Source organism: Homo sapiens, chromosome 8, assembly GCF_000001405.40.
Source record: "Homo sapiens chromosome 8, GRCh38.p14 Primary Assembly".
Lineage (NCBI taxonomy): Eukaryota > Metazoa > Chordata > Mammalia > Primates > Hominidae > Homo > Homo sapiens.
This window is the reverse complement of record NC_000008.11, coordinates 44598152-44670240: the sequence shown is the minus strand read 5'-3', so window position 1 is coordinate 44670240 and position 72089 is coordinate 44598152. Positions and strand designations below refer to the sequence as shown.

The following is a 72089-nucleotide window of genomic DNA, read 5'->3' as shown; positions in this document are numbered from 1 at the left end:
GTTTCTGAGAATGCTGCTGTCTAATTTTTACATGTAAGCCCGTTTCCAATGAAATCCTCAAAGCTATCCAAATATCCGCATGCAGAATCTTCAAAAAGAGTGTTCCAGAAGTACTGCATGAAACGAAAGGTTCAAGTCCGTTTGTTGAGGACACACATCACAAATAAGTTTCTCAGAATGCTTCTGTCTTGTTTTCATTGGAAGATATTTCCTTTTTCACCATAGTTCAGAAAGCGCTCCAAATGTCCACTTCCAGATACTCCAAAAAGAGTGTTTCCAACCTGCTCTATGAATGGGAATGTTCCACTCTGTGACTTGAATGGAAATATGGCAAAGTATTTTCTGAGTATGCTGCTGTGTACGTTTTATATTGCATCCCGTTTCCAACGAAATCCTCAAAGCGATCCAAATATCCACTTGCAGATTCCAAAAAAAGAGTGTTTCAAACTGCTCTGTCAGTACAAAGGTTCAACACTGTTAGTTGATTAGATGCATCATAAACAAGTTCCTGAGATAGCTTCTATGTCGTTTTTATGGGAAGATATTTCCTTTTTCACCATAGGCCTGAAAGCGCTCCAAATGTCCACTTCCAGATACTACAATAAGAGTGTTTCCAACCTGCTCTATGAAACGGAAGGTTCAACTCTGTGACATGATTGCAAACATCACGAAGGTGTTTCTGAGAATGCTTCTGTCTAGATTTTCTTTGAAGACATTCCCGTTTCCAACGAAATCCTCACAGCTATCCAAATATCCTCTTGCAGATTCTACAAAAAGTGTGGTTCAAAACTGCTGTATCAAAAGAATGGATCAACACTGTTAGTTGAGTACCCACATCACAAACGTGATTCCTCAGAATGCTTTCTGTCTAGTTTCTGTAGGTAGATATTTCCTATTTTAAGCATAGGCCTGAAAGCGCTCCAAATGCCCGCTTCCAGACACTATAAAAAGAGGGTTTCAAACCTACTCTATGAAAGGGAATGTTCAACTCTGAGAGCTGGATGCAAACATCACAAAGAAGTTTCTGAGAATGCTGCTGTCTACTTTTTATATATAATCCCGTTTCCAACGAAATCCTCAAATCTATCCAAATATCCACTTGCAGATTCCAAAAGAAGAGTGTCTCAAAACTGCTCTATCAATAGAAATGTTCAGCACAGTTAGTTGAGTAGATACAGCATAAACATGTTTCTGAGATTACTTCTATCTCGCATTCATGGGAAGATATTTCCTTTTTCCAGATAGGCTACAAAGCCCTCCAAATGTCCACTTCCAGATACTACAAATAGAGTGCTGCACAACTGCTCTATGTGAGGGGAAGTTCAATTCTGTGACTTGAATGCAGACACCACAAAGAAGTTTCTGAGAATGCTGCTGTCTAATTTTTACATGTAAGCCCGTTTCCAACGAAATCCTCAAAGCTATCCAAATATCCGCATGCAGAATCTTCAAAAAGAGTGTTCCAGAAGTACTGCATGAAACGAAAGGTTCAAGTCCGTTTGTTGAGGACACACATCACAAATAAGTTTCTCAGAATGCTTCTGTCTTGTTTTCATTGGAAGATATTTCCTTTTTCACCATAGTTCAGAAAGCGCTCCAAATGTCCACTTCCAGATACTCCAAAAAGAGTGTTTCCAACCTGCTCTATGAATGGGAATGTTCCACTCTGTGACTTGAATGGAAATATGGCAAAGTATTTTCTGAGTATGCTGCTGTGTACGTTTTATATTGCATCCCGTTTCCAACGAAATCCTCAAAGCGATCCAAATATCCACTTGCAGATTCCAAAAAAAGAGTGTTTCAAACTGCTCTGTCAGTACAAAGGTTCAACACTGTTAGTTGATTAGATGCATCATAAACAAGTTCCTGAGATAGCTTCTATATCGTTTTTATGGGAAGATATTTCCTTTTTCACCATAGGCCTGAAAGCGCTCCAAATGTCCACTTCCAGATACTACAATAAGAGTGTTTCCAACCTGCTCTATGAAACGGAAGGTTCAACTCTGTGACTTGATTGCAAACATCACGAAGGTATTTCTGAGAATGCTTCTGTCTAGATTTTCTTTGAAGACATTCCCGTTTCCAACGAAATCCTCACAGCTATCCAAATATCCTCTTGCAGATTCTACAAAAAGTGTGGTTCAAAACTGCTGTATCAAAAGAATGGATCAACACTGTTAGTTGAGTACCCACATCACAAACGTGATTCTCAGAATGCTTCTGTCTAGTTTCTGTAGGTAGATATTTCCTATTTTAAGCATAGGCCTGAAAGCGCTCCAAATGCCCGCTTCCAGACACTATAAAAAGAGGGTTTCAAACCTACTCTATGAAAGGGAATGTTCAACTCTGAGAGCTGGATGCAAACATCACAAAGAAGTTTCTGAGAATGCTGCTGTCTACTTTTTATATATAATCCCGTTTCCAACGAAATCCTCAAATCTATCCAAATATCCACTTGCAGATTCCAAAAGAAGAGTGTCTGAAAACTGCTCTATCAATAGAAATGTTCAGCACAGTTAGTTGAGTAGATACAGCATAAACATGTTTCTGAGATTACTTCTATCTCGCATTCATGGGAAGATATTTCCTTTTTCCAGATAGGCTACAAAGCCCTCCAAATGTCCACTTCCAGATACTACAAATAGAGTGCTGCACAACTGCTCTATGTGAGGGGAAGTTCAATTCTGTGACTTGAATGCAGACACCACAAAGAAGTTTCTGAGAATGCTGCTGTCTAATTTTTACATGTAAGCCCGTTTCCAACGAAATCCTCAAAGCTATCCAAATATCCGCATGCAGAATCTTCAAAAAGAGTGTTCCAGAAGTACTGCATGAAACGAAAGGTTCAAGTCCGTTTGTTGAGGACACACATCACAAAGAAGTTTCTCAGAATGCTTCTGTCTTGTTTTCATTGGAAGATATTTCCTTTTTCACCATAGTTCAGAAAGCGCTCCAAATGTCCACTTCCAGATACTCCAAAAAGAGTGTTTCAAACCTGCTCTATGAATGGGAATGTTCCACTCTGTGACTTGAATGGAAATATGGCAAAGTATTTTCTGAGTATGCTGCTGTGTACGTTTTATATTGCATCCCGTTTCCAACGAAATCCTCAAGTGATCCAAATATCCACTTGCAGATTCCAAAAAAAGAGTGTTTCAAACTGCTCTGTCAGTACAAAGGTTCAACACTGTTAGTTGATTAGATGCATCATAAACAAGTTCCTGAGATAGCTTCTATGTCGTTTTTATGGGAAGATATTTCCTTTTTCACCATAGGCCTGAAAGCGCTCCAAATGTCCACTTCCAGATACTACAATAAGAGTGTTTCCAACCTGCTCTATGAAACGGAAGGTTCAACTCTGTGACTTGATTGCAAACATCACGAAGGTGTTTCTGAGAATGCTTCTGTCTAGATTTTCTTTGAAGACATTCCCGTTTCCAACGAAATCCTCACAGCTATCCAAATATCCTCTTGCAGATTCTACAAAAAGTGTGGTTCAAAACTGCTGTATCAAAAGAATGGATCAACACTGTTAGTTGAGTACCCACATCACAAACGTGATTCTCAGAATGCTTCTGTCTAGTTTCTGTAGGTAGATATTTCCTATTTTAAGCATAGGCCTGAAAGCGTTCCAAATGCCCGCTTCCAGACACTATAAAAAGAGGGTTTCAAACCTACTCTATGAAAGGGAATGTTCAACTCTGAGAGCTGGATGCAAACATCACAAAGAAGTTTCTGAGAATGCTGCTGTCTACTTTTTATATATAATCCCGTTTCCAACGAAATCCTCAAATCTATCCAAATATCCACTTGCAGATTCCAAAAGAAGAGTGTCTCAAAACTGCTCTATCAATAGAAATGTTCAGCACAGTTAGTTGAGTAGATACAGCATAAACATGTTTCTGAGATTACTTCTATCTCGCATTCATGGGAAGATATTTCCTTTTTCCAGATAGGCTACAAAGCCCTCCAAATGTCCACTTCCAGATACTACAAATAGAGTGCTGCACAACTGCTCTATGTGAGGGGAAGTTCAATTCTGTGACTTGAATGCAGACACCACAAAGAAGTTTCTGAGAATGCTGCTGTCTAATTTTTACATGTAAGCCCGTTTCCAACGAAATCCTCAAAGCTATCCAAATATCCGCATGCAGAATCTTCAAAAAGAGTGTTCCAGAAGTACTGCATGAAACGAAAGGTTCAAGTCCGTTTGTTGAGGACACACATCACAAATAAGTTTCTCAGAATGCTTCTGTCTTGTTTTCATTGGAAGATATTTCCTTTTTCACCATAGTTCAGAAAGCGCTCCAAATGTCCACTTCCAGATACTCCAAAAAGAGTGTTTCAAACCTGCTCTATGAATGGGAATGTTCCACTCTGTGACTTGAATGGAAATATGGCAAAGTATTTTCTGAGTATGCTGCTGTGTACGTTTTATATTGCATCCCGTTTCCAACGAAATCCTCAAAGCGATCCAAATATCCACTTGCAGATTCCAAAAAAAGAGTGTTTCAAACTGCTCTGTCAGTACAAAGGTTCAACACTGTTAGTTGATTAGATGCATCATAAACAAGTTCCTGAGATAGCTTCTATGTCGTTTTTATGGGAAGATATTTCCTTTTTCACCATAGGCCTGAAAGCGCTCCAAATGTCCACTTCCAGATACTACAAAAAGAGTGTTTCCAACCTGCTCTATGAAACGGAAGGTTCAACTCTGTGACTTGATTGCAAACATCACGAAGGTGTTTCTGAGGATGTTTCTGTCTAGATTTTCTTTGAAGACATTACCGTTTCCAACGAAATCCTCAAAGCTAGCCAAATATCCACCTGCAGATTCTACAAAAAGAGTGTTTCAAAAGTGCTCTGTCCAAACCAAGGTTCAATTCTGACAGTTGAGTGCACACATCACAAACGTGATTCTGCGAATGCTTCTGTCTAGTTTTTGTCGGAAGATATTTCCTTTTTCAGCATAGGCCCCAAGGAGCTCAAAATGTCCACTGCCAGATAGTACGAGAAGATTGTTTCAAACCTGCTCTGTGAAAGGGAATGTTCAACTCTGTGACTTGAATGTAAACATCCCTAAGATGTTTCTTAGAATGCTTCTGGCTAGATTTGATATGAAGATATTCCCGTTTCCAACGAAATCCTCAAAGCTTTCCAAATATCCACTTCCAGATTCTATAAAAAGAATGTTTCAGAACAGTTCTGTCAAAAGAAAGGTTCAACTCTGTTAGTGGAGAACACACATCACAATCAAGGTTCTGAGAATGCTTCTGTCTAAATTTTCTATGAAGACATTCCCGTTTCCAACGAAATCCTCACAGCTATCCAAATATCCACTTGCAGATTCTACAAAAAGTGTGGTTCAAAACTGCTGTATCAAAAGAATGGATCAACACTGTTAGTTGAGTACCCACATCACAAACGTGATTCTCAGAATGCTTCTGTCTAGTTTCTATAGGTAGATATTTCCTTTTTCAGCATAGGCCTGAAAGCGCTCCAAATGCCCGCTTCCAGACACTATAAAAAGAGGGTTTCAAACCTACTCTATGAAAGGGAATGTTCAACTCTGAGAGCTGGATGCAAACATCACAAAGAAGTTTCTGAGAATGCTGCTGTCTACTTTTTATATATAATCCCGTTTCCAACGAAATCCTCAAATCTATCCAAATATCCACTTGCAGATTCCAAAAGAAGAGTGTCTCAAAACTGCTCTATCAATAGAAATGTTCAGCACAGTTAGTTGAGTAGATACAGCATAAACATGTTTCTGAGATTACTTCTATCTCGCATTCATGGGAAGATATTTCCTTTTTCCAGATAGGCTACAAAGCCCTCCAAATGTCCACTTCCAGATACTACAAATAGAGTGCTGCACAACTGCTCTATGTGAGGGGATGTTCAATTCTGTGACTTGAATGCAGACACCACAAAGAAGTTTCTGAGAATGCTGCTGTCTAATTTTTACATGTAAGCCCGTTTCCAACGAAATCCTCAAAGCTATCCAAATATCCGCATGCAGAATCTTCAAAAAGAGTGTTCCAGAAGTACTGCATGAAACGAAAGGTTCAAGTCCGTTTGTTGAGGACACACATCACAAATAAGTTTCTCAGAATGCTTCTGTCTTGTTTTCATTGGAAGATATTTCCTTTTTCACCATAGTTCAGAAAGCGCTCCAAATGTCCACTTCCAGATACTCCAAAAAGAGTGTTTCCAACCTGCTCTATGAATGGGAATGTTCCACTCTGTGACTTGAATGGAAATATGGCAAAGTATTTTCTGAGTATGCTGCTGTGTACGTTTTATATTGCATCCCGTTTCCAACGAAATCCTCAAAGCGATCCAAATATCCACTTGCAGATTCCAAAAAAAGAGTGTTTCAAACTGCTCTGTCAGTACAAAGGTTCAACACTGTTAGTTGATTAGATGCATCATAAACAAGTTCCTGAGATAGCTTCTATGTCGTTTTTATGGGAAGATATTTCCTTTTTCACCATAGGCCTGAAAGCACTCCAAATGTCCACTTCCAGATACTACAAAAAGAGTGTTTCCAACCTGCTCTATGAAACGGAAGGTTCAACTCTGTGACTTGATTGCAAACATCACGAAGGTGTTTCTGAGAATGCTTCTGTCTAGATTTTCTTTGAAGACATTCCCGTTTCCAACGAAATCCTCACAGCTATCCAAATATCCTCTTGCAGATTCTACAAAAAGTGTGGTTCAAAACTGCTGTATCAAAAGAATGGATCAACACTGTTAGTTGAGTACCCACATCACAAACGTGATTCTCAGAATGCTTCTGTCTAGTTTCTGTAGGTAGATATTTCCTATTTTAAGCATAGGCCTGAAAGCGCTCCAAATGCCCGCTTCCAGACACTATAAAAAGAGGGTTTCAAACCTACTCTATGAAAGGGAATGTTCAACTCTGAGAGCTGGATGCAAACATCACAAAGAAGTTTCTGAGAATGCTGCTGTCTACTTTTTATATATAATCCCGTTTCCAACGAAATCCTCAAATCTATCCAAATATCCACTTGCAGATTCCAAAAGAAGAGTGTCTGAAAACTGCTCTATCAATAGAAATGTTCAGCACAGTTAGTTGAGTAGATACAGCATAAACATGTTTCTGAGATTACTTCTATCTCGCATTCATGGGAAGATATTTCCTTTTTCCAGATAGGCTACAAAGCCCTCCAAATGTCCACTTCCAGATACTACAAAAAGAGTGTTTCCAACCTGCTCTATGAAACGGAAGGTTCAACTCTGTGACTTGATTGCAAACATCACGAAGGTGTTTCTGAGAATGCTTCTGTCTAGATTTTCTTTGAAGACATTACCGTTTCCAACGAAATCCTCAAAGCTAGCCAAATATCCACCTGCAGATTCTACAAAAAGAGTGTTTCAAAAGTGCTCTGTCCAAACCAAGGTTCAATTCTGACAGTTGAGTGCACACATCACAAACGTGATTCTGCGAATGCTTCTGTCTAGTTTTTGTCGGAAGATATTTCCTTTTTCAGCATAGGCCCCAAGGAGCTCAAAATGTCCACTGCCAGATAGTACGAGAAGATTGTTTCAAACCTGCTCTGTGAAAGGGAATGTTCAACTCTGTGACTTGAATGTAAACATCCCTAAGATGTTTCTTAGAATGCTTCTGGCTAGATTTGATTTGAAGATATTCCCGTTTCCAACGAAATCCTCAAAGCTTTCCAAATATCCACTTCCAGATTCTATAAAAAGAATGTTTCAGAACAGTTCTGTCAAAAGAAAGGTTCAACTCTGTTAGTGGAGAACACACATCACAATCAAGGTTCTGAGAATGCTTCTGTCTAAATTTTCTATGAAGACATTCCCGTTTCCAACGAAATCCTCACAGCTATCCAAATATCCACTTGCAGATTCTACAAAAAGTGTGGTTCAAAACTGCTGTATCAAAAGAATGGATCAACACTGTTAGTTGAGTACCCACATCACAAACGTGATTCTCAGAATGCTTCTGTCTAGTTTCTATAGGTAGATATTTCCTTTTTCAGCATAGGCCTGAAAGCGCTCCAAATGCCCGCTTCCAGACACTATAAAAAGAGGGTTTCAAACCTACTCTATGAAAGGGAATGTTCAACTCTGAGAGCTGGATGCAAACATCACAAAGAAGTTTCTGAGAATGCTGCTGTCTACTTTTTATATATAATCCCGTTTCCAACGAAATCCTCAAATCTATCCAAATATCCACTTGCAGATTCCAAAAGAAGAGTGTCTCAAAACTGCTCTATCAATAGAAATGTTCAGCACAGTTAGTTGAGTAGGTACAGCATAAACATGTTTCTGAGATTACTTCTATCTCGCATTCATGGGAAGATATTTCCTTTTTCCACATAGGCTACAAAGCCCTCCAAATGTCCACTTCCAGATACTACAAATAGAGTGCTGCACAACTGCTCTATGTGAGGGGATGTTCAATTCTGTGACTTGAATGCAGACACCACAAAGAAGTTTCTGAGAATGCTGCTGTCTAATTTTTACATGTAAGCCCGTTTCCAACGAAATCCTCAAAGCTATCCAAATATCCGCATGCAGAATCTTCAAAAAGAGTGTTCCAGAAGTACTGCATGAAACGAAAGGTTCAAGTCCGTTTGTTGAGGACACACATCACAAATAAGTTTCTCAGAATGCTTCTGTCTTGTTTTCATTGGAAGATATTTCCTTTTTCACCATAGTTCAGAAAGCGCTCCAAATGTCCACTTCCAGATACTCCAAAAAGAGTGTTTCCAACCTGCTCTATGAATGGGAATGTTCCACTCTGTGACTTGAATGGAAATATGGCAAAGTATTTTCTGAGTATGCTGCTGTGTACGTTTTATATTGCATCCCGTTTCCAACGAAATCCTCAAAGCGATCCAAATATCCACTTGCAGATTCCAAAAAAAGAGTGTTTCAAACTGCTCTGTCAGTACAAAGGTTCAACACTGTTAGTTGATTAGATGCATCATAAACAAGTTCCTGAGATAGCTTCTATGTCGCTTTTATGGGAAGATATTTCCTTTTACACCATAGGCCTGAAAGCGCTCCAAATGTCCACTTCCAGATACTACAAAATGAGTGTTTCCAACCTGCTCTATGAAACGGAAGGTTCAACTCTGTGACTTGATTGCAAACATCACGAAGGTGTTTCTGAGGATGTTTCTGTCTAGATTTTCTTTGAAGACATTACCGTTTCCAACGAAATCCTCAAAGCTAGCCAAATATCCACCTGCAGATTCTACAAAAAGAGTGTTTCAAAAGTGCTCTGTCCAAACCAAGGTTCAATTCTGACAGTTGAGTGCACACATCACAAACGTGATTCTGCGAATGCTTCTGTCTAGTTTTTGTCGGAAGATATTTCCTTTTTCAGCATAGGCCCCAAGGAGCTCAAAATGTCCACTGCCAGATAGTACGAGAAGATTGTTTCAAACCTGCTCTGTGAAAGGGAATGTTCAACTCTGTGACTTGAATGTAAACATCCCTAAGATGTTTCTTATAATGCTTCTGGCTAGATTTGATTTGAAGATATTCCCGTTTCCAACGAAATCCTCAAAGCTTTCCAAATATCCACTTCCAGATTCTATAAAAAGAATGTTTCAGAACAGTTCTGTCAAAAGAAAGTTTCAACTCTGTTAGTGGAGAACACACATCACAATCAAGGTTCTGAGAATGCTCTGTCTAAATTTTCTATGAAGACATTCCCGTTTCCAACGAAATCCTCACAGCTATCCAAATATCCACTTGCAGATTCTACAAAAAGGGTGGTTCAAAACTGCTGTATCAAAAGAATGGATCAACACTGTTAGTTGAGTACCCACATCACAAACGTGATTCTCAGAATGCTTTCTGTCTAGTTTCTATAGGTAGATATTTCCTTTTTCAGCATAGGCCTGAAAGCGCTCCAAATGCCCGCTTCCAGACACTATAAAAAGAGGGTTTCAAACCTACTCTATGAAAGGGAATGTTCAACTCTGGGAGCTGGATGCAAACATCACAAAGAAGTTTCTGAGAATGCTGCTGTCTACTTTTTATATATAATCCCGTTTCCAACGAAATCCTCAAATCTATCCAAATATCCACTTGCAGATTCCAAAAGAAGAGTGTCTCAAAACTGCTCTATCAATAGAAATGTTCAGCACAGTTAGTTGAGTAGATACAGCATAAACATGTTTCTGAGATTACTTCTATCTCGCATTCATGGGAAGATATTTCCTTTTTCCAGATAGGCTACAAAGCCCTCCAAATGTCCACTTCCAGATACTACAAATAGAGTGCTGCACAACTGCTCTATGTGAGGGGGAAGTTCAATTCTGTGACTTGAATGCAGACACCACAAAGAAGTTTCTGAGAATGCTGCTGTCTAATTTTTACATGTAAGCCCGTTTCCAACGAAATCCTCAAAGCTATCCAAATATCCGCATGCAGAATCTTCAAAAAGAGTGTTCCAGAAGTACTGCATGAAACGAAAGGTTCAAGTCCGTTTGTTGAGGACACACATCACAAATAAGTTTCTCAGAATGCTTCTGTCTTGTTTTCATTGGAAGTTATTTCCTTTTTCACCATAGTTCAGAAAGCGCTCCAAATGTCCACTTCCAGATACTCCAAAAAGAGTGTTTCAAACCTGCTCTATGAATGGGAATGTTCCACTCTGTGACTTGAATGGAAATATGGCAAAGTATTTTCTGAGTATGCTGCTGTGTACGTTTTATATTGCATCCCGTTTCCAACGAAATCCTCAAAGCAATCCAAATATCCACTTGCAGATTCCAAAAAAAAGAGTGTTTCACACTGCTCTGTCAGTACAAAAGTACAACACTGTTAGTTGATTGGATGCATCATAAACAAGTTCCTGAGATAGCTCTATCTCGCATTCATGGGAAGATATTTCCTTTTTCCAGATAGGCTACAAAGCCCTCCAAATGTCCACTTCCAGATACTACAAAAAGAGTGTTTCCAACCTGCTCTATGAAACGGAAGGTTCAACTCTGTGACTTGATTGCAAACATCACGAAGGTGTTTCTGAGAATGCTTTCTGTCTAGATTTTCTTTGAAGACATTACCGTTTCCAACGAAATCCTCAAAGCTAGCCAAATATCCACCTGCAGATTCTACAAAAAGAGTGTTTCAAAAGTGCTCTGTCCAAACCAAGGTTCAATTCTGACAGTTGAGTGCACACATCACAAACGTGATTCTGCGAATGCTTCTGTCTAGTTTTTGTCGGAAGATATTTCCTTTTTCAGCATAGGCCCCAAGGAGCTCAAAATGTCCACTGCCAGATAGTACGAGAAGATTGTTTCAAACCTGCTCTGTGAAAGGGAATGTTCAACTCTGTGACTTGAATGTAAACATCCCTAAGATGTTTCTTAGAATGCTTCTGGCTAGATTTGATTTGAAGATATTCCCGTTTCCAACGAAATCCTCAAAGCTTTCCAAATATCCACTTCCAGATTCTATAAAAAGAATGTTTCAGAACAGTTCTGTCAAAAGAAAGGTTCAACTCTGTTAGTGGAGAACACACATCACAATCAAGGTTCTGAGAATGCTTCCTGTCTAAATTTTCTATGAAGACATTCCCGTTTCCAACGAAATCCTCACAGCTATCCAAGTATCCACTTGCAGATTCTACAAAAAGTGTGGTTCAAAACTGCTGTATCAAAAGAATGGATCAACACTGTTAGTTGAGTACCCACATCACCAACGTGATTCTCAGAATGCTTCTGTCTAGTTTCTGTAGGTAGATATTTCCTATTTTAAGCATAGGTCTGAAAGCGCTCCAAATGCCCGCTTCCAGACACTATAAAAAGAGGGTTTCAAACCTACTCTATGAAAGGGAATGTTCAACTCTGAGAGCTGGATGCAAACATCACAAAGAAGTTTCTGAGAATGCTGCTGTCTACTTTTTATATATAATCCCGTTTCCAACGAAATCCTCAAATCTCTCCAAATATCCACTTGCAGATTCCAAAAGAAGAGTGTCTCAAAACTGCTCTATCAATAGAAATGTTCAGCACAGTTAGTTGAGTAGATACAGCATAAACATGTTTCTGAGATTACTTCTATCTCGCATTCATGGGAAGATATTTCCTTTTTCCACATAGGCTACAAAGCCCTCCAAATGTCCACTTCCAGATACTACAAAAAGAGTGTTTCCAACCTGCTCTATGAAACGGAAGGTTCAACTCTGTGACTTGATTGCAAACATCACGAAGGTGTTTCTGAGAATGCTTCTGTCTAGATTTTCTTTGAAGACATTACCGTTTCCAACGAAATCCTCAAAGCTAGCCAAATATCCACCTGCAGATTCTACAAAAAGAGTGTTTCAAAAGTGCTCTGTCCAAACCAAGGTTCAATTCTGACAGTTGAGTGCACACATCACAAACGTGATTCTGCGAATGCTTCTGTCTAGTTTTTGTCGGAAGATATTTCCTTTTTCAGCATAGGCCCCAAGGAGCTCAAAATGTCCACTGCCAGATAGTACGAGAAGATTGTTTCAAACCTGCTCTGTGAAAGGGAATGTTCAACTCTGTGACTTGAATGTAAACATCCCTAAGATGTTTCTTAGAATGCTTCTGGCTAGATTTTATTTGAAGATATTCCCGTTTCCAACGAATTCCTCAAAGCTTTCCAAATATCCACTTCCAGATTCTATAAAAAGAATGTTTCAAAACAGTTCTGTCAAAAGAAAGGTTCAACTCTGTTAGTGGAGAACACACATCACAATCCAGGTTCTGAGAATGCTTCTGTCTAAATTTTCTATGAAGACATTCCCGTTTCCAACGAAATCCTCACAGCTATCCAAATATCCACTTGCAGATTCTACAAAAAGGGTGGTTCAAAACTGCTGTATCAAAAGAATGGATCAACACTGTTAGTTGAGTACCCACATCACAAACGTGATTCTCAGAATGCTTCTGTCTAGTTTCTGTAGGTAGATATTTCCTTTTTCAGCATAGGCCTGAAAGCGCTCCAAATGCCCGCTTCCAGACACTATAAAAAGAGGGTTTCAAACCTACTCTATGAAAGGGAATGTTCAACTCTGAGAGCTGGATGCAAACATCACAAAGAAGTTTCTGAGAATGCTGCTGTCTACTTTTGATATATAATCCCGTTTCCAACGAAATCCTCAAATCTATCCAAATATCCACTTGCAGATTCCAAAAGAAGAGTGTCTCAAAACTGCTCTATCAATAGAAATGTTCAGCACAGTTAGTTGAGTAGATACAGCATAAACATGTTTCTGAGATTACTTCTATCTCGCATTCATGGGAAGATATTTCCTTTTTCCAGATAGGCTACAAAGCCCTCCAAATGTCCACTTCCAGATACTACAAAAAGAGTGTTTCCAACCTGCTCTATGAAACGGAAGGTTCAACTCTGTGACTTGATTGCAAACATCACGAAGGTGTTTCTGAGAATGCTTCTGTCTAGATTTTCTTTGAAGACATTACCGTTTCCAACGAAATCCTCAAAGCTAGCCAAATATCCACCTGCAGATTCTACAAAAAGAGTGTTTCAAAAGTGCTCTGTCCAAACCAAGGTTCAATTCTGACAGTTGAGTGCACACATCACAAACGTGATTCTGCGAATGCTTCTGTCTAGTTTTTGTCGGAAGATATTTCCTTTTTCAGCATAGGCCCCAAGGAGCTCAAAATGTCCACTGCCAGATAGTACGAGAAGATTGTTTCAAACCTGCTCTGTGAAAGGGAATGTTCAACTCTGTGACTTGAATGTAAACATCCCTAAGATGTTTCTTAGAATGCTTCTGGCTAGATTTGATTTGAAGATATTCCCGTTTCCAACGAAATCCTCAAAGCTTTCCAAATATCCACTTCCAGATTCTATAAAAAGAATGTTTCAGAACAGTTCTGTCTAAAGAAAGGTTCAACTCTGTTAGTGGAGAACACACATCACAATCAAGGTTCTGAGAATGCTTCTGTCTAAATTTTCTATGAAGACATTCCCGTTTCCAACGAAATCCTCACAGCTATCCAAATATCCACTTGCAGATTCTACAAAAAGTGTGGTTCAAAACTGCTGTATCAAAAGAATGGATCAACACTGTTAGTTGAGTACCCACATCACAAACGTGATTCTCAGAATGCTTCTGTCTAGTTTCTATAGGTAGATATTTCCTTTTTCAGCATAGGCCTGAAAGCGCTCCAAATGCCCGCTTCCAGACACTATAAAAAGAGGGTTTCAAACCTACTCTATGAAAGGGAATGTTCAACTCTGAGAGCTGGATGCAAACATCACAAAGAAGTTTCTGAGAATGCTGCTGTCTACTTTTTATATATAATCCCGTTTCCAACGAAATCCTCAAATCTATCCAAATATCCACTTGCAGATTCCAAAAGAAGAGTGTCTCAAAACTGCTCTATCAATAGAAATGTTCAGCACAGTTAGTTGAGTAGATACAGCATAAACATGTTTCTGAGATTACTTCTATCTCGCATTCATGGGAAGATATTTCCTTTTTCCAGATAGGCTACAAAGCCCTCCAAATGTCCACTTCCAGATACTACAAATAGAGTGCTGCACAACTGCTCTATGTGAGGGGATGTTCAATTCTGTGACTTGAATGCAGACACCACAAAGAAGTTTCTGAGAATGCTGCTGTCTAATTTTTACATGTAAGCCCGTTTCCAACGAAATCCTCAAAGCTATCCAAATATCCGCATGCAGAATCTTCAAAAAGAGTGTTCCAGAAGTACTGCATGAAACGAAAGGTTCAAGTCCCGTTTGTTGAGGACACACATCACAAATAAGTTTCTCAGAATGCTTCTGTCTTGTTTTCATTGGAAGATATTTCCTTTTTCACCATAGTTCAGAAAGCGCTCCAAATGTCCACTTCCAGATACTCCAAAAAGAGTGTTTCAAACCTGCTCTATGAATGGGAATGTTCCACTCTGTGACTTGAATGGAAATATGGCAAAGTATTTTCTGAGTATGCTGCTGTGTACGTTTTATATTGCATCCCGTTTCCAACGAAATCCTCAAAGCGATCCAAATATCCACTTGCAGATTCCAAAAAAAGAGTGTTTCAAACTGCTCTGTCAGTACAAAGGTTCAACACTGTTAGTTGATTAGATGCATCATAAACAAGTTCCTGAGATAGCTTCTATGTCGTTTTTATGGGAAGATATTTCCTTTTTCACCATAGGCCTGAAAGCGCTCCAAATGTCCACTTCCAGATACTACAAAAAGAGTGTTTCCAACCTGCTCTATGAAACGGAAGGTTCAACTCTGTGACTTGATTGCAAACATCACGAAGGTGTTTCTGAGAATGTTTCTGTCTAGATTTTCTTTGAAGACATTACCGTTTCCAACGAAATCCTTAAAGCTAGCCAAATATCCACCTGCAGATTCTACAAAAAGAGTGTGTCAAAAGTGCTCTGTCCAAACCAAGGTTCAATTCTGACAGTTGAGTGCACACATCACAAACGTGATTCTGCGAATGCTTCTGTCTAGTTTTTGTCGGAAGATATTTCCTTTTTCAGCATAGGCCCCAAGGAGCTCAAAATGTCCACTGCCAGATAGTACGAGAAGATTGTTTCAAACCTGCTCTGTGAAAGGGAATGTTCAACTCTGTGACTTGAATGTAAACATCCCTAAGATGTTTCTTAGAATGCTTCTGGCTAGATTTGATTTGAAGATATTCCCGTTTCCAACGAAATCCTCAAAGCTTTCCAAATATCCACTTCCAGATTCTATAAAAAGAATGTTTCAGAACAGTTCTGTCAAAAGAAAGGTTCAACTCTGTTAGTGGAGAACACACATCACAATCAAGGTTCTGAGAATGCTTCTGTCTAAATTTTCTATGAAGACATTCCCGTTTCCAACGAAATCCTCACAGCTATCCAAATATCCACTTGCAGATTCTACAAAAAGTGTGGTTCAAAACTGCTGTATCAAAAGAATGGATCAACACTGTTAGTTGAGTACCCACATCAGAAACGTGATTCTCAGAATGCTTCTGTCTAGTTTCTATAGGTAGATATTTCCTTTTTCAGCATAGGCCTGAAAGCGCTCCAAATGCCCGCTTCCAGACACTATAAAAAGAGGGTTTCAAACCTACTCTATGAAAGGGAATGTTCAATTCTGAGAGCTGGATGCAAACATCACAAAGAAGTTTCTGAGAATGCTGCTGTCTACTTTTTATATATCATCCCGTTTCCAACGAAATCCTCAAATCTATCCAAATATCCACTTGCAGATTCCAAAAGAAGAGTGTCTCAAAACTGCTCTATCAATAGAAATGTTCAGCACAGTTAGTTGAGTAGATACAGCATAAACATGTTTCTGAGATTACTTCTATCTCGCATTCATGGGAAGATATTTCCTTTTTCCAGATAGGCTACAAAGCCCTCCAAATGTCCACTTCCAGATACTACAAAAAGAGTGTTTCCAACCTGCTCTATGAAACGGAAGGTTCAACTCTGTGACTTGATTGCAAACATCACGAAGGTGTTTCTGAGAATGCTTCTGTCTAGATTTTCTTTGAAGACATTACCGTTTCCAACGAAATCCTCAAAGCTAGCCAAATATCCACCTGCAGATTCTACAAAAAGAGTGTTTCAAAAGTGCTCTGTCCAAACCAAGGTTCAATTCTGACAGTTGAGTGCACACATCACAAACGTGATTCTGCGAATGCTTCTGTCTAGTTTTTGTCGGAAGATATTTCCTTTTTCAGCATAGGCCCCAAGGAGCTCAAAATGTCCACTGCCAGATAGTACGAGAAGATTGTTTCAAACCTGCTCTGTGAAAGGGAATGTTCAACTCTGTGACTTGAATGTAAACATCCCTAAGATGTTTCTTAGAATGCTTCTGGCTAGATTTGATTTGAAGATATTCCCGTTTCCAACGAAATCCTCAAAGCTTTCCAAATATCCACTTCCAGATTCTATAAAAAGAATGTTTCAGAACAGTTGTGTCTAAAGAAAGGTTCAACTCTGTTAGTGGAGAACACACATCACAATCAAGGTTCTGAGAATGCTTCTGTCTAAATTTTCTATGAAGACATTCCCGTTTCCAACGAAATCCTCACAGCTATCCAAATATCCACTTGCAGATTCTACAAAAAGTGTGGTTCAAAACTGCTGTATCAAAAGAATGGATCAACACTGTTAGTTGAGTACCCACATCACAAACGTGATTCTCAGAATGCTTCTGTCTAGTTTCTATAGGTAGATATTTCCTTTTTCAGCATAGGCCTGAAAGCGCTCCAAATGCCCGCTTCCAGACACTATAAAAAGAGGGTTTCAAACCTACTCTATGAAAGGGAATGTTCAACTCTGAGAGCTGGATGCAAACATCACAAAGAAGTTTCTGAGAATGCTGCTGTCTACTTTTGATATATAATCCCGTTTCCAACGAAAATCCTCAAATCTATCCAAATATCCACTTGCAGATTCCAAAAGAAGAGTGTCTCAAAACTGCTCTATCAATAGAAATGTTCAGCACAGTTAGTTGAGTAGATACAGCATAAACATGTTTCTGAGATTACTTCTATCTCGCATTCATGGGAAGATATTTCCTTTTTCCAGATAGGCTACAAAGCCCTCCAAATGTCCACTTCCAGATACTACAAATAGAGTGCTGCACAACTGCTCTATGTGAGGGGAAGTTCAATTCTGTGACTTGAATGCAGACACCACAAAGAAGTTTCTGAGAATGCTGCTGTCTAATTTTTACATGTAAGCCCGTTTCCAACGAAATCCTCAAAGCTATCCAAATATCCGCATGCAGAATCTTCAAAAAGAGTGTTCCAGAAGTACTGCATGAAACGAAAGGTTCAAGTCCGTTTGTTGAGGACACACATCACAAATAAGTTTCTCAGAATGCTTCTGTCTTGTTTTCATTGGAAGATATTTCCTTTTTCACCATAGTTCAGAAAGCGCTCCAAATGTCCACTTCCAGATACTCCAAAAAGAGTGTTTCAAACCTGCTCTATGAATGGGAATGTTCCACTCTGTGACTTGAATGGAAATATGGCAAAGTATTTTCTGAGTATGCTGCTGTGTACGTTTTATATTGCATCCCGTTTCCAACGAAATCCTCAAAGCGATCCAAATATCCACTTGCAGATTCCAAAAAAAGAGTGTTTCAAACTGCTCTGTCAGTACAAAGGTTCAACACTGTTAGTTGATTAGATGCATCATAAACAAGTTCCTGAGATAGCTTCTATGTCGTTTTTATGGGAAGATATTTCCTTTTTCACCATAGGCCTGAAAGCGCTCCAAATGTCCACTTCCAGATACTACAATAAGAGTGTTTCCAACCTGCTCTATGAAACGGAAGGTTCAACTCTGTGACTTGATTGCAAACATCACGAAGGTGTTTCTGAGAATGCTTCTGTCTAGATTTTCTTTGAAGACATTCCCGTTTCCAACGAAATCCTCACAGCTATCCAAATATCCTCTTGCAGATTCTACAAAAAGTGTGGTTCAAAACTGCTGTATCAAAAGAATGGATCAACACTGTTAGTTGAGTACCCACATCACAAACGTGATTCTCAGAATGCTTCTGTCTAGTTTCTGTAGGTAGATATTTCCTATTTTAAGCATAGGCCTGAAAGCGCTCCAAATGCCCGCTTCCAGACACTATAAAAAGAGGGTTTCAAACCTACTCTATGAAAGGGAATGTTCAACTCTGAGAGCTGGATGCAAACATCACAAAGAAGTTTCTGAGAATGCTGCTGTCTACTTTTGATATATAATCCCGTTTCCAACGAAATCCTCAAATCTATCCAAATATCCACTTGCAGATTCCAAAAGAAGAGTGTCTCAAAACTGCTCTATCAATAGAAATGTTCAGCACAGTTAGTTGAGTAGATACAGCATAAACATGTTTCTGAGATTACTTCTATCTCGCATTCATGGGAAGATATTTCCTTTTTCCAGATAGGCTACAAAGCCCTCCAAATGTCCACTTCCAGATACTACAAATAGAGTGCTGCACAACTGCTCTATGTGAGGGGAAGTTCAATTCTGTGACTTGAATGCAGACACCACAAAGAAGTTTCTGAGAATGCTGCTGTCTAATTTTTACATGTAAGCCCGTTTCCAACGAAATCCTCAAAGCTATCCAAATATCCGCATGCAGAATCTTCAAAAAGAGTGTTCCAGAAGTACTGCATGAAACGAAAGGTTCAAGTCCGTTTGTTGAGGACACACATCACAAATAAGTTTCTCAGAATGCTTCTGTCTTGTTTTCATTGGAAGATATTTCCTTTTTCACCATAGTTCAGAAAGCGCTCCAAATGTCCACTTCCAGATACTCCAAAAAGAGTGTTTCCAACCTGCTCTATGAATGGGAATGTTCCACTCTGTGACTTGAATGGAAATATGGCAAAGTATTTTCTGAGTATGCTGCTGTGTACGTTTTATATTGCATCCCGTTTCCAACGAAATCCTCAAAGCGATCCAAATATCCACTTGCAGATTCCAAAAAAAGAGTGTTTCAAACTGCTCTGTCAGTACAAAGGTTCAACACTGTTAGTTGATTAGATGCATCATAAACAAGTTCCTGAGATAGCTTCTATGTCGTTTTTATGGGAAGATATTTCCTTTTTCACCATAGGCCTGAAAGCGCTCCAAATGTCCACTTCCAGATACTACAATAAGAGTGTTTCCAACCTGCTCTATGAAACGGAAGGTTCAACTCTGTGACTTGATTGCAAACATCACGAAGGTGTTTCTGAGAATGCTTCTGTCTAGATTTTCTTTGAAGACTTTCCCGTTTCCAACGAAATCCTCACAGCTATCCAAATATCCTCTTGCAGATTCTACAAAAAGTGTGGTTCAAAACTGCTGTATCAAAAGAATGGATCAACACTGTTAGTTGAGTACCCACATCACAAACGTGATTCTCAGAATGCTTCTGTCTAGTTTCTGTAGGTAGATATTTCCTATTTTAAGCATAGGCCTGAAAGCGCTCCAAATGCCCGCTTCCAGACACTATAAAAAGAGGGTTTCAAACCTACTCTATGAAAGGGAATGTTCAACTCTGAGAGCTGGATGCAAACATCACAAAGAAGTGTCTGAGAATGCTGCTGTCTACTTTTTATATATAATCCCGTTTCCAACGAAATCCTCAAATCTATCCAAATATCCACTTGCAGATTCCAAAAGAAGAGTGTCTCAAAACTGCTCTATCAATAGAAATGTTCAGCACAGTTAGTTGAGTAGATACAGCATAAACATGTTTCTGAGATTACTTCTATCTCGCATTCATGGGAAGATATTTCCTTTTTCCAGATAGGCTACAAAGCCCTCCAAATGTCCACTTCCAGATACTACAAATAGAGTGCTGCACAACTGCTCTATGTGAGGGGAAGTTCAATTCTGTGACTTGAATGCAGACACCACAAAGAAGTTTCTGAGAATGCTGCTGTCTAATTTTTACATGTAAGCCCGTTTCCAACGAAATCCTCAAAGCTATCCAAATATCCGCATGCAGAATCTTCAAAAAGAGTGTTCCAGAAGTACTGCATGAAACGAAAGGTTCAAGTCCCGTTTGTTGAGGACACACATCACAAATAAGTTTCTCAGAATGCTTCTGTCTTGTTTTCATTGGAAGATATTTCCTTTTTCACCATAGTTCAGAAAGCGCTCCAAATGTCCACTTCCAGATACTCCAAAAAGAGTGTTTCAAACCTGCTCTATGAATGGGAATGTTCCACTCTGTGACTTGAATGGAAATATGGCAAAGTATTTTCTGAGTATGCTGCTGTGTACGTTTTATATTGCATCCCGTTTCCAACGAAATCCTCAAAGCGATCCAAATATCCACTTGCAGATTCCAAAAAAAGAGTGTTTCAAACTGCTCTGTCAGTACAAAGGTTCAACACTGTTAGTTGATTAGATGCATCATAAACAAGTTCCTGAGATAGCTTCTATGTCGTTTCTATGGGAAGATATTTCCTTTTTCACCATAGGCCTTAAAGCGCTCCAAATGTCCACTTCCAGATACTACAAAAAGAGTGTTTCCAACCTGCTGTATGAAACGGAAGGTTCAACTCTGTGACTTGATTGCAAACATCACGAAGGTGTTTCTGAGAATGCTTCTGTCTAGATTTTCTTTGAAGACATTACCGTTTCCAACGAAATCCTCAAAGCTAGCCAAATATCCACCTGCAGATTCTACAAAAAGAGTGTTTCAAAAGTGCTCTGTCCAAACCAAGGTTCAATTCTGACAGTTGAGTGCACACATCACAAACGTGATTCTGCGAATGCTTCTGTCTAGTTTTTGTCGGAAGATATTTCCTTTTTCAGCATAGGCCCCAAGGAGCTCAAAATGTCCACTGCCAGATAGTACGAGAAGATTGTTTCAAACCTGCTCTGTGAAAGGGAATGTTCAACTCTGTGACTTGAATGTAAACATCCCTAAGATGTTTCTTAGAATGCTTCTGGCTAGATTTGATTTGAAGATATTCCCGTTTCCAACGAAATCCTCAAAGCTTTCCAAATATCCACTTCCAGATTCTATAAAAAGAATGTTTCAGAACAGTTCTGTCAAAAGAAAGGTTCAACTCTGTTAGTGGAGAACACACATCACAATCAAGGTTCTGAGAATGCTTCTGTCTACATTTTCTATGAAGACATTCCCGTTTCCAACGAAATCCTCACAGCTATCCAAATATCCACTTGCAGATTCTACAAAAAGTGTGGTTCAAAACTGCTGTATCAAAAGAATGGATCAACACTGTTAGTTGAGTACCCACATCACAAACGTGATTCTCAGAATGCTTCTGTCTAGTTTCTGTAGGTAGATATTTCCTATTTTAAGCATAGGCCTGAAAGCGCTCCAAATGCCCGCTTCCAGACACTATAAAAAGAGGGTTTCAAACCTACTCTATGAAAGGGAATGTTCAACTCTGAGAGCTGGATGCAAACATCACAAAGAAGTTTCTGAGAATGCTGCTGTCTACTTTTTATATATAATCCCGTTTCCAACGAAATCCTCAAATCTCTCCAAATATCCACTTGCAGATTCCAAAGGAAGAGTGTCTCAAAACTGCTCTATCAATAGAAATGTTCAGCACAGTTAGTTGAGTAGATACAGCATAAACATGTTTCTGAGATTACTTCTATCTCGCATTCATGGGAAGATATTTCCTTTTTCCAGATAGGCTACAAAGCCCTCCAAATGTCCACTTCCAGATACTACAAAAAGAGTGTTTCCAACCTGCTCTATGAAACGGAAGGTTCAACTCTGTGACTTGATTGCAAACATCACGAAGGTGTTTCTGAGAATGCTTCTGTCTAGATTTTCTTTGAAGACATTACCGTTTCCAACGAAATCCTCAAAGCTAGCCAAATATCCACCTGCAGATTCTACAAAAAGAGTGTTTCAAAAGTGCTCTGTCCAAACCAAGGTTCATTTCTGACAGTTGAGTGCACACATCACAAACGTGATTCTGCGAATGCTTCTGTCTAGTTTTTGTCGGAAGATATTTCCTTTTTCAGCATAGGCCCCAAGGAGCTCAAAATGTCCACTGCCAGATAGTACGAGAAGATTGTTTCAAACCTGCTCTGTGAAAGGGAATGTTCAACTCTGTGACTTGAATGTAAACATCCCTAAGATGTTTCTTAGAATGCTTCTGGCTAGATTTTATTTGAAGATATTCCCGTTTCCAACGAAATCCTCAAAGCTTTCCAAATATCCACTTCCAGATTCTATAAAAAGAATGTTTCAGAACAGTTCTGTCAAAAGAAAGGTTCAACTCTGTTAGTGGAGAACACACATCACAATCAAGGTTCTGAGAATGCTTCTGTCTAAATTTTCTATGAAGACATTCCCGTTTCCAACGAAATCCTCACAGCTATCCAAATATCCACTTGCAGATTCTACAAAAAGTGTGGTTCAAAACTGCTGTATCAAAAGAATGGATCAACACTGTTAGTTGAGTACCCACATCACAAACGTGATTCTCAGAATGCTTCTGTCTAGTTTCTATACGTAGATATTTCCTTTTTCAGCATAGGCCTGAAAGCGCTCCAAATGCCCGCTTCCAGACACTATAAAAAGAGGGTTTCAAACCTACTCTATGAAAGGGAATGTTCAACTCTGAGAGCTGGATGCAAACATCACAAAGAAGTTTCTGAGAATGCTGCTGTCTACTTTTTATATATAATCCCGTTTCCAACGAAATCCTCAAATCTATCCAAATATCCACTTGCAGATTCCAAAAGAAGAGGGTCTCAAAACTGCTCTATCAATAGAAATGTTCAGCACAGTTAGTTGAGTAGATACAGCATAAACATGTTTCTGAGATTACATCTATCTCGCATTCATGGGAAGATATTTCCTTTTTCCAGATAGGCTACAAAGCCCTCCAAATGTCCACTTCCAGATACTACAAAAAGTGTGTTTCCAACCTGCTCTATGAAACGGAAGGTTCAACTCTGTGACTTGATTGCAAACATCACGAAGGTGTTTCTGAGAATGCTTCTGTCTAGATTTTCTTTGAAGACATTACCGTTTCCAACGAAATCCTCAAAGCTAGCCAAATATCCACCTGCAGATTCTACAAAAAGTGTGTTTCAAAAGTGCTCCCTCCAAACCAAGGTTCAATTCTGACAGTTGAGTGCACACATCACAAACGTGATTCTGCGAATGCTTCTGACTAGTTTTTGTCGGAAGATATTTCCTTTTTCAGCATAGGCCCCAAAGAGCTCAAAATGTCCACTGCCAGATAGTACGAGAAGATTGTTTCAAACCTGCTCTGTGAAAGGGAATGTTCAACTCTGTGACTTGAATGTAAACATCCCTAAGATGTTTCTTAGAATGCTTCTGGCTAGATTTTATTTGAAGATATTCCCGTTTCCAACGAAATCCTCAAAGCTTTCCAAATATCCACTTCCAGATTCTATAAAAAGAATGTTTCAGAACAGTTCTGTCAAAAGAAAGGTTCAACTCTGTTAGTGGAGAACACACATCACAATCAAGGTTCTGAGAATGCTTCTGTCTAAATTTTCTAGGAAGACATTCCCGTTTCCAACGAAATCCTCACAGCTATCCAAATATCCACTTGCAGATTCTACAAAAAGTGTGGTTCAAAACTGCTGTATCAAAAGAATGGATCAACACTGTTAGTTGAGTACCCACATCACAAACGTGATTCTCAGAATGCTTCTGTCTAGTTTCTGTAGGTAGATATTTCCTATTTTAAGCATAGGCCTGAAAGCGCTCCAAATGCCCGCTTCCAGACACTATAAAAAGAGGGTTTCAAACCTACTCTATGAAAGGGAATGTTCAACTCTGAGAGCTGGATGCAAACATCACAAAGAAGTTTCTGAGAATGCTGCTGTCTACTTTTTATATATAATCCCGTTTCCAACGAAATCCTCAAATCTATCCAAATATCCACTTGCAGATTCCAAAAGAAGAGTGTCTCAAAACTGCTCTATCAATAGAAATGTTCAGCACAGTTAGTTGATTAGATACAGCATAAACATGTTTCTGAGATTACTCTATCTCGCATTCATGGGAAGATATTTCCTTTTTCCAGATAGGCTACAAAGCCCTCCAAATGTCCACTTCCAGATACTACAAATAGAGTGCTGCACAACTGCTCTATGTGAGGGGAAGTTCAATTCTGTGACTTGAATGCAGACACCACAAAGAAGTTTCTGAGAATGCTGGCTGTCTATTTTTACATGTAAGCCCGTTTCCAACGAAATCCTCAAAGCTATCCAAATATCCGCATGCAGAATCTTCAAAAAGAGTGTTCCAGAAGTACTGCATGAAACGAAAGGTTCAAGTCCGTTTGTTGAGGACACACATCACAAATAAGTTTCTCAGAATGCTTCTGTCTTGTTTTCATTGGAAGATATTTCCTTTTTCACCATAGTTCAGAAAGCGCTCCAAATGTCCACTTCCAGATACTCCAAAAAGAGTGTTTCCAACCTGCTCTATGAATGGGAATGTTCCACTCTGTGACTTGAATGGAAATATGGCAAAGTATTTTCTGAGTATGCTGCTGTGTACGTTTTATATTGCATCCCGTTTCCAACGAAATCCTCAAAGCGATCCAAATATCCACTTGCAGATTCCAAAAAAAGAGTGTTTCAAACTGCTCTGTCAGTACAAAGGTTCAACACTGTTAGTTGATTAGATGCATCATAAACAAGTTCCTGAGATAGCTTCTATGTCGTTTTTATGGGAAGATATTTCCTTTTTCACCATAGGCCTGAAAGCACTCCAAATGTCCACTTCCAGATACTACAAAAAGAGTGTTTCCAACCTGCTCTATGAAACGGAAGGTTCAACTCTGTGACTTGATTGCAAACATCACGAAGGTGTTTCTGAGAATGCTTCTGTCTAGATTTTCTTTGAAGACATTACCGTTTCCAACGAAATCCTCAAAGCTAGCCAAATATCCACCTGCAGATTTTACAAAAAGAGTGTTTCAAGAGTGCAATCTCCAAACCAAGGTTCAATTCTGACAGTTGAGTGCACACATCACAAACGTGATTCTGCGAATGCTTCTGTCTAGTTTTTGTCGGAAGATATTTCCTTTTTCAGCATAGGCCCCAAGGAGCTCAAAATGTCCACTGCCAGATAGTACGAGAAGATTGTTTCAAACCTGCTCTGTGAAAGGGAATGTTCAACTCTGTGACTTGAATGTAAACAACCCTAAGATGTTTCTTAGAATGCTTCTGGCTAGATTTGATTTGAAGATATTCCCGTTTCCAACGAAATCCTCAAAGCTTTCCAAATATCCACTTCCAGATTCTATAAAAAGAATGTTTCAGAACAGTTCTGTCAAAAGAAAGGTTCAACTTTGTTAGTGGAGAACACACATCACAATCAAGGTTCTGAGAATGCTTCTGTCTAAATTTTCTATGAAGACATTCCCGTTTCCAACGAAATCCTCACAGCTATCCAAATATCCACTTGCAGATTCTACAAAAAGTGTGGTTCAAAACTGCTGTATCAAAAGAATGGATCAACACTGTTAGTTGAGTACCCACATCACAAACGTGATTCTCAGAATGCTTCTGTCTAGTTTCTATAGGTAGATATTTCCTTTTTCAGCATAGGCCTGAAAGCGCTCCAAATGCCCGCTTCCAGACACTATAAAAAGAGGGTTTCAAACCTACTCTATGAAAGGGAATGTTCAACTCTGAGAGCTGGATGCAAACATCACAAAGAAGTTTCTGAGAATGCTGCTGTCTACTTTTTATATATAATCCCGTTTCCAACGAAATCCTCAAATCTATCCAAATATCCACTTGCAGATTCCAAAAGAAGAGTGTCTCAAAACTGCTCTATCAATAGAAATGTTCAGCACAGTTAGTTGAGTAGATACAGCATAAACATGTTTCTCAGATTACTTCTATCACGCATTCATGGGAAGATATTTCCTTTTTCCAGATAGGCTACAAAGCCCTCCAAATGTCCACTTCCAGATACTACAAATAGAGTGCTGCACAACTGCTCTATGTGAGGGGAAGTTCAATTCTGTGACTTGAATGCAGACACCACAAGAAGTTTCTGAGAATGCTGCTGTCTAATTTTTACATGTAAGACCGTTTCCAACGAAATCCTCAAAGCTATCCAAATATCCGCATGCAGAATCTTCAAAAAGAGTGTTCCAGAAGTACTGCATGAAACGAAAGGTTCAAGTCCGTTTGTTGAGGACACACATCACAAATAAGTTTCTCAGAATGCTTCTGTGTTGTTTTCATTGGAAGATATTTCCTTTTTCACCATAGTTCAGAAAGCGCTCCAAATGTCCACTTCCAGATACTCCAAAAAGAGTGTTTCCAACCTGCTCTATGAATGGGAATGTTCCACTCTGTGACTTGAATGGAAATATGGCAAAGTATTTTCTGAGTATGCTGCTGTGTACGTTTTATATTGCATCCCGTTTCCAACGAAATCCTCAAAGCGATCCAAATATCCACTTGCAGATTCCAAAAAAAAAGTGTTTCAAACTGCTCTGTCAGTACAAAGGTTCAACACTGTTAGTTGATTAGATGCATCATAAACAAGTTCCTGAGATAGCTTCTATGTCGTTTTTATGGGAAGATATTTCCTTTTTCACCATAGGCCTGAAAGCGCTCCAAATGTCCACTTCCAGATACTACAATAAGAGTGTTTCCAACCTGCTCTATGAAACGGAAGGTTCAACTCTGTGACTTGATTGCAAACATCACGAAGGTGTTTCTGAGAATGCTTCTGTCTAGATTTTCTTTGAAGACATTACCGTTTCCAACGAAATCCTCACAGCTATCCAAATATCCTCTTGCAGATTCTACAAAAAGTGTGGTTCAAAACTGCTGTATCAAAAGAATGGATCAACACTGTTAGTTGAGTACCCACATCACAAACGTGATTCCTCAGAATGCTTCTCTGTCTAGTTTCTGTAGGTAGATATTTCCTATTTTAAGCATAGGCCTGAAAGCGCTCCAAATGCCCGCTTCCAGACACTATAAAAAGAGGGTTTCAAACCTACTCTATGAAAGGGAATGTTCAACTCTGAGAGCTGGATGCAAACATCACAAAGAAGTTTCTGAGAATGCTGCTGTCTACTTTTTATATATAATCCCATTTCCAACGAAATCCTCAAATCTATCCAAATATCCACTTGCAGATTCCAAAAGAAGAGTGTCTCAAAACTGCTCTATCAATAGAAATGTTCAGCACAGTTAGTTGAGTAGATACAGCATAAACATGTTTCTGAGATTACTTCTATCTCGCATTCATGGGAAGATATTTCCTTTTTCCAGATAGGCTACAAAGCCCTCCAAATGTCCACTTCGAGATACTACAAATAGAGTGCTGCACAACTGCTCTATGTGAGGGGAAGTTCAATTCTGTGACTTGAATGCAGACACCACAAAGAAGTTTCTGAGAATGCTGCTGTCTAATTTTTACATGTAAGCCCGTTTCCAACGAAATCCTCAAAGCTATCCAAATATCCGCATGCAGAATCTTCAAAAAGAGTGTTCCAGAAGTACTGCATGAAACGAAAGGTTCAAGTCCGTTTGTTGAGGACACACATCACAAATAAGTTTCTCAGAATGCTTCTGTCTTGTTTTCATTGGAAGATATTTCCTTTTTCACCATAGTTCAGAAAGCGCTCCAAATGTCCACTTCCAGATACTCCAAAAAGAGTGTTTCAAACCTGCTCTATGAATGGGAATGTTCCACTCTGTGACTTGAATGGAAATATGGCAAAGTATTTTCTGAGTATGCTGCTGTGTACGTTTTATATTGCATCCCGTTTCCAACGAAATACTCAAAGCGATCCAAATATCCACTTGCAGATTCCAAAAAAAGAGTGTTTCAAACTGCTCTGTCAGTACAAAGGTTCAACACTGTTAGTTGATTAGATGCATCATAAACAAGTTCCTGAGATAGCTTCTATGTCGTTTTTATGGGAAGATATTTCCTTTTTCACCATAGGCCTGAAAGCGCTCCAAATGTCCACTTCCAGATACTACAATAAGAGTGTTTCCAACCTGCTCTATGAAACGGAAGGTTCAACTCTGTGACTTGATTGCAAACATCACGAAGGTGTTTCTGAGAATGCTTCTGTCTAGATTTTCTTTGAAGACATTCCCGTTTCCAACGAAATCCTCACAGCTATCCAAATATCCTCTTGCAGATTCTACAAAAAGTGTGGTTCAAAACTGCTGTATCAAAAGAATGGATCAACACTGTTAGTTGAGTACCCACATCACAAACGTGATTCTCAGAATGCTTCTGTCTAGTTTCTGTAGGTAGATATTTCCTATTTTAAGCATAGGCCTGAAAGCGCTCCAAATGCCCGCTTCCAGACACTATAAAAAGAGGGTTTCAAACCTACTCTATGAAAGGGAATGTTCAACTCTGAGAGCTGGATGCAAACATCACAAAGAAGTTTCTGAGAATGCTGCTGTCTACTTTTTATATATAATCCCGTTTCCAACGAAATCCTCAAATCTATCCAAATATCCACTTGCAGATTCCAAAAGAAGAGTGTCTCAAAACTGCTCTATCAATAGAAATGTTCAGCACAGTTAGTTGAGTAGATACAGCATAAACATGTTTCTGAGATTACTTCTATCTCGCATTCATGGGAAGATATTTCCTTTTTCCAGATAGGCTACAAAGCCCTCCAAATGTCCACTTCCAGATACTACAAAAAGAGTGTTTCCAACCTGCTCTATGAAACGGAAGGTTCAACTCTGTGACTTGATTGCAAACATCACGAAGGTGTTTCTGAGAATGCTTCTGTCTAGATTTTCTTTGAAGACATTACCGTTTCCAACGAAATCCTCAAAGCTAGCCAAATATCCACCTGCAGATTCTACAAAAAGAGTGTTTCAAAAGTGCTCTGTCCAAACCAAGGTTCAATTCTGACAGTTGAGTGCACACATCACAAACGTGATTCTGCGAATGCTTCTGTCTAGTTTTTGTCGGAAGATATTTCCTTTTTCAGCATAGGCCCCAAGGAGCTCAAAATGTCCACTGCCAGATAGTACGAGAAGATTGTTTCAAACCTGCTCTGTGAAAGGGAATGTTCAACTCTGTGACTTGAATGTAAACATCCCTAAGATGTTTCTTAGAATGCTTCTGGCTAGATTTGATTTGAAGATATTCCCGTTTCAAACGAAGTCCTCAAAGCTTTCCAAATATGCACTTCCAGATTCTATACAAAGAATGTTTCAGAACAGTTCTGTCAAAAGAAAGGTTCAACCCTGTTAGTGGAGAACACACATCACAATCAAGGTTCTGAGAATGCTTCTGTCTAGATTTTCTTTGAAGACATTCCCGTTTCCAACGAAATCCTCACAGCTATCCAAATATCCTCTTGCAGATTCTACAAAAAGTGTGGTTCAAAACTGCTGTATCAAAAGAATGGATCAACACTGTTAGTTGAGTACCCACATCACAAACGAGATTCTCATAATGCTTCTGTCTAGTTTCTGTAGGTAGATATTTCCTATTTTAAGCATAGGTCTGAAAGCGCTCCAAATGCCCGCTTCCAGACACTATAAAAAGAGGGTTTCAAACCTACTCTATGAAAGGGAATGTTCAACTCTGAGAGCTGGATGCAAACATCACAAAGAAGTTTCTGAGAATGCTGCTGTCTACTTTTTATATATAATCCCGTTTCCAACGAAATCCTCAAATCTCTCCAAATATCCACTTGCAGATTCCAAAAGAAGAGTGTCTCAAAACTGCTCTATCAATAGAAATGTTCAGCACAGTTAGTTGAGTAGATACAGCATAAACATGTTTCTGAGATTACTTCTATCTCGCATTCATGGGAAGATATTTCCTTTTTCCACATAGGCTACAAAGCCCTCCAAATGTCCACTTCCAGATACTACAAAAAGAGTGTTTCCAACCTGCTCTATGAAACGGAAGGTTCAACTCTGTGACTTGATTGCAAACATCACGAAGGTGTTTCTGAGAATGCTTCTGTCTAGATTTTCTTTGAAGACATTACCGTTTCCAACGAAATCCTCAAAGCTAGCCAAATATCCACCTGCAGATTCTACAAAAAGAGTGTTTCAAAAGTGCTCTGTCCAAACCAAGGTTCAATTCTGACAGTTGAGTGCACACATCACAAACGCGATTCTGTGAATGCTTCTGTCTAGTTTTTGTCGGAAGATATTTCCTTTTTCAGCATAGGCCCCAAGGAGCTCAAAATGTCCACTGCCAGATAGTACGAGAAGATTGTTTCAAACCTGCTCTGTGAAAGGGAATGTTCAACTCTGTGACTTGAATGTAAACATCCCTAAGATGTTTCTTAGAATGCTTCTGGCTAGATTTGATTTGAAGATATTCCCGTTTCCAACGAAATCCTCAAAGCTTTCCAAATATCCACTTCCAGATTCTATAACAAGAATGTTTCAGAACAGTTCTGTCAAAAGAAAGGTTCAACTCTGTTAGTGGAGAACACACATCACAATCAAGGTTCTGAGAATGCTTCTGTCTAAATTTTCTATGAAGACATTCCCGTTTCCAACGAAATCCTCACAGCTATCCAAATATCCACTTGCAGATTCTACAAAAAGTGTGGTTCAAAACTGCTGTATCAAAAGAATGGATCAACACTGTTAGTTGAGTACCCACATCACAAACGTGATTCTCAGAATGCTTCTGTCTAGTTTCTACAGGTAGATATATCCTTTTTCAGCATAGGCCTGAAAGCGCTCCAAATGCCCGCTTCCAGACACTATAAAAAGAGGGTTTCAAACCTACTCTATGAAAGGGAATGTTCAACTCTGAGAGCTGGATGCAAACATCACAAAGAAGTTTCTGAGAATGCTGCTGTCTACTTTTTATATATAATCCCGTTTCCAACGAAATCCTCAAATCTATCCAAATATCCACTTGCAGATTCCAAAAGAAGAGGGTCTCAAAACTGCTCTATCAATAGAAATGTTCAGCACAGTTAGTTGAGTACATACAGCATAAACATGTTTCTGAGATTACATCTATCTCGCATTCATGGGAAGATATTTCCTTTTTCCAGATAGGCTACAAAGCCCTCCAAATGTCCACTTCCAGATACTACAAAAACTGTGTTTCCAACCTGCTCTATGAAACGGAAGGTTCAACTCTGTGACTTGATTGCAAACATCACGAAGGTGTTTCTGAGAATGCTTCTGTCTAGATTTTCTTTGAAGACATTACCGTTTCCAACGAAATCCTCAAAGCTAGCCAAATATCCACCTGCAGATTCTACAAAAAGTGTGTTTCAAAAGTGCTCTCTCCAAACCAAGGTTCAATTCTGACAGTTGAGTGCACACATCACAAACGTGATTCTGCGAATGCTTCTGACTAGTTTTTGTCGGAAGATATTTCCTTTTTCAGCATAGGCCCCAAAGAGCTCAAAATGTCCACTGCCAGATAGTACGAGAAGATTGTTTCAAACCTGCTCTGTGAAAGGGAATGTTCAACTCTGTGACTTGAATGTAAACATCCCTAAGATGTTTCTTAGAATGCTTCTGGCTAGATTTTATTTGAAGATATTCCCGTTTCCAACGAAATCCTCAAAGCTTTCCAAATATCCACTTCCAGATTCTATAAAAAGAATGTTTCAGAACAGTTCTGTCAAAAGAAAGGTTCAACTCTGTTAGTGGAGAACACACATCACAATCAAGGTTCTGAGAATGCTTCTGTCTAGATTTTCTTTGAAGACATTCCCGTTTCCAACGAAATCCTCACAGCTATCCAAATATCCTCTTGCAGATTCTACAAAAAGTGTGGTTCAAAACTGCTTTATCAAAAGAATGGATCAACACTGTTAGTTGAGTACCCACATCACAAACGTGATTCTCAGAATGCTTCTGTCTAGTTTCTGTAGGTAGATATTTCCTATTTTAAGCATAGGCCTGAAAGCGCTCCAAATGCCCGCTTCCAGACACTATAAAAAGAGGGTTTCAAACCTACTCTATGAAAGGGAATGTTCAACTCTGAGAGCTGGATGCAAACATCACAAAGAAGTTTCTGAGAATGCTGCTGTCTACTTTTGATATATAATCCCGTTTCCAACGAAAATCCTCAAATCTATCCAAATATCCACTTGCAGATTCCAAAAGAAGAGTGTCTCAAAACTGCTCTATCAATAGAAATGTTCAGCACAGTTAGTTGAGTAGATACAGCATAAACATGTTTCTGAGATTACTTCTATCTCGCATTCATGGGAAGATATTTCCTTTTTCCAGATAGGCTACAAAGCCCTCCAAATGTCCACTTCCAGATACTACAAAAAGAGTGTTTCCAACCTGCTCTATGAAACGGAAGGTTCAACTCTGTGACTTGATTGCAAACATCACGAAGGTGTTTCTGAGAATGCTTCTGTCTAGATTTTCTTTGAAGACATTACCGTTTCCAACGAAATCCTCAAAGCTAGCCAAATATCCACCTGCAGATTCTACAAAAAGAGTGTTTCAAAAGTGCTCTGTCCAAACCAAGGTTCAATTCTGACAGTTGAGTGCACACATCACAAACGTGATTCTGCGAATGCTTCTGTCTAGTTTTTGTCGGAAGATATTTCCTTTTTCAGCATAGGCCCCAAGGAGCTCAAAATGTCCACTGCCAGATAGTACGAGAAGATTGTTTCAAACCTGCTCTGTGAAAGGGAATGTTCAACTCTGTGACTTGAATGTAAACATCCCTAAGATGTTTCTTAGAATGCTTCTGGCTAGATTTTATTTGAAGATATTCCCGTTTCCAACGAAATCCTCAAAGCTTTCCAAATATCCACTTCCAGATTCTACAAAAAGTGTGGTTCAAAACTGCTGTATCAAAAGAATGGATCAACACTGTTAGTTGAGTACCCACATCACAAACGTGATTCTCAGAATGCTTCTGTCTAGTTTCTATAGGTAGATATTTCCTTTTTCAGCATAGGCCTGAAAGCGCTCCAAATGCCCGCTTCCAGACACTATAAAAAGAGGGTTTCAAACCTACTCTATGAAAGGGAATGTTCAACTCTGAGAGCTGGATGCAAACATCACAAAGAAGTTTCTGAGAATGCTGCTGTCTACTTTTGATATATAATCCCGTTTCCAACGAAATCCTCAAATCTATCCAAATATCCACTTGCAGATTCCAAAAGAAGAGTGTCTCAAAACTGCTCTATCAATAGAAATGTTCAGCACAGTTAGTTGAGTAGATACAGCATAAACATGTTTCTGAGATTACTTCTATCTCGCATTCATGGGAAGATATTTCCTTTTTCCAGATAGGCTACAAAGCCCTCCAAATGTCCACTTCCAGATACTACAAAGAGTGTTTCCAACCTGCTCTATGAAACGGAAGGTTCAACTCTGTGACTTGATTGCAAACATCACGAAGGTGTTTCTGAGAATGCTTCTGTCTAGATTTTCTTTGAAGACATTACCGTTTCCAACGAAATCCTCAAAGCTAGCCAAATATCCACCTGCAGATTCTACAAAAAGAGTGTTTCAAAAGTGCTCTGTCCAAACCAAGGTTCAATTCTGACAGTTGAGTGCACACATCACAAACGTGATTCTGCGAATGCTTCTGACTAGTTTTTGTCGGAAGATATTTCCTTTTTCAGCATAGGCCCCAAAGAGCTCAAAATGTCCACTGCCAGATAGTACGAGAAGATTGTTTCAAACCTGCTCTGTGAAAGGGAATGTTCAACTCTGTGACTTGAATGTAAACATCCCTAAGATGTTTCTTAGAATGCTTCTGGCTAGATTTTATTTGAAGATATTCCCGTTTCCAACGAAATCCTCAAAGCTTTCCAAATATCCACTTCCAGATTCTATAAAAAGAATGTTTCAGAACAGTTCTGTCAAAAGAAAGGTTCAACTCTGTTAGTGGAGAACACACATCACAATCAAGGTTCTGAGAATGCTTCTCTCTAAATTTTCTATGAAGACATTCCCGTTTCCAACGAAATCCTCACAGCTATCCAAATATCCACTTGCAGATTCTACAAAAAGTGTGGTTCAAAACTGCTGTATCAAAAGAATGGATCAACACTGTTAGTTGAGTACCCACATCACAAACGTGATTCTCAGAATGCTTCTGTCTAGTTTCTATAGGTAGATATCTCCTTTTTCAGCATAGGCCTGAAAGCGCTCCAAATGCCCGCTTCCAGACACTATAAAAAGAGGGTTTCAAACCTACTCTATGAAAGGGAATGTTCAACTCTGAGAGCTGGATGCAAACATCACAAAGAAGTTTCTGAGAATGCTGCTGTCTACTTTTTATATATAATCCCGTTTCCAACGAAATCCTCAAATCTATCCAAATATCCACTTGCAGATTCCAAAAGAAGAGGGTCTCAAAACTGCTCTATCAATAGAAATGTTCAGCACAGTTAGTTGAGTAGATACAGCATAAACATGTTTCTGAGATTACTTCTATCTCGCATTCATGGGAAGATATTTCCTTTTTCCAGATAGGCTACAAAGCCCTCCAAATGTCCACTTCCAGATACTACAAATAGAGTGCTGCACAACTGCTCTATGTGAGGGGAAGTTCAATTCTGTGACTTGAATGCAGACACCACAAAGAAGTTTCTGAGAATGCTGCTGTCTAATTTTTACATGTAAGCCCGTTTCCAACGAAATCCTCAAAGCTATCCAAATATCCGCATGCAGAATCTTCAAAAAGAGTGTTCCAGAAGTACTGCATGAAACGAAAGGTTCAAGTCCGTTTGTTGAGGACACACATCACAAATAAGTTTCTCAGAATGCTTCTGTCTTGTTTTCATTGGAAGATATTTCCTTTTTCACCATAGTTCAGAAAGCGCTCCAAATGTCCACTTCCAGATACTCCAAAAAGAGTGTTTCCAACCTGCTCTATGAATGGGAATGTTCCACTCTGTGACTTGAATGGAAATATGGCAAAGTATTTTCTGAGTATGCTGCTGTGTACGTTTTATATTGCATCCCGTTTCCAACGAAATCCTCAAAGTGATCCAAATATCCACTTGCAGATTCCAAAAAAAGAGTGTTTCAAACTGCTCTGTCAGTACAAAGGTTCAACACTGTTAGTTGATTAGATGCATCATAAACAAGTTCCTGAGGTAGCTTCTATCTCGCATTCATGGGAAGATATTTCCTTTTTCCACATAGGCTACAAAGCCCTCCAAATGTCCACTTCCAGATACTACAAAAAGTGTGTTTCCAACCTGCTCTATGAAACGGAAGGTTCAACTCTGTGACTTGATTGCAAACATCACGAAGGTGTTTCTGAGAATGCTTCTGTCTAGATTTTCTTTGAAGACATTACCGTTTCCAACGAAATCCTCAAAGCTAGCCAAATATCCACCTGCAGATTCTACAAAAAGAGTGTTTCAAAAGTGCTCTGTCCAAACCAAGGTTCAATTCTGACAGTTGAGTGCACACATCACAAACGTGATTCTGCGAATGCTTCTGTCTAGTTTTTGTCGGAAGATATTTCCTTTTTCAGCATAGGCCCCAAGGAGCTCAAAATGTCCACTGCCAGATAGTACGAGAAGATTGTTTCAAACCTGCTCTGTGAAAGGGAATGTTCAACTCTGTGACTTGAATGTAAACATCCCTAAGATGTTTCTTAGAATGCTTCTGGCTAGATTTGATTTGAAGATATTCCCGTTTCCAACGAAATCCTCAAAGCTTTCCAAATATCCACTTCCAGATTCTATAAAAAGAATGTTTCAGAACAGTTCTGTCAAAAGAAAGGTTCAACTCTGTTAGTGGAGAACACACATCACAATCAAGGTTCTGAGAATGCTTCTGTCTAAATTTTCTATGAAGACATTCCCGTTTCCAACGAAATCCTCACAGCTATCCAAATATCCACTTGCAGATTCTACAAAAAGTGTGGTTCAAAACTGCTGTATCAAAAGAATGGATCAACACTGTTAGTTGAGTACCCACATCACAAACGTGATTCTCAGAATGCTTCTGTCTAGTTTCTATAGGTAGATATTTCCTTTTTCAGCATAGGCCTGAAAGCGCTCCAAATGCCCGCTTCCAGACACTATAAAAAGAGGGTTTCAAACCTACTCTATGAAAGGGAATGTTCAACTCTGAGAGCTGGATGCAAACATCACAAAGAAGTTTCTGAGAATGCTGCTGTCTACTTTTTATATATAATCCCGTTTCCAACGAAATCCTCAAATCTATCCAAATATCCACTTGCAGATTCCAAAAGAAGAGTGTCTCAAAACTGCTCTATCAATAGAAATGTTCAGCACAGTTAGTTGAGTAGATACAGCATAAACATGTTTCTGAGATTACTCTATCTCGCATTCATGGGAAGATATTTCCTTTTTCCAGATAGGCTACAAAGCCCTCCAAATGTCCACTTCCAGATACTACAAAAAGAGTGTTTCCAACCTGCTCTATGAAACGGAAGGTTCAACTCTGTGACTTGATTGCAAACATCACGAAGGTGTTTCTGAGAATGCTTTCTGTCTAGATTTTCTTTGAAGACATTACCGTTTCCAACGAAATCCTCAAAGCTAGCCAAATATCCACCTGCAGATTCTACAAAAAGAGTGTTTCAAAAGTGCTCTGTCCAAACCAAGGTTCAATTCTGACAGTTGAGTGCACACATCACAAACGTGATTCTGCGAATGCTTCTGTCTAGTTTTTGTCGGAAGATATTTCCTATTTCAGCATAGGCCCCAAGGAGCTCAAAATGTCCACTGCCAGATAGTACGAGAAGATTGTTTCAAACCTGCTCTGTGAAAGGGAATGTTCAACTCTGTGACTTGAATGTAAACATCCCTAAGATGTTTCTTAGAATGCTTCTGGCTAGATTTGATTTGAAGATATTCCCGTTTCCAACGAAATCCTCAAAGCTTTCCAAATATCCACTTCCAGATTCTATAAAAAGAATGTTTCAGAACAGTTCTGTCAAAAGAAAGGTTCAACTCTGTTAGTGGAGAACACACATCACAATCAAGGTTCTGAGAATGCTTCTGTCTAAATTTTCTATGAAGACATTCCCGTTTCCAACGAAATCCTCACAGCTATCCAAATATCCACTTGCAGATTCTACAAAAAGTGTGGTTCAAAACTGCTGTATCAAAAGAATGGATCAACACTGTTAGTTGAGTACCCACATCACAAACGTGATTCTCAGAATGCTCTGTCTAGTTTCTGTAGGTAGATATTTCCTATTTTAAGCATAGGCCTGAAAGCGCTCCAAATGCCCGCTTCCAGACACTATAAAAAGAGGGTTTCAAACCTACTCTATGAAAGGGAATGTTCAACTCTGAGAGCTGGATGCAAACATCACAAAGAAGTTTCTGAGAATGCTGGCTGTCTACTTTTGATATATAATCCCGTTTCCAACAAAATCCTCAAATCTATCCAAATATCCACTTGCAGATTCCAAAAGAAGAGTGTCTCAAAACTGCTCTATCAATAGAAATGTTCAGCACAGTTAGTTGAGTAGATACAGCATAAACATGTTTCTGAGATTACTTCTATCTCGCATTCATGGGAAGATATTTCCTTTTTCCACATAGGCTACAAAGCCCTCCAAATGTCCACTTCCAGATACTACAAAAAGAGTGTTTCCAACCTGCTCTATGAAACGGAAGGTTCAACTCTGTGACTTGATTGCAAACATCACGAAGGTGTTTCTGAGAATGCTTCTGTCTAGATTTTCTTTGAAGACATTACCGTTTCCAACGAAATCCTCAAAGCTAGCCAAATATCCACCTGCAGATTCTACAAAAAGAGTGTTTCAAAAGTGCTCTGTCCAAACCGAGGTTCAATTCTGACAGTTGAGTGCACACATCACAAACGTGATTCTGCGAATGCTTCTGTCTAGTTTTTGTCGGAAGATATTTCCTTTTTCAGCATAGGCCCCAAGGAGCTCAAAATGTCCACTGCCAGATAGTACGAGAAGATTGTTTCAAACCTGCTCTGTGAAAGGGAATGTTCAACTCTGTGACTTGAATGTAAACATCCCTAAGATGTTTCTTAGAATGCTTCTGGCTAGATTTGATTTGAAGATATTCCCGTTTCCAACGAAATCCTCAAAGCTTTCCAAATATCCACTTCCAGATTCTATAAAAAGAATGTTTCAGAACAGTTCTGTCAAAAGAAAGGTTCAACTGCTGTTAGTGGAGAACACACATCACAATCAAGGTTCTGAGAATGCTTCTGTCTAAATTTTCTATGAAGACATTCCCGTTTCCAACGAAATCCTCACAGCTATCCAAATATCCACTTGCAGATTCTACAAAAAGTGTGGTTCAAAACTGCTGTATCAAAAGAATGGATCAACACTGTTAGTTGAGTACCCACATCACAAACGTGATTCTCAGAATGCTTCTGTCTAGTTTCTATAGGTAGATATTTCCTTTTTCAGCATAGGCCCGAAAGCGCTCAAAATGCCCGCTTCCAGACACTATAAAAAGAGGGTTTCAAACCTACTCTATGAAAGGGAATGTTCAACTCTGAGAGCTGGATGCAAACATCACAAAGAAGTTTCTGAGAATGCTGCTGTCTACTTTTGATATATAATCCCGTTTCCAACGAAATCCTCAAATCTATCCAAATATCCACTTGCAGATTCCAAAAGAAGAGTGTCTCAAAACTGCTCTATCAATAGAAATGTTCAGCACAGTTAGTTGAGTAGATACAGCATAAACATGTTTCTGAGATTACTTCTATCTCGCATTCATGGGAAGATATTTCCTTTTTCCAGATAGGCTACAAAGCCCTCCAAATGTCCACTTCCAGATACTACAAAAAGAGTGTTTCCAACCTGCTCTATGAAACGGAAGGTTCAACTCTGTGACTTGATTGCAAACATCACGAAGGTGTTTCTGAGAATGCTCTGTCTAGATTTTCTTTGAAGACATTACCGTTTCCAACGAAATCCTCAAAGCTAGCCAAATATCCACCTGCAGATTCTACAAAAAGAGTGTTTCAAAAGTGCTCTGTCCAAACCAAGGTTCAATTGTGACAGTTGAGTGCACACATCACAAACGTGATTCTGCGAATGCTCTCTGTCTAGTTTTTGTCGGAAGATATTTCCTTTTTCACCATAGGCCCCAAGGAGCTCAAAATGTCCACTTCCAGATAGTACGAGAAGATTGTTTCAAACCTGCTCTGTGAAAGGGAATGTTCAACTCTGTGACTTGAATGTAAACATCCCTAAGATGTTTCTTAGAATGCTTCTGGCTAGATTTGATTTGAAGATATTCCCGTTTCCAACGAAATCCTCAAAGCTTTCCAAATATCCACTTTCAGATTCTATAAAAAGAATGTTTCAGAACAGTTCTGTCAAAAGAAAGGTTCAACTCTGTTAGTGGAGAACACACATCACAATCAAGGTTCTGAGAATGCTTCTGTCTAAATTTTCTATGAAGACATTCCCGTTTCCAACGAAATCCTCACAGCTATCCAAATATCCACTTGCAGATTCTACAAAAAGTGTGGTTCAAAACTGCTGTATCAAAAGAATGGATCAACACTGTTAGTTGAGTACCCACATCACAAACGTGATTCTCAGAATGCTTCTGTCTAGTTTCTATAGGTAGATATTTCCTTTTTCAGCATAGGCCTGAAAGCGCTCCAAATGCCCGCTTCCAGACACTATAAAAAGAGGGTTTCAAACCTACTCTATGAAAGGGAATGTTCAACTCTGAGAGCTGGATGCAAACATCACAAAGAAGTTTCTGAGAATGCTGCTGTCTACTTTTGATATATAATCCCGTTTCCAACGAAATCCTCAAATCTATCCAAATATCCACTTGCAGATTCCAAAAGAAGAGTGTCTCAAAACTGCTCTATCAATAGAAATGTTCAGCACAGTTAGTTGAGTAGATACAGCATAAACATGTTTCTGAGATTACTTCTATCTCGCATTCATGGGAAGATATTTCCTTTTTCCACATAGGCTACAAAGCCCTCCAAATGTCCACTTCCAGATACTACAAAAAGAGTGTTTCCAACCTGCTCTATGAAACGGAAGGTTCAACTCTGTGACTTGATTGCAAACATCACGAAGGTGTTTCTGAGAATGCTTCTGTCTAGATTTTCTTTGAAGACATTACCGTTTCCAACGAAATCCTCAAAGCTAGCCAAATATCCACCTGCAGATTCTACAAAAAGAGTGTTTCAAAAGTGCTCTGTCCAAACCAAGGTTCAATTCTGACAGTTGAGTGCACACATCACAAACGTGATTCTGCGAATGCTTCTGTCTAGTTTTTGTCGGAAGATATTTCCTTTTTCAGCATAGGCCCCAAGGAGCTCAAAATGTCCACTGCCAGATAGTACGAGAAGATTGTTTCAAACCTGCTCTGTGAAAGGGAATGTTCAACTCTGTGACTTGAATGTAAACATCCCTAAGATGTTTCTTAGAATGCTTCTGGCTAGATTTTATTTGAAGATATTCCCGTTTCCAACGAAATCCTCAAAGCTTTCCAAATATCCACTTCCAGATTCTATAAAAAGAATGTTTCAGAACAGTTCTGTCAAAAGAAAGGTTCAACTCTGTTAGTGGAGAACACACATCACAATCAAGGTTCTGAGAATGCTTCTGTCTAAATTTTCTATGAAGACATTCCCGTTTCCAACGAAATCCTCACAGCTATCCAAATATCCACTTGCAGATTCTACAAAAAGTGTGGTTCAAAACTGCTGTATCAAAAGAATGGATCAACACTGTTAGTTGAGTACCCACATCACAAACGTGATTCTCAGAATGCTTCTGTCTAGTTTCTATAGGTAGATATTTCCTTTTTCAGCATAGGCCTGAAAGCGCTCCAAATGCCCGCTTCCAGACACTATAAAAAGAGGGTTTCAAACCTACTCTATGAAAGGGAATGTTCAACTCTGAGAGCTGGATGCAAACATCACAAAGAAGTTTCTGAGAATGCTGCTGTCTACTTTTTATATATAATCCCGTTTCCAACGAAATCCTCAAATCTATCCAAATATCCACTTGCAGATTCCAAAAGAAGAGTGTCTCAAAACTGCTCTATCAATAGAAATGTTCAGCACAGTTAGTTGAGTAGATACAGCATAAACATGTTTCTGAGATTACTTCTATCTCGCATTCATGGGAAGATATTTCCTTTTTCCAGATAGGCTACAAAGCCCTCCAAATGTCCACTTCCAGATAGTACAAATAGAGTGCTGCACAACTGCTCTATGTGAGGGGAAGTTCAATTCTGTGACTTGAATGCAGACACCACAAAGAAGTTTCTGAGAATGCTGCTGTCTAATTTTTACATGTAAGCCCGTTTCCAACGAAATCCTCAAAGCTATCCAAATATCCGCATGCAGAATCTTCAAAAAGAGTGTTCCAGAAGTACTGCATGAAACGAAAGGTTCAAGTCCGTTTGTTGAGGACACACATCACAAATAAGTTTCTCAGAATGCTTCTGTCTTGTTTTCATTGGAAGTTATTTCCTTTTTCACCATAGTTCAGAAAGCGCTCCAAATGTCCACTTCCAGATACTCCAAAAAGAGTGTTTCAAACCTGCTCTATGAATGGGAATGTTCCACTCTGTGACTTGAATGGAAATATGGCAAAGTATTTTCTGAGTATGCTGCTGTGTACGTTTTATATTGCATCCCGTTTCCAACGAAATCCTCAAAGCGATCCAAATATCCACTTGCAGATTCCAAAAAAAGAGTGTTTCAAAGTGCTCTGTCAGTACAAAGGTTCAACACTGTTAGTTGATTAGATGCATCATAAACAAGTTCCTGAGATAGCTTCTATGTCGTTTTTATGGGAAGATATTTCCTTTTTCACCATAGGCCTGAAAGCGCTCCAAATGTCCACTTCCAGATACTACAAAAAGAGTGTTTCCAACCTGCTCTATGAAACGGAAGGTTCAACTCTGTGACTTGATTGCAAACATCACGAAGGTGTTTCTGAGAATGCTTCTGTCTAGATTTTCTTTGAAGACATTCCCGTTTCCAACGAAATCCTCACAGCTATCCAAATATCCTCTTGCAGATTCTACAAAAAGTGTGGTTCAAAACTGCTGTATCAAAAGAATGGATCAACACTGTTAGTTGAGTACCCACATCACAAACGTGATTCTCAGAATGCTTCTGTCTAGTTTCTGTAGGTAGATATTTCCTATTTTAAGCATAGGCCTGAAAGCGCTCCAAATGCCCGCTTGCAGACACTATAAAAAGAGGGTTTCAAACCTACTCTATGAAAGGGAATGTTCAACTCTGAGAGCTGGATGCAAACATCACAAAGAAGTTTACTGAGAATGCTGCTGTCTACTTTTTATATATAATCCCATTGCCAACGAAATCCTCAAATCTTTCCAAATATCCACTTGCAGATTCCAAAAGAAGAGTATCTCAAAACTGCTCTATCAATAGAAATGTTCAGCACAGTTAGTTGAGTAGATACAGCATAAACATGTTTCTGAGATTACTTCTATCTCGCATTCATGGGAAGATATTTCCTTTTTCCAGATAGGCTACAAAGCCCTCCAAATGTCCACTTCCAGATACTACAAAAAGAGTGTTTCCAACCTGCTCTATGAAACGGAAGGTTCAACTCTGTGACTTGATTGCAAACATCACGAAGGTGTTTCTGAGAATGCTTCTGTCTAGATTTTCTTTGAAGACATTACCGTTTCCAACGAAATCCTCAAAGCTAGCCAAATATCCACCTGCAGATTCTACAAAAAGAGTGTTTCAAAAGTGCTCTGTCCAAACCAAGGTTCAATTCTGACAGTTGAGTGCACACATCACAAACGTGATTCTGCGAATGCTTCTGTCTAGTTTTTGTCGGAAGATATTTCCTTTTTCAGCATAGGCCCCAAGGAGCTCAAAATGTCCACTGCCAGATAGTACGAGAAGATTGTTTCAAACCTGCTCTGTGAAAGGGAATGTTCAACTCTGTGACTTGAATGTAAACATCCCTAAGATGTTTCTTAGAATGCTTCTGGCTAGATTTTATTTGAAGATATTCCCGTTTCCAACGAAATCCTCAAAGCTTTCCAAATATCCACTTCCAGATTCTATAAAAAGAATGTTTCAGAACAGTTCTGTCAAAAGAAAGGTTCAACTCTGTTAGTGGAGAACACACATCACAATCAAGGTTCTGAGAATGCTTCTGTCTAAATTTTCTATGAAGACATTCCCGTTTCCAACGAAATCCTCACAGCTATCCAAATATCCACTTGCAGATTCTACAAAAAGTGTGGTTCAAAACTGCTGTATCAAAAGAATGGATCAACACTGTTAGTTGAGTACCCACATCACAAACGTGATTCTCAGAATGCTTCTGTCTAGTTTCTATAGGTAGATATTTCCTTTTTCAGCATAGGCCTGAAAGCGCTCCAAATGCCCGCTTCCAGACACTATAAAAAGAGGGTTTCAAACCTACTCTATGAAAGGGAATGTTCAACTCTGAGAGCTGGATGCAAACATCACAAAGAAGTTTCTGAGAATGCTGCTGTCTACTTTTTATATATAATCCCGTTTCCAACGAAATCCTCAAATCTATCCAAATATCCACTTGCAGATTCCAAAAGAAGAGTGTCTCAAAACTGCTCTATCAATAGAAATGTTCAGCACAGTTAGTTGAGTAGATACAGCATAAACATGTTTCTGAGATTACTTCTATCTCGCATTCATGGGAAGATATTTCCTTTTTCCACATAGGCTACAAAGCCCTCCAAATGTCCACTTCCAGATACTACAAATAGAGTGCTGCACAACTGCTCTATGTGAGGGGATGTTCAATTCTGTGACTTGAATGCAGACACCACAAAGAAGTTTCTGAGAATGCTGCTGTCTAATTTTTACATGTAAGCCCGTTTCCAACGAAATCCTCAAAGCTATCCAAATATCCGCATGCAGAATCTTCAAAAAGAGTGTTCCAGAAGTACTGCATGAAACGAAAGGTTCAAGTCCGTTTGTTGAGGACACACATCACAAATAAGTTTCTCAGAATGCTTCTGTCTTGTTTTCATTGGAAGATATTTCCTTTTTCACCATAGTTCAGAAAGCGCTCCAAATGTCCACTTCCAGATACTCCAAAAAGAGTGTTTCCAACCTGCTCTATGAATGGGAATGTTCCACTCTGTGACTTGAATGGAAATATGGCAAAGTATTTTCTGAGTATGCTGCTGTGTACGTTTTATATTGCATCCCGTTTCCAACGAAATCCTCAAAGCGATCCAAATATCCACTTGCAGATTCCAAAAAAAGAGTGTTTCAAAGTGCTCTGTCAGTACAAAGGTTCAACACTGTTAGTTGATTAGATGCATCATAAACAAGTTCCTGAGATAGCTTCTATGTCGTTTTTATGGGAAGATATTTCCTTTTTCACCATAGGCCTGAAAGCGCTCCAAATGTCCACTTCCAGATACTACAATAAGAGTGTTTCCAACCTGCTCTATGAAACGGAAGGTTCAACTCTGTGACTTGATTGCAAACATCACGAAGGTGTTTCTGAGAATGCTTCTGTCTAGATTTTCTTTGAAGACATTCCCGTTTCCAACGAAATCCTCACAGCTATCCAAATATCCTCTTGCAGATTCTACAAAAAGTGTGGTTCAAAACTGCTGTATCAAAAGAATGGATCAACACTGTTAGTTGAGTACCCACATCACAAACGTGATTCTCAGAATGCTTCTGTCTAGTTTCTGTAGGTAGATATTTCCTATTTTAAGCATAGGCCTGAAAGCGCTCCAAATACCCGCTTCCAGACACTATAAAAAGAGGGTTTCAAACCTACTCTATGAAAGGGAATGTTCAACTCGGAGAGCTGGATGCAAACATCACAAAGAAGTTTCTGAGAATGCTGCTGTCTACTTTTTATATATAATCCCGTTTCCAACGAAATCCTCAAATCTATCCAAATATCCACTTGCAGATTCCAAAAGAAGAGTGTCTCAAAACTGCTCTATCAATAGAAATGTTCAGCACAGTTAGTTGAGTAGATACAGCATAAACACGTTTCTGAGATTACTTCTATCTCGCATTCATGGGAAGATATTTCCTTTTTCCAGATAGGCTACAAAGCCCTCCAAATGTCCACTTCCAGATACTACAAATAGAGTGCTGCACAACTGCTCTATGTGAGGGGAAGTTCAATTCTGTGACTTGAATGCAGACACCACAAAGAAGTTTCTGAGAATGCTGCTGTCTAATTTTTACATGTAAGCCCGTTTCCAACGAAATCCTCAAAGCTATCCAAATATCCGCATGCAGAATCTTCAAAAAGAGTGTTCCAGAAGTACTGCATGAAACGAAAGGTTCAAGTCCGTTTGTTGAGGACACACATCACAAATAAGTTTCTCAGAATGCTTCTGTCTTGTTTTCATTGGAAGATATTTCCTTTTTCACCATAGTTCAGAAAGCGCTCCAAATGTCCACTTCCAGATACTCCAAAAAGAGTGTTTCCAACCTGCTCTATGAATGGGAATGTTCCACTCTGTGACTTGAATGGAAATATGGCAAAGTATTTTCTGAGTATGCTGCTGTGTACGTTTTATATTGCATCCCGTTTCCAACGAAATCCTCAAAGCGATCCAAATATCCACTTGCAGATTCCAAAAAAAGAGTGTTTCAAAGTGCTCTGTCAGTACAAAGGTTCAACACTGTTAGTTGATTAGATGCATCATAAACAAGTTCCTGAGATAGCTTCTATGTCGTTTTTATGGGAAGATATTTCCTTTTTCACCATAGGCCTGAAAGCGCTCCAAATGTCCACTTCCAGATACTACAATAAGAGTGTTTCCAACCTGCTCTATGAAACGGAAGGTTCAACTCTGTGACTTGATTGCAAACATCACGAAGGTGTTTCTGAGAATGTTTCTGTCTAGATTTTCTTTGAAGACATTCCCGTTTCCAACGAAATCCTCACAGCTATCCAAATATCCTCTTGCAGATTCTACAAAAAGTGTGGTTCAAAACTGCTGTATCAAAAGAATGGATCAACACTGTTAGTTGAGTACCCACATCACAAACGAGATTCTCAGAATGCTTCTGTCTAGTTTCTGTAGGTAGATATTTCCTATTTTAAGCATAGGTCTGAAAGCGCTCCAAATGCCCGCTTCCAGACACTATAAAAAGAGGGTTTCAAACCTACTCTATGAAAGGGAATGTTCAACTCTGAGAGCTGGATGCAAACATCACAAAGAAGTTTCTGAGAATGCTGCTGTCTACTTTTTATATATAATCCCGTTTCCAACGAAATCCTCAAATCTCTCCAAATATCCACTTGCAGATTCCAAAAGAAGAGTGTCTCAAAACTGCTCTATCAATAGAAATGTTCAGCACAGTTAGTTGAGTAGATACAGCATAAACATGTTTCTGAGATTACTTCTATCTCGCATTCATGGGAAGATATTTCCTTTTTCCACATAGGCTACAAAGCCCTCCAAATGTCCACTTCCAGATACTACAAAAAGAGTGTTTCCAACCTGCTCTATGAAACGGAAGGTTCAACTCTGTGACTTGATTGCAAACATCACGAAGGTGTTTCTGAGAATGCTTCTGTCTAGATTTTCTTTGAAGACATTACCGTTTCCAACGAAATCCTCAAAGCTAGCCAAATATCCACCTGCAGATTCTACAAAAAGAGTGTTTCAAAAGTGCTCTGTCCAAACCAAGGTTCAATTCTGACAATTGAGTGCACACATCACAAACGTGATTCTGCGAATGCTTCTGTCTAGTTTTTGTCGGAAGATATTTCCTTTTTCAGCATAGGCCCCAAGGAGCTCAAAATGTCCACTGCCAGATAGTACGAGAAGATTGTTTCAAACCTGCTCTGTGAAAGGGAATGTTCAACTCTGTGACTTGAATGTAAACATCCCTAAGATGTTTCTTAGAATGCTTCTGGCTAGATTTTATTTGAAGATATTCCCGTTTCCAACGAAATCCTCAAAGCTTTCCAAATATCCACTTCCAGATTCTATAAAAAGAATGTTTCAGAACAGTTCTGTCAAAAGAAAGGTTCAACTCTGTTAGTGGAGAACACACATCACAATCAAGGTTCTGAGAATGCTTCTGTCTAAATTTTCTATGAAGACATTCCCGTTTCCAACGAAATCCTCACAGCTATCCAAATATCCACTTGCAGATTCTACAAAAAGTGTGGTTCAAAACTGCTGTATCAAAAGAATGGATCAACACTGTTAGTTGAGTACCCACATCACAAACGTGATTCTCAGAATGCTTCTGTCTAGTTTCTATAGGTAGATATTTCCTTTTTCAGCATAGGCCTGAAAGCGCTCCAAATGCCCGCTTCCAGACACTATAAAAAGAGGGTTTCAAACCTACTCTATGAAAGGGAATGTTCAACTCTGAGAGCTGGATGCAAACATCACAAAGAAGTTTCTGAGAATGCTGCTGTCTACTTTTGATATATAATCCCGTTTCCAACGAAATCCTCAAATCTATCCAAATATCCACTTGCAGATTCCAAAAGAAGAGTGTCTCAAAACTGCTCTATCAATAGAAATGTTCAGCACAGTTAGTTGAGAAGATACAGCATAAACATGTTTCTGAGATTACTTCTATCTCGCATTCATGGGAAGATATTTCCTTTTTCCAGATAGGCTACAAAGCCCTCCAAATGTCCACTTCGAGATACTACAAATAGAGTGCTGCACAACTGCTCTATGTGAGGGGAAGTTCAATTCTGTGACTTGAATGCAGACACCACAAAGAAGTTTCTGAGAATGCTGCTGTCTAATTTTTACATGTAAGCCCGTTTCCAACGAAATCCTCAAAGCTATCCAAATATCCGCATGCAGAATCTTCAAAAAGAGTGTTCCAGAAGTACTGCATGAAACGAAAGGTTCAAGTCCGTTTGTTGAGGACACACATCACAAATAAGTTTCTCAGAATGCTTCTGTCTTGTTTTCATTGGAAGATATTTCCTTTTTCACCATAGTTCAGAAAGCGCTCCAAATGTCCACTTCCAGATACTCCAAAAAGAGTGTTTCCAACCTGCTCTATGAATGGGAATGTTCCACTCTGTGACTTGAATGGAAATATGGCAAAGTATTTTCTGAGTATGCTGCTGTGTACGTTTTATATTGCATCCCGTTTCCAACGAAATCCTCAAAGCGATCCAAATATCCACTTGCAGATTCCAAAAAAAGAGTGTTTCAAACTGCTCTGTCAGTACAAAGGTTCAACACTGTTAGTTGATTAGATGCATCATAAACAAGTTCCTGAGATAGCTTCTATGTCGTTTTTATGGGAAGATATTTCCTTTTTCACCATAGGCCTGAAAGCGCTCCAAATGTCCACTTCCAGATACTACAATAAGAGTGTTTCCAACCTGCTCTATGAAACGGAAGGTTCAACTCTGTGACTTGATTGCAAACATCACGAAGGTGTTTCTGAGAATGCTTCTGTCTAGATTTTCTTTGAAGACATTCCCGTTTCCAACGAAATCCTCACAGCTATCCAAATATCCTCTTGCAGATTCTACAAAAAGTGTGGTTCAAAACTGCTGTATCAAAAGAATGGATCAACACTGTTAGTTGAGTACCCACATCACAAACGTGATTCTCAGAATGCTTCTGTCTAGTTTCTGTAGGTAGATATTTCCTATTTTAAGCATAGGCCTGAAAGCGCTCCAAATGCCCGCTTCCAGACACTATAAAAAGAGGGTTTCAAACCTACTCTATGAAAGGGAATGTTCAACTCTGAGAGCTGGATGCAAACATCACAAAGAAGTTTCTGAGAATGCTGCTGTCTACTTTTGATATATAATCCCGTTTCCAACGAAATCCTCAAATCTATCCAAATATCCACTTGCAGATTCCAAAAGAAGAGTGTCTCAAAACTGCTCTATCAATAGAAATGTTCAGCACAGTTAGTTGAGAAGATACAGCATAAACATGTTTCTGAGATTACTTCTATCTCGCATTCATGGGAAGATATTTCCTTTTTCCAGATAGGCTACAAAGCCCTCCAAATGTCCACTTCCAGATACTACAAATAGAGTGCTGCACAACTGCTCTATGTGAGGGGAAGTTCAATTCTGTGACTTGAATGCAGACACCACAAAGAAGTTTCTGAGAATGCTGCTGTCTAATTTTTACATGTAAGCCCGTTTCCAACGAAATCCTCAAAGCTATCCAAATATCCGCATGCAGAATCTTCAAAAAGAGTGTTCCAGAAGTACTGCATGAAACGAAAGGTTCAAGTCCGTTTGTTGAGGACACACATCACAAATAAGTTTCTCAGAATGCTTCTGTCTTGTTTTCATTGGAAGATATTTCCTTTTTCACCATAGTTCAGAAAGCGCTCCAAATGTCCACTTCCAGATACTCCAAAAAGAGTGTTTCCAACCTGCTCTATGAATGGGAATGTTCCACTCTGTGACTTGAATGGAAATATGGCAAAGTATTTTCTGAGTATGCTGCTGTGTACGTTTTATATTGCATCCCGTTTCCAACGAAATCCTCAAAGCGATCCAAATATCCACTTGCAGATTCCAAAAAAAGAGTGTTTCAAACTGCTCTGTCAGTACAAAGGTTCAACACTGTTAGTTGATTAGATGCATCATAAACAAGTTCCTGAGACAGCTTCTATGTCGTTTTTATGGGAAGATATTTCCTTTTTCACCATAGGCCTGAAAGCGCTCCAAATGTCCACTTCCAGATACTACAATAAGAGTGTTTCCAACCTGCTCTATGAAACGGAAGGTTCAACTCTGTGACTTGATTGCAAACATCACGAAGGTGTTCCTCAGAATGCTTCTGTCTAGATTTTCTTTGAAGACATTCCCGTTTCCAACGAAATCCTCACAGCTATCCAAATATCCTCTTGCAGATTCTACAAAAAGTGTGGTTCAAAACTGCTGTATCAAAAGAATGGATCAACACTGTTAGTTGAGTACCCACATCACAAACGTGATTCTCAGAATGCTTCTGTCTAGTTTCTGTAGGTAGATATTTCCTATTTTAAGCATAGGCCTGAAAGCGCTCCAAATGCCCGCTTCCAGACACTATAAAAAGAGGGTTTCAAACCTACTCTATGAAAGGGAATGTTCAACTCTGAGAGCTGGATGCAAACATCACAAAGAAGTTTCTGAGAATGCTGCTGTCTACTTTTGATATATAATCCCGTTTCCAACGAAATCCTCAAATCTATCCAAATATCCACTTGCAGATTCCAAAAGAAGAGTGTCTCAAAACTGCTCTATCAATAGAAATGTTCAGCACAGTTAGTTGAGTAGATACAGCATAAACATGTTTCTGAGATTACTTCTATCTCGCATTCATGGGAAGATATTTCCTTTTTCCAGATAGGCTACAAAGCCCTCCAAATGTCCACTTCCAGATACTACAAATAGAGTGCTGCACAACTGCTCTATGTGAGGGGAAGTTCAATTCTGTGACTTGAATGCAGACACCACAAAGAAGTTTCTGAGAATGCTGCTGTCTAATTTTTACATGTAAGCCCGTTTCCAACGAAATCCTCAAAGCTATCCAAATATCCGCATGCAGAATCTTCAAAAAGAGTGTTCCAGAAGTACTGCATGAAACGAAAGGTTCAAGTCCGTTTGTTGAGGACACACATCACAAATAAGTTTCTCAGAATGCTTCTGTCTTGTTTTCATTGGAAGATATTTCCTTTTTCACCATAGTTCAGAAAGCGCTCCAAATGTCCACTTCCAGATACTCCAAAAAGAGTGTTTCCAACCTGCTCTATGAATGGGAATGTTCCACTCTGTGACTTGAATGGAAATATGGCAAAGTATTTTCTGAGTATGCTGCTGTGTACGTTTTATATTGCATCCCGTTTCCAACGAAATCCTCAAAGCGATCCAAATATCCACTTGCAGATTCCAAAAAAAGAGTGTTTCAAACTGCTCTGTCAGTACAAAGGTTCAACACTGTTAGTTGATTAGATGCATCATAAACAAGTTCCTGAGATACCTTCTATGTCGTTTTTATGGGAAGATATTTCCTTTTTCACCATAGGCCTGAAAGCGCTCCAAATGTCCACTTCCAGATACTACAATAAGAGTGTTTCCAACCTGCTCTATGAAACGGAAGGTTCAACTCTGTGACTTGATTGCAAACATCACGAAGGTGTTTACTGAGAATGCTTCTGTCTAGATTTTCTTTGAAGACATTACCGTTTCCAACGAAATCCTCAAAGCTAGCCAAATATCCACCTGCAGATTCTACAAAAAGAGTGTTTCAAAAGTGCTCTGTCCAAACAAAGGTTCAATTCTGACAGTTGAGTGCACACATCACAAACATGATTCTGCGAATGCTTCTGTCTAGTTTTTGTCGGAAGATATTTCCTTTTTCAGCATAGGCCCCAAGGAGCTCAAAATGTCCACTTCCAGATAGTATGAGAAGATTGTTTCAAACCTGCTCTGTGAAAGGGAATGTTCAACTCTGTGACTTGAATGTAAACATCCCTAAGATGTTTCTTAGAATGCTTCTTTCTAGATTTTATATGAAGATATTCCCGTTTCCAACGAAATCCTCAAAGCTTTCCAAATATCCACTTCCAGATTCTATAAAAAGAATGTTTCAAAACAGTTCCGTCAAAAGAAAGGTTCAACTCTGTTAGTGGAGAACACACATCACAATCAAGGTTCTGAGAATGCTTCTGTCTAAATTTTCTATGAAGACATTCCCGTTTCCAACGAAATCCTCAAAGCTATCCAAATATCCACTTGCAGATCCTACAAAAAGGGTGGTTCAAAACTGCTCTATCGAAAGGAATATTTACCTCTGTGAGTTGAATGCAAACATCACAAAGTAGTTTCTGAGAATGCTTCTGTGTTGTTTTTCTATGAAGATACTTCCTTTTCTACCACAGGCCCCAAAGCTTTGTAAACATCCACTTGCAAATTCTACAAAAATAGTGTTTCAAAACTGTTCTAAAGAAAGGAAGGTTCAACTCTGTGAATAAAGTGCAGACATCACAAAGAAGTTTCTGAGAATACTTCTGTCTAGATTTTCTTTGAAGACATTCCCGTTTCCAACGAAATCCTCACAGCTATCCAAATATCCTCTTGCAGATTCTACAAAAAGTGTGGTTCAAAACTGCTGTATCAAAAGAATGGATCAACACTGTTAGTTGAGGTACCCACATCACAAACGTGATTCTCAGAATGCTTCTGTCTAGTTTCTGTAGGTAGATATTTCCTATTTTAAGCATAGGCCTGAAAGCGCTCCAAATGCCCGCTTCCAGACACTATAAAAAGAGGGTTTCAAACCTACTCTATGAAAGGGAATGTTCAACTCTGAGAGCTGGATGCAAACATCACAAAGAAGTTTCTGAGAATGCTGCTGTCTACTTTTTATATATAATCCCGTTTCCAACGAAATCCTCAAATCTATCCAAATATCCACTTGCAGATTCCAAAAGAAGAGTGTCTCAAAACTGCTCTATCAATAGAAATGTTCAGCACAGTTAGTTGAGTAGATACAGCATAAACATGTTTCTGAGATTACTTCTATCTCGCATTCATGGGAAGATATTTCCTTTTTCCAGATAGGCTACAAAGCCCTCCAAATGTCCACTTCCAGATACTACAAATAGAGTGCTGCACAACTGCTCTATGTGAGGGGAAGTTCAATTCTGTGACTTGAATGCAGACACCACAAAGAAGTTTCTGAGAATGCTGCTGTCTAATTTTTACATGTAAGCCCGTTTCCAACGAAATCCTCAAAGCTATCCAAATATCCGCATGCAGAATCTTCAAAAAGAGTGTTCCAGAAGTACTGCATGAAACGAAAGGTTCAAGTCCGTTTGTTGAGGACACACATCACAAATAAGTTTCTCAGAATGCTTCTGTCTTGTTTTCATTGGAAGATATTTCCTTTTTCACCATAGTTCAGAAAGCGCTCCAAATGTCCACTTCCAGATACTCCAAAAAGAGTGTTTCCAACCTGCTCTATGAATGGGAATGTTCCACTCTGTGACTTGAATGGAAATATGGCAAAGTATTTTCTGAGTATGCTGCTGTGTACGTTTTATATTGCATCCCGTTTCCAACGAAATCCTCAAAGCGATCCAAATATCCACTTGCAGATTCCAAAAAAAGAGTGTTTCAAACTGCTCTGTCAGTACAAAGGTTCAACACTGTTAGTTGATTAGATGCATCATAAACAAGTTCCTGAGATAGCTTCTATGTCGCTTTTATGGGAAGATATTTCCTTTTACACCATAGGCCTGAAAGCGCTCCAAATGTCCAATTCCAGATACTACAAAATGAGTGTTTCCAACCTGCTCTATGAAACGGAAGGTTCAACTCTGTGACTTGATTGCAAACATCACGAAGGTGTTTCTGAGGATGTTTCTGTCTAGATTTTCTTTGAAGACATTACCGTTTCCAACGAAATCCTCAAAGCTAGCCAAATATCCACCTGCAGATTCTACAAAAAGAGTGTTTCAAAAGTGCTCTGTCCAAACCAAGGTTCAATTCTGACAGTTGAGTGCACACATCACAAACGTGATTCTGCGAATGCTTCTGTCTAGTTTTTGTCGGAAGATATTTCCTTTTTCAGCATAGGCCCCAAGGAGCTCAAAATGTCCACTGCCAGATAGTACGAGAAGATTGTTTCAAACCTGCTCTGTGAAAGGGAATGTTCAACTCTGTGACTTGAATGTAAACATCCCTAAGATGTTTCTTAGAATGCTTCTGGCTAGATTTTATTTGAAGATATTCCCGTTTCCAACGAAATCCTCAAAGCTTTCCAAATATCCACTTCCAGATTCTATAAAAAGAATGTTTCAGAACAGTTCTGTCAAAAGAAAGGTTCAACTCTGTTAGTGGAGAACACACATCACAATCAAGGTTCTGAGAATGCTTCTGTCTAAATTTTCTATGAAGACATTCCCGTTTCCAACGAAATCCTCACAGCTATCCAAATATCCACTTGCAGATTCTACAAAAAGTGTGGTTCAAAACTGCTGTATCAAAAGAATGGATCAACACTGTTAGTTGAGTACCCACATCACAAACGTGATTCTCAGAATGCTTCTGTCTAGTTTCTATAGGTAGATATCTCCTTTTTCAGCATAGGCCTGAAAGCGCTCCAAATGCCCGCTTCCAGACACTATAAAAAGAGGGTTTCAAACCTACTCTATGAAAGGGAATGTTCAACTCTGAGAGCTGGATGCAAACATCACAAAGAAGTTTCTGAGAATGCTGCTGTCTACTTTTTATATATAATCCCGTTTCCAACGAAATCCTCAAATCTATCCAAATATCCACTTGCAGATTCCAAAAGAAGAGGGTCTCAAAACTGCTCTATCAATAGAAATGTTCAGCACAGTTAGTTGAGTAGATACAGCATAAACATGTTTCTGAGATTACTTCTATCTCGCATTCATGGGAAGATATTTCCTTTTTCCAGATAGGCTACAAAGCCCTCCAAATGTCCACTTCCAGATACTACAAATAGAGTGCTGCACAACTGCTCTATGTGAGGGGAAGTTCAATTCTGTGACTTGAATGCAGACACCACAAAGAAGTTTCTGAGAATGCTGCTGTCTAATTTTTACATGTAAGCCCGTTTCCAACGAAATCCTCAAAGCTATCCAAATATCCGCATGCAGAATCTTCAAAAAGAGTGTTCCAGAAGTACTGCATGAAACGAAAGGTTCAAGTCCGTTTGTTGAGGACACACATCACAAATAAGTTTCTCAGAATGCTTCTGTCTTGTTTTTATTGGAAGATATTTCCTTTTTCACCATAGTTCAGAAAGCGCTCCAAATGTCCACTTCCAGATACTCCAAAAAGAGTGTTTCCAACCTGCTCTATGAATGGGAATGTTCCACTCTGTGACTTGAATGGAAATATGGCAAAGAATTTTCCTGAGTATGCTGCTGTGTACGTTTTATATTGCATCCCGTTTCCAACGAAATCCTCAAAGCGATCCAAATATCCACTTGCAGATTCCAAAAAAAAAGTGTTTCAACCTGCTCTGTCAGTACAAAGGTTCAACACTGTTAGTTGATTAGATGCATCATAAACAAGTTCCTGAGATAGCTTCTATGTCGTTTTTATGGGAAGATATTTCCTTTTTCACCATAGGCCTGAAAGCGCTCCAAATGTCCACTTCCAGATACTACAATAAGAGTGTTTCCAACCTGCTCTATGAAACGGAAGGTTCAACTCTGTGACTTGATTGCAAACATCACGAAGGTGTTTCTGAGAATGCTTCTGTCTAGATTTTCTTTGAAGACATTCCCGTTTCCAACGAAATCCTCACAGCTATCCAAATATCCTCTTGCAGATTCTACAAAAAGTGTGGTTCAAAACTGCTGTATCAAAAGAATGGATCAACACTGTTAGTTGAGTACCCACATCACAAACGTGATTCTCAGAATGCTTCTGTCTAGTTTCTGTAGGTAGATATTTCCTATTTTAAGCATAGGCCTGAAAGCGCTCCAAATGCCCGCTTCCAGACACTATAAAAAGAGGGTTTCAAACCTACTCTATGAAAGGGAATGTCCAACTCTGAGAGCTGGATGCAAACATCACAAAGAAGTTTCTGAGAATGCTGCTGTCTACTTTTGATATATAATCCCGTTTCCAACGAAATCCTCAAATCTATCCAAATATCCACTTGCAGATTCCAAAAGAAGAGTGTCTCAAAACTGCTCTATCAATAGAAATGTTCAGCACAGTTAGTTGAGTAGATACAGCATAAACATGTTTCTGAGATTACTTCTATCTCGCATTCATGGGAAGATATTTCCTTTTTCCAGATAGGCTACAAAGCCCTCCAAATGTCCACTTCGAGATACTACAAATAGAGTGCTGCACAACTGCTCTATGTGAGGGGATGTTCAATTCTGTCACTTGGATGCAGACACCACAGAGAAGTTTCTGAGAATGCTGCTGTCTAATTTTTACATGTAAGCCCGTTTCCAACGAAATCCTCAAAGCTATCCAAATATCCGCATGCAGAATCTTCAAAAAGAGTGTTCCAGAAGTACTGCATGAAACGAAAGGTTCAAGTCCGTTTGTTGAGGACACACATCACAAATAAGTTTCTCAGAATGCTTCTGTCTTGTTTTCATTGGAAGATATTTCCTTTTTCACCATAGTTCAGAAAGCGCTCCAAATGTCCACTTCCAGATACTCCAAAAAGAGTGTTTCAAACCTGCTCTATGAATGGGAATGTTCCACTCTGTGACTTGAATGGAAATATGGCAAAGTATTTTCTGAGTATGCTGCTGTGTACGTTTTATATTGCATCCCGTTTCCAACGAAATCCTCAAAGCGATCCAAATATCCACTTGCAGATTCCAAAAAAAGAGTGTTTCAAACTGCTCTGTCAGTACAAAGGTTCAACACTGTTAGTTGATTAGATGCATCATAAACAAGTTCCTGAGATAGCTTCTATGTCGTTTTTATGGGAAGATATTTCCTTTTTCACCATAGGCCTGAAAGCACTCCAAATGTCCACTTCCAGATACTACAAAAAGAGTGTTTCCAACCTGCTCTATGAAACGGAAGGTTCAACTCTGTGACTTGATTGCAAACATCACGAAGGTGTTTCTGAGAATGCTTCTGTCTAGATTTTCTTTGAAGACATTACCGTTTCCAACGAAATCCTCAAAGCTAGCCAAATATCCACCTGCAGATTCTACAAAAAGAGTGTTTCAAAAGTGCTCTGTCCAAACCAAGGTTCAATTCTGACAGTTGAGTGCACACATCACAAACGTGATTCTGCGAATGCTTCTGTCTAGTTTTTGTCGGAAGATATTTCCTTTTTCAGCATAGGCCCCAAGGAGCTCAAAATGTCCACTGCCAGATAGTACGAGAAGATTGTTTCAAACCTGCTCTGTGAAAGGGAATGTTCAACTCTGTGACTTGATTGTAAACATCCCTAAGATGTTTCTTAGAATGCTTCTGGCTAGATTTGATTTGAAGATATTCCCGTTTCCAACGAAATCCTCAAAGCTTTCCAAATATCCACTTCCAGATTCTATAAAAAGAATGTTTCAGAACAGTTCTGTCAAAAGAAAGGTTCAACTCTGTTAGTGGAGAACACACTTCACAATCAAGGTTCTGAGAATGCTTCTGTCTAAATTTTCTATGAAGACATTCCCGTTTCCAACGAAATCCTCACAGCTATCCAAATATCCACTTGCAGATTCTACAAAAAGTGTGGTTCAAAACTGCTGTATCAAAAGAATGGATCAACACTGTTAGTTGAGTACCCACATCACAAACGTGATTCTCAGAATGCTTCTGTCTAGTTTCTATAGGTAGATATTTCCTTATTCAGCATAGGCCTGAAAGCGCTCCAAATGCCCGCTTCCAGACACTATAAAAAGAGGGTTTCAAACCTACTCTATGAAAGGGAATGTTCAACTCTGAGAGCTGGATGCAAACATCACAAAGAAGTTTCTGAGAATGCTGCTGTCTACTTTTTATATATAATCCCGTTTCCAACGAAATCCTCAAATCTATCCAAATATCCACTTGCAGATTCCAAAAGAAGAGTGTCTCAAAACTGCTCTATCAATAGAAATGTTCAGCACAGTTAGTTGAGTAGATACAGCATAAACATGTTTCTGAGATTACTTCTATCTCGCATTCATGGGAAGATATTTCCTTTTTCCAGATAGGCTACAAAGCCCTCCAAATGTCCACTTCGAGATACTACAAATAGAGTGCTGCACAACTGCTCTATGTGAGGGGAAGTTCAATTCTGTGACTTGAATGCAGACACCACAAAGTAGTTTCTGAGAATGCTGCTGTCTAATTTTTACATGTAAGCCCGTTTCCAACGAAATCCTCAAAGCTATCCAAATATCCGCATGCAGAATCTTCAAAAAGAGTGTTCCAGAAGTACTGCATGAAACGAAAGGTTCAAGTCCGTTTGTTGAGGACACACATCACAAATAAGTTTCTCAGAATGCTTCTGTCTTGTTTTCATTGGAAGATATTTCCTTTTTCACCATAGATCAGAAAGCGCTCCAAATGTCCACTTCCAGATACTCCAAAAAGAGTGTTTCCAACCTGCTCTATGAATGGGAATGTTCCACTCTGTGACTTGAATGGAAATATGGCAAAGTATTTTCTGAGTATGCTGCTGTGTACGTTTTATATTGCATCCCGTTTCCAACGAAATCCTCAAAGCGATCCAAATATCCACTTGCAGATTCCAAAAAAAGAGTGTTTCAAACTGCTCTGTCAGTACAAAGGTTCAACACTGTTAGTTGATTAGATGCATCATAAACAAGTTCCTGAGATAGCTTCTATATCGTTTTTATGGGAAGATATTTCCTTTTTCACCATAGGCCTGAAAGCGCTCCAAATGTCCACTTCCAGATACTACAATAAGAGTGTTTCCAACCTGCTCTATGAAACGGAAGGTTCAACTCAGTGACTTGATTGCAAACATCACGAAGGTATTTCTGAGAATGCTTCTGTCTAGATTTTCTTTGAAGACATTCCCGTTTCCAACGAAATCCTCACAGCTATCCAAATATCCTCTTGCAGATTCTACAAAAAGTGTGGTTCAAAACTGCTGTATCAAAAGAATGGATCAACACTGTTAGTTGAGTACCCACATCACAAACGTGATTCTCAGAATGCTTCTGTCTAGTTTCTGTAGGTAGATATTTCCTATTTTAAGCATAGGCCTGAAAGCGCTCCAAATGCCCGCTTGCAGACACTATAAAAAGAGGGTTTCAAACCTACTCTATGAAAGGGAATGTTCAACTCTGAGAGCTGGATGCAAACATCACAAAGAAGTTTCTGAGAATGCTGCTGTCTACTTTTGATATATAATCCCGTTTCCAACGAAATCCTCAAATCTATCCAAATATCCACTTGCAGATTCCAAAAGAAGAGTGTCTCAAAACTGCTCTATCAATAGAAATGTTCAGCACAGTTAGTTGAGTAGATACAGCATAAACATGTTTCTGAGATTACTTCTATCTCGCATTCATGGGAAGATATTTCCTTTTTCCAGATAGGCTACAAAGCCCTCCAAATGTCCACTTCCAGATACTACAAATAGAGTGCTGCACAACTGCTCTATGTGAGGGGAAGTTCAATTCTGTGACTTGAATGCAGACACCACAAAGAAGTTTCTGAGAATGCTGCTGTCTAATTTTTACATGTAAGCCCGTTTCCAACGAAATCCTCAAAGCTATCCAAATATCCGCATGCAGAATCTTCAAAAAGAGTGTTCCAGAAGTACTGCATGAAACGAAAGGTTCAAGACCGTTTGTTGAGGACACACATCACAAATAAGTTTCTCAGAATGCTTCTGTCTTGTTTTCATTGGAAGATATTTCCTTTTTCACCATAGTTCAGAAAGCGCTGCAAATGTCCACTTCCAGATACTCCAAAAAGAGTGTTTCCAACCCGCTCTATGAATGGGAATGTTCCACTCTGTGACTTGAATGGAAATATGGCAAAGTATTTTCTGAGTATGCTGCTGTGTACGTTTTATATTGCATCCCGTTTCCAACGAAATCCTCAAAGCGATCCAAATATCCACTTGCAGATTCCAAAAAAAGAGTGTTTCAAACTGCTCTGTCAGTACAAAGGTTCAACACTGTTAGTTGATTAGATGCATCATAAACAAGTTCCTGAGATAGCTTCTATGTCGTTTTTATGGGAAGATATTTCCTTTTTCACCATAGGCCTGAAAGCGCTCCAAATGTCCACTGCCAGATACTACAATAAGAGTGTTTCCAACCTGCTCTATGAAACGGAAGGTTCAACTCTGTGACTTGATTGCAAACATCACGAAGGTGTTTCTGAGAATGCTTCTGTCTAGATTTTCTTTGAAGACATTCCCGTTTCCAACGAAATCCTCAAAGCTAGCCAAATATCCACCTGCAGATTCTACAAAAAGAGTGTTTCAAAAGTGCTCTGTCCAAACCAAGGTTCAATTCTGACAGTTGAGTGCACACATCACAAACGTGATTCTGCGAATGCTTCTGTCTAGTTTTTGTCGGAAGATATTTCCTTTTTCAGCATAGGCCCCAAGGAGCTCAAAATGTCCACTGCCAGATAGTACGAGAAGATTGTTTCAAACCTGCTCTGTGAAAGGGAATGTTCAACTCTGTGACTTGAATGTAAACATCCCTAAGATGTTTCTTAGAATGCTTCTGGCTAGATTTTATTTGAAGATATTCCCGTTTCCAACGAAATCCTCAAAGCTTTCCAAATATCCACTTCCAGATTCTATAAAAAGAATGTTTCAGAACAGTTCTGTCAAAAGAAAGGTTCAACTCTGTTAGTGGAGAACACACATCACAATCAAGGTTCTGAGAATGCTTCTGTCTAAATTTTCTATGAAGACATTCCCGTTTCCAACGAAATCCTCACAGCTATCCAAATATCCACTTGCAGATTCTACAAAAAGTGTGGTTCAAAACTGCTGTATCAAAAGAATGGATCAACACTGTTAGTTGAGTACCCACATCACAAACGTGATTCTCAGAATGCTTCTGTCTAGTTTCTATAGGTAGATATTTCCTTTTTCAGCATAGGCCTGAAAGCGCTCCAAATGCCCGCTTCCAGACACTATAAAAAGAGGGTTTCAAACCTACTCTATGAAAGGGAATGTTCAACTCTGAGAGCTGGATGCAAACATCACAAAGAAGTTTCTGAGAATGCTGCTGTCTACTTTTTATATATAATCCCGTTTCCAACGAAATCCTCAAATCTATCCAAATATCCACTTGCAGATTCCAAAAGAAGAGTGTCTCAAAACTGCTCTATCAATAGAAATGTTCAGCACAGTTAGTTGAGTACATACAGCATAAACATGTTTCTGAGATTACTTCTATCTCGCATTCATGGGAAGATATTTCCTTTTTCCAGATAGGCTACAAAGCCCTCCAAATGTCCACTTCCAGATACTACAAATAGAGTGCTGCACAACTGCTCTATGTGAGGGGATGTTCAATTCTGTGACTTGAATGCAGACACCACAAAGAAGTTTCTGAGAATGCTGCTGTCTAATTTTTACATGTAAGCCCGTTTCCAACGAAATCCTCAAAGCTATCCAAATATCCGCATGCAGAATCTTCAAAAAGAGTGTTCCAGAAGTACTGCATGAAACGAAAGGTTCAAGTCCGTTTGTTGAGGACACACATCACAAATAAGTTTCTCAGAATGCTTCTGTCTTGTTTTCATTGGAAGATATTTCCTTTTTCACCATAGTTCAGAAAGCGCTCCAAATGTCCACTTCCAGATACTCCAAAAAGAGTGTTTCCAACCTGCTCTATGAATGGGAATGTTCCACTCTGTGACTTGAATGGAAATATGGCAAAGAATTTTCTGAGTATGCTGCTGTGTACGTTTTATATTGCATCCCGTTTCCAACGAAATCCTCAAAGCGATCCAAATATCCACTTGCAGATTCCAAAAAAAGAGTGTTTCAAACTGCTCTGTCAGTACAAAGGTTCAACACTGTTAGTTGATTAGATGCCTCATAAACAAGTTCCTGAGATAGCTTCTATGTCGTTTTTATGGGAAGATATTTCCTTTTTCACCATAGGCCTGAAAGCGCTCCAAATGTCCACTTCCAGATACTACAATAAGAGTGTTTCCAACCTGCTCTATGAAACGGAAGGTTCAACTCTGTGACTTGATTGCAAACATCACGAAGGTGTTTCTGAGAATGTTTCTGTCTAGATTTTCTTTGAAGACATTCCCGTTTCCAACGAAATCCTCACAGCTATCCAAATATCCTCTTGCAGATTCTACAAAAAGTGTGGTTCAAAACTGCTGTATCAAAAGAATGGATCAACACTGTTAGTTGAGTACCCACATCACAAACGAGATTCTCAGAATGCTTCTGTCTAGTTTCTGTAGGTAGATATTTCCTATTTTAAGCATAGGCCTGAAAGCGCTCCAAATGCCCGCTTCCAGACACTATAAAAAGAGGGTTTCAAACCTACTCTATGAAAGGGAATGTTCAACTCTGAGAGCTGGATGCAAACATCACAAAGAAGTTTCTGAGAATGCTGCTGTCTACTTTTTATATATAATCCCGTTTCCAACGAAATCCTCAAATCTATCCAAATATCCACTTGCAGATTCCAAAAGAAGAGTGTCTCAAAACTGCTCTATCAATAGAAATGTTCAGCACAGTTAGTTGAGTAGATACAGCATAAACATGTTTCTGAGATTACTTCTATCTCGCATTCATGGGAAGATATTTCCTTTTTCCAGATAGGCTACAAAGCCCTCCAAATGTCCACTTCCAGATACTACAAAAAGAGTGTTTCCAACCTGCTCTATGAAACGGAAGGTTCAACTCTGTGACTTGATTGCAAACATCACGAAGGTGTTTCTGAGAATGCTTCTGTCTAGATTTTCTTTGAAGACATTACCGTTTCCAACGAAATCCTCAAAGCTAGCCAAATATCCACCTGCAGATTCTACAAAAAGAGTGTTTCAAAAGTGCTCTGTCCAAACCAAGGTTCAATTCTGACAGTTGAGTGCACACATCACAAACGTGATTCTGCGAATGCTTCTGTCTAGTTTTTGTCGGAAGATATTTCCTTTTTCAGCATAGGCCCCAAGGAGCTCAAAATGTCCACTGCCAGATAGTACGAGAAGATTGTTTCAAACCTGCTCTGTGAAAGGGAATGTTCAACTCTGTGACTTGAATGTAAACATCCCTAAGATGTTTCTTAGAATGCTTCTGGCTAGATTTGATTTGAAGATATTCCCGTTTCCAACGAAATCCTCAAAGCTTTCCAAATATCCACTTCCAGATTCTATATAAAGAATGTTTCAGAACAGTTCTGTCAAAAGAAAGGTTCAACTCTGTTAGTGGAGAACACACATCACAATCAAGGTTCTGAGAATGCTTCTGTCTAAATTTTCTATGAAGACATTCCCGTTTCCAACGAAATCCTCACAGCTATCCAAATATCCACTTGCAGATTCTACAAAAAGTGTGGTTCAAAACTGCTGTATCAAAAGAATGGATCAACACTGTTAGTTGAGTACCCACATCACAAACGTGATTCTCAGAATGCTTCTGTCTAGTTTCTATAGGTAGATATTTCCTTTTTCAGCATAGGCCTGAAAGCGCTCCAAATGCCCGCTTCCAGACACTATAAAAAGAGGGTTTCAAACCTACTCTATGAAAGGGAATGTTCAACTCTGAGAGCTGGATGCAAACATCACAAAGAAGTTTCTGAGAATGCTGCTGTCTACTTTTTATATATAATCCCGTTTCCAACGAAATCCTCAAATCTATCCAAATATCCACTTGCAGATTCCAAAAGAAGAGTGTCTCAAAACTGCTCTATCAATAGAAATGTTCAGCACAGTTAGTTGAGTAGATACAGCATAAACATGTTTCTGAGATTACTTCTATCTCGCATTCATGGGAAGATATTTCCTTTTTCCACATAGGCTACAAAGCCCTCCAAATGTCCACTTCCAGATACTACAAAAAGAGTGTTTCCAACCTGCTCTATGAAACGGAAGGTTCAACTCTGTGACTTGATTGCAAACATCACGAAGGTGTTTCTGAGAATGCTTCTGTGTAGATTTTCTTTGAAGACATTACCGTTTCCAACGAAATCCTCAAAGCTAGCCAAATATCCACCTGCAGATTCTACAAAAAGAGTGTTTCAAAAGTGCTCTGTCCAAACCAAGGTTCAATTCTGACAGTTGAGTGCACACATCACAAACGTGATTCTGCGAATGCTTCTGTCTAGTTTTTGTCGGAAGATATTTCCTTTTTCAGCATAGGCCCCAAGGAGCTCAAAATGTCCACTTCCAGATAGTACGAGAAGATTGTTTCAAACCTGCTCTGTGAAAGGGAATGTTCAACTCTGTGACTTGAATGTAAACATCCCTAAGATGTTTCTTAGAATGCTTCTGGCTAGATTTGATTTGAAGATATTCCCGTTTCCAACGAAATCCTCAAAGCTTTCCAAATATCCACTTCCAGATTCTATAAAAAGAATGTTTCAGAACAGTTCTGTCAAAAGAAAGGTTCAACTCTGTTAGTGGAGAACACACATCACAATCAAGGTTCTGAGAATGCTTCTGTCTAAATTTTCTATGAAGACATTCCCGTTTCCAACGAAATCCTCACAGCTATCCAAATATCCACTTGCAGATTCTACAAAAAGTGTGGTTCAAAACTGCTGTATCAAAAGAATGGATCAACACTGTTAGTTGAGTACCCACATCACAAACGTGATTCTCAGAATGCTTCTGTCTAGTTTCTATAGGTAGATATTTCCTTATTCAGCATAGGCCTGAAAGCGCTCCAAATGCCCGCTTCCAGACACTATAAAAAGAGGGTTTCAAACCTACTCTATGAAAGGGAATGTTCAACTCTGAGAGCTGGATGCAAACATCACAAAGAAGTTTCTGAGAATGCTGCTGTCTACTTTTTATATATAATCCCGTTTCCAACGAAATCCTCAAATCTATCCAAATATCCACTTGCAGATTCCAAAAGAAGAGTGTCTGAAAACTGCTCTATCAATAGAAATGTTCAGCACAGTTAGTTGAGTAGATACAGCATAAACATGTTTCTGAGATTACTTCTATCTCGCATTCATGGGAAGATATTTCCTTTTTCCAGATAGGCTACAAAGCCCTCCAAATGTCCACTTCCAGATACTACAAATAGAGTGCTGCACAACTGCTCTATGTGAGGGGAAGTTCAATTCTGTGACTTGAATGCAGACACCACAAAGAAGTTTCTGAGAATGCTGCTGTCTAATTTTTACATGTAAGCCCGTTTCCAACGAAATCCTCAAAGCTATCCAAATATCCGCATGCAGAATCTTCAAAAAGAGTGTTCCAGAAGTACTGCATGAAACGAAAGGTTCAAGTCCGTTTGTTGAGGACACACATCACAAATAAGTTTCTCAGAATGCTTCTGTCTTGTTTTCATTGGAAGATATTTCCTTTTTCACCATAGTTCAGAAAGCGCTCCAAATGTCCACTTCCAGATACTCCAAAAAGAGTGTTTCCAACCTGCTCTATGAATGGGAATGTTCCACTCTGTGACTTGAATGGAAATATGGCAAAGTATTTTCTGAGTATGCTGCTGTGTACGTTTTATATTGCATCCCGTTTCCAACGAAATCCTCAAAGCGATCCAAATATCCACTTGCAGATTCCAAAAAAAGAGTGTTTCAAAGTGCTCTGTCAGTACAAAGGTTCAACACTGTTAGTTGATTAGATGCATCATAAACAATTTCCTGAGATAGCTTCTATGTCGTTTTTATGGGAAGATATTTCCTTTTTCACCATAGGCCTGAAAGCGCTCCAAATGTCCACTTCCAGATACTACAATAAGAGTGTTTCCAACCTGCTCTATGAAACGGAAGGTTCAACTCTGTGACTTGATTGCAAACATCACGAAGGTGTTTCTGAGAATGCTTCTGTCTAGATTTTCTTTGAAGACATTCCCGTTTCCAACGAAATCCTCACAGCTATCCAAATATCCTCTTGCAGATTCTACAAAAAGTGTGGTTCAAAACTGCTGTATCAAAAGAATGGATCAACACTGTTAGTTGAGTACCCACATCACAAACGTGATTCTCAGAATGCTTCTGTCTAGTTTCTATAGGTAGATATTTCCTATTTTAAGCATAGGCCTGAAAGCGCTCCAAATGCCCGCTTCCAGACACTATAAAAAGAGGGTTTCAAACCTACTCTATGAAAGGGAATGTTCAACTCTGAGAGCTGGATGCAAACATCACAAAGAAGTTTCTGAGAATGCTGCTGTCTACTTTTGATATATAATCCCGTTTCCAACGAAATCCTCAAATCTATCCAAATATCCACTTGCAGATTCCAAAAGAAGAGTGTCTCAAAACTGCTCTATCAATAGAAATGTTCAGCACAGTTAGTTGAGTAGATACAGCATAAACATGTTTCTGAGATTACTTCTATCTCGCATTCATGGGAAGATATTTCCTTTTTCCAGATAGGCTACAAAGCCCTCCAAATGTCCACTTCCAGATACTACAAATAGAGTGCTGCACAACTGCTCTATGTGAGGGGAAGTTCAATTCTGTGACTTGAATGCAGACACCACAAAGAAGTTTCTGAGAATGCTGCTGTCTAATTTTTACATGTAAGCCCGTTTCCAACGAAATCCTCAAAGCTATCCAAATATCCGCATGCAGAATCTTCAAAAAGAGTGTTCCAGAAGTACTGCATGAAACGAAAGGTTCAAGTCCGTTTGTTGAGGACACACATCACAAATAAGTTTCTCAGAATGCTTCTGTCTTGTTTTCATTGGAAGATATTTCCTTTTTCACCATAGTTCAGAAAGCGCTCCAAATGTCCACTTCCAGATACTCCAAAAAGAGTGTTTCCAACCTGCTCTATGAATGGGAATGTTCCACTCTGTGACTTGAATGGAAATATGGCAAAGTATTTTCTGAGTATGCTGCTGTGTACGTTTTATATTGCATCCCGTTTCCAACGAAATCCTCAAAGCGATCCAAATATCCACTTGCAGATTCCAAAAAAAGAGTGTTTCAAACTGCTCTGTCAGTACAAAGGTTCAACACTGTTAGTTGATTAGATGCATCATAAACAAGTTCCTGAGATAGCTTCTATGTTGCTTTTATGGGAAGATATTTCCTTTTACACCATAGGCCTGAAAGCGCTCCAAATGTCCACTTCCAGATACTACAAAATGAGTGTTTCCAACCTGCTCTATGAAACGGAAGGTTCAACTCTGTGACTTGATTGCAAACATCACGAAGGTGTTTCTGAGGATGTTTCTGTCTAGATTTTCTTTGAAGACATTACCGTTTCCAACGAAATCCTCAAAGCTAGCCAAATATCCACCTGCAGATTCTACAAAAAGAGTGTTTCAAAAGTGCTCTGTCCAAACCAAGGTTCAATTCTGACAGTTGAGTGCACACATCACAAACGTGATTCTGCGAATGCTTCTGTCTAGTTTTTGTCGGAAGATATTTCCTTTTTCAGCATAGGCCCCAGGGAGCTCAAAATGTCCACTGCCAGATAGTACGAGAAGATTGTTTCAAACCTGCTCTGTGAAAGGGAATGTTCAACTCTGTGACTTGAATGTAAACATCCCTAAGATGTTTCTTAGAATGCTTCTGGCTAGATTTTATTTGAAGATATTCCCGTTTCCAACGAAATCCTCAAAGCTTTCCAAATATCCACTTCCAGATTCTATAAAAAGAATGTTTCAGAACAGTTCTGTCAAAAGAAAGGTTCAACTCTGTTAGTGGAGAACACACATCACAATCAAGGTTCTGAGAATGCTTCTGTCTAAATTTTCTATGAAGACATTCCCGTTTCCAACGAAATCCTCACAGCTATCCAAATATCCACTTGCAGATTCTACAAAAAGTGTGGTTCAAAACTGCTGTATCAAAAGAATGGATCAACACTGTTAGTTGAGTACCCACATCACAAACGTGATTCTCAGAATGCTTCTGTCTAGTTTCTATAGGTAGATATTTCCTTTTTCAGCATAGGCCTGAAAGCGCTCCAAATGCCCGCTTCCAGACACTATAAAAAGAGGGTTTCAAACCTACTCTATGAAAGGGAATGTTCAACTCTGAGAGCTGGATGCAAACATCACAAAGAAGTTTCTGAGAATGCTGCTGTCTACTTTTTATATATAATCCCGTTTCCAACGAAATCCTCAAATCTCTCCAAATATCCACTTGCAGATTCCAAAAGAAGAGTGTCTCAAAACTGCTCTATCAATAGAAATGTTCAGCACAGTTAGTTGAGTAGATACAGCATAAGCATGTTTCTGAGATTACTTCTATCTCGCATTCATGGGAAGATATTTCCTTTTTCCAGATAGGCTACAAAGCCCTCCAAATGTCCACTTCCAGATACTACAAAAAGAGTGTTTCCAACCTGCTCTATGAAACGGAAGGTTCAACTCTGTGACTTGATTGCAAACATCACGAAGGTGTTTCTGAGAATGCTTCTGTCTAGATTTTCTTTGAAGACATTACCGTTTCCAACGAAATCCTCAAAGCTAGCCAAATATCCACCTGCAGATTCTACAAAAAGAGTGTTTCAAAAGTGCTCTGTCCAAACCAAGGTTCAATTCTGACAGTTGAGTGCACACATCACAAACGTGATTCTGCGAATGCTTCTGTCTAGTTTTTGTCGGAAGATATTTCCTTTTTCAGCATAGGCCCCAAGGAGCTCAAAATGTCCACTGCCAGATAGTACGAGAAGATTGTTTCAAACCTGCTCTGTGAAAGGGAATGTTCAACTCTGTGACTTGAATGTAAACATCCCTAAGATGTTTCTTAGAATGCTTCTGGCTAGATTTGATTTGAAGATATTCCCGTTTCCAACGAAATCCTCAAAGCTTTCCAAATATCCACTTCCAGATTCTATAAAAAGAATGTTTCAGAACAGTTCTGTCAAAAGAAAGGTTCAACTCTGTTAGTGGAGAACACACATCACAATCAAGGTTCTGAGAATGCTTCTGTCTAAATTTTCTATGAAGACATTCCCGTTTCCAACGAAATCCTCACAGCTATCCAAATATCCACTTGCAGATTCTACAAAAAGTGTGGTTCAAAACTGCTGTATCAAAAGAATGGATCAACACTGTTAGTTGAGTACCCACATCACAAACGTGATTCTCAGAATGCTTCTGTCTAGTTTCTATAGGTAGATATTTCCTTTTTCAGCATAGGCCTGAAAGCGCTCCAAATGCCCGCTTCCAGACACTATAAAAAGAGGGTTTCAAACCTACTCTATGAAAGGGAATGTTCAACTCTGAGAGCTGGATGCAAACATCACAAAGAAGTTTCTGAGAATGCTGCTGTCTACTTTTGATATATAATCCCGTTTCCAACGAAATCCTCAAATCTATCCAAATATCCACTTGCAGATTCCAAAAGAAGAGTGTCTCAAAACTGCTCTATCAATAGAAATGTTCAGCACAGTTAGTTGAGTAGATACAGCATAAACATGTTTCTGAGATTACTTCTATCTCGCATTCATGGGAAGATATTTCCTTTTTCCAGATAGGCTACAAAGCCCTCCAAATGTCCACTTCCAGATACTACAAAAAGAGTGTTTCCAACCTGCTCTATGAAACGGAAGGTTCAACTCTGTGACTTGATTGCAAACATCACGAAGGTGTTTCTGAGAATGCTTCTGTCTAGATTTTCTTTGAAGACATTACCGTTTCCAACGAAATCCTCAAAGCTAGCCAAATATCCACCTGCAGATTCTACAAAAAGAGTGTTTCAAAAGTGCTCTGTCCAAACCAAGGTTCAATTCTGACAGTTGAGTGCACACATCACAAACGTGATTCTGCGAATGCTTCTGTCTAGTTTTTGTCGGAAGATATTTCCTTTTTCAGCATAGGCCCCAAGGAGCTCAAAATGTCCACTGCCAGATAGTACGAGAAGATTGTTTCAAACCTGCTCTGTGAAAGGGAATGTTCAACTCTGTGACTTGAATGTAAACATCCCTAAGATGTTTCTTAGAATGCTTCTGGCTAGATTTGATTTGAAGATATTCCCGTTTCCAACGAAATCCTCAAAGCTTTCCAAATATCCACTTCCAGATTCTATAAAAAGAATGTTTCAGAACAGTTCTGTCAAAAGAAAGGTTCAACTCTGTTAGTGGAGAACACACATCACAATCAAGGTTCTGAGAATGCTTCTGTCTAAATTTTCTATGAAGACATTCCCGTTTCCAACGAAATCCTCACAGCTATCCAAATATCCACTTGCAGATTCTACAAAAAGTGTGGTTCAAAACTGCTGTATCAAAAGAATGGATCAACACTGTTAGTTGAGTACCCACATCACAAACGTGATTCTCAGAATGCTTCTGTCTAGTTTCTATAGGTAGATATTTCCTTTTTCAGCATAGGCCTGAAAGCGCTCCAAATGCCCGCTTCCAGACACTATAAAAAGAGGGTTTCAAACCTACTCTATGAAAGGGAATGTTCAACTCTGAGAGCTGGATGCAAACATCACAAAGAAGTTTCTGAGAATGCTGCTGTCTACTTTTGATATATAATCCCGTTTCCAACGAAATCCTCAAATCTATCCAAATATCCACTTGCAGATTCCAAAAGAAGAGTGTCTCAAAACTGCTCTATCAATAGAAATGTTCAGCACAGTTAGTTGAGTAGATACAGCATAAACATGTTTCTGAGATTACTTCTATCTCGCATTCATGGGAAGATATTTCCTTTTTCCAGATAGGCTACAAAGCCCTCCAAATGTCCACTTCCAGATACTACAAAAAGAGTGTTTCCAACCTGCTCTATGAAATGGAAGGTTCAACTCTGTGACTTGATTGCAAACATCACGAAGGTGTTTCTGAGAATGCTTCTGTCTAGATTTTCTTTGAAGACATTACCGTTTCCAACGAAATCCTCAAAGCTAGCTAAATATCCACCTGCAGATTCTACAAAAAGAGTGTTTCAAAAGTGCTCTGTCCAAACCAAGGTTCAATTCTGACAGTTGAGTGCACACATCACAAACGTGATTCTGCGAATGCTTCTGTCTAGTTTTTGTCGGAAGATATTTCCTTTTTCAGCATAGGCCCCAAGGAGCTCAAAATGTCCACTGCCAGATAGTACGAGAAGATTGTTTCAAACCTGCTCTGTGAAAGGGAATGTTCAACTCTGTGACTTGAATGTAAACATCCCTAAGATGTTTCTTGGAATGCTTCTGGCTAGATTTTATTTGAAGATATTCCCGTTTCCAACGAAATCCTCAAAGCTTTCCAAATATCCACTTCCAGATTCTATAAAAAGAATGTTTCAGAACAGTTCTGTCAAAAGAAAGGTTCAACTCTGTTAGTGGAGAACACACATCACAATCAAGGTTCTGAGAATGCTTCTGTCTAAATTTTCTATGAAGACATTCCCGTTTCCAACGAAATCCTCACAGCTATCCAAATATCCACTTGCAGATTCTACAAAAAGTGTGGTTCAAAACTGCTGTATCAAAAGAATGGATCAACACTGTTAGTTGAGTACCCACATCACAAACGTGATTCTCAGAATGCTTCTGTCTAGTTTCTATAGGTAGATATTTCCTTTTTCAGCATAGGCCTGAAAGCGCTCCAAATGCCCGCTTCCAGACACTATAAAAAGAGGGTTTCAAACCTACTCTATGAAAGGGAATGTTCAACTCTGAGAGCTGGATGCAAACATCACAAAGAAGTTTCTGAGAATGCTGCTGTCTACTTTTTATATATAATCCCGTTTCCAACGAAATCCTCAAATCTATCCAAATATCCACTTGCAGATTCCAAAAGAAGAGTGTCTCAAAACTGCTCTATCAATAGAAATGTTCAGCACAGTTAGTTGAGTAGATACAGCATAAACATGTTTCTGAGATTACTTCTATCTCGCATTCATGGGAAGATATTTCCTTTTTCCAGATAGGCTACAAAGCCCTCCAAATGTCCACTTCCAGATACTACAAAAAGTGTGTTTCCAACCTGCTCTATGAAACGGAAGGTTCAACTCTGTGACTTGATTGCAAACATCACGAAGGTGTTTCTGAGAATGCTTCTGTCTAGATTTTCTTTGAAGACATTACCGTTTCCAACGAAATCCTCAAAGCTAGCCAAATATCCACCTGCAGATTCTACAAAAAGTGTGTTTCAAAAGTGCTCTCTCCAAACCAAGGTTCAATTCTGACAGTTGAGTGCACACATCACAAACGGGATTCTGCGAATGC

The 72089-nt window shown here is 39.1% G+C and overlaps 1 annotated feature.

The window, feature by feature from the left end:
• Window positions 1-72089: part of a centromere (Linear centromere model derived predominantly from reads generated in PMID: 17803354. This region does not represent an actual centromere sequence, as long-range ordering of repeats and unmapped WGS contigs is not provided by the model. For details of model production, see http://arxiv.org/abs/1307.0035.) that runs on past both edges of the window.